Source organism: Dinoponera quadriceps, unplaced genomic scaffold (assembly GCF_001313825.1).
Source record: "Dinoponera quadriceps isolate SergipeBrazil2010 unplaced genomic scaffold, ASM131382v1 scaffold1565, whole genome shotgun sequence".
Classification (NCBI taxonomy): domain Eukaryota; kingdom Metazoa; phylum Arthropoda; class Insecta; order Hymenoptera; family Formicidae; genus Dinoponera; species Dinoponera quadriceps.
The window spans coordinates 363,514-433,870 of record NW_014556124.1 but is presented as its reverse complement, the minus strand read 5'-3'; the positions used below and the strand labels follow the sequence as shown (position 1 = coordinate 433,870).

Genomic DNA, 70,357 nt, shown 5'->3' with positions numbered 1-70,357 from the left:
ACGTCTCTCCCTTTGTAATCCTCACGGCCGTTCGATCGCGAGCAAGAATCGCATCCACACGTTCCGACGATAACCACTTCTACTTTTCTTTTTTTAAGGAGGTTGAGAAAGCCGTAGCATTAAACTTGCCGCTGCTTAAGGTACCACCACTTGTGTCTCTGCACATTGTAAATTCTGTTTCACCTGTAATCCCCCCGTAATCGTTTCGCCCGTTAATCGTGAATTCAAGTACCACATCCCACAAGCCTGTCACTTCCGCTCTTCTCTCCCCTTTATTTTTTTTTTTTTTTTACGAAAGTCGAATTGCGGCGTTAACGCTCTGACAAGTGAAAGATGCGCGCACGTGTGCAGTTTTCCATTCTGAACTTTTGCTATTACGGATGATGTAACTAATTTGTGCCGTAAAGTCGTCCATGTAAACATTGAATTCAGTTTCGCTCTCTCGGAGGGTAAAAGAGTTTACATAATGCGAGAAATATTCTAGAAACTTTTTCGTTGCAAATCAAAGGTAGCCGTTCACTGTAAACCCCCTGGATTAATTTCGCGACGTGAAACGCCGTGAATACGAGAAACCAATTCACGATACAGAAAATACGAACAACTAGTCGTATCTTTTAAATAGAAAGTATCCAGAATAATTCATTCACGCGTGGAGTCTGCCTAAATTAACCCTTTCAAAGCCCTGGCTGTAAATACTCTAATTATGGCTTCATTTCTGTTTCTCTCGGTTGAGACCTGTTGTACATACTTGTGATTTACACTCAGCTTTCCCCGGCAAATTCTGCCGTCTTATGTGTGTTTGCGGTACCGAATAACTCTCTTGTGAGAATTTAGTGTGACGTAGCTATTTTGCCTTTCCCGCATTGAGGAGAATCCCTTAGTTCCTTCTAGAACGAAAGCTCTTTCGTTATTTGAAGATCTGTTAGGGAGACAGATCGAAAAGTGAAGTTTTATTGTTTCGTGATCTATCAGGAAAACCAATCGGGACGTTACTATTGATACCAAGCCAATACAAAAATGTCTGTTAGAGCCAAAAAATTAAAAATACAAATTATTTGCTAACCACCCACTACAGGGTCATTTGTTTTTCTTTATTTACAAACCATTTGTTGTGATACCTTGTTAAATTAACAAAAGTTTTTCTCTCAGTGCGAGTATAGAGTGTTTTCCACTAATTTTCCGTTCAAAAGGAAGCGGACAAAATAAATTCGCGTCCGAGAAAATGGCGGTCGGCAATCTGACGATCGCGCAGAAAGTGTGCGGGTTTGAAAGGGTTAACAGGCAGCCAGGGGCGTTTGCGCCGGAGTTGCTTCGCAGTGCGCGTGTGCGCACGTCATTTCGCGACGCTCATCCGTTTCGTGCTCGAGATTAATCGCAGACAGGGGTTTTACACGGGGGCAACGACGGACTCTCGCGAACGGAAACTGCCGCGTTCGAATCCACCTCCTTCTTCGAGCCCCTTCGCTTTCGCCCCCCGCTGCAAGCCCGGTGCCGCGAACTGGTAAACCCGCGCGGTGATCAAAGGGAAAATTAATTCGCTTGAAATACACCGTTTTGCCGCAAACCATCCCCGCTACCACGCGCGCAAGACAGAAAATTAATTTAGCTTTGTTGCACGCGAGAGTCTCGCTCTCCTGTCCGATTTCCGCCGTCACGCTCGTCCCGATTCTTTCGTTTTCTCTCGACGCGAGCTCGCTTCAACGGTTACGATTCGCTCGATAACGGAATTGATCACACGATGCTCTGCCGAATCCCGTCAAGAATCGCGTCAGCTTCCGACATGCGACGTCTAATTATAACCGATCGCACTTTCGGGAGAAAGGAAAAAGGTTGCCTCGGATTCGCCGGCATAATCGACGCCTCGGTCGTCGATTATGCAACCGGTGCTCTCTCGGCCGTGAGTAAACCGCCCGAGGAGCCGTGCGCGCACGCCTGAGGCTCGGGCCGGCACGGTAATTATGTACGAAATTCATTAGCCCGTGTAAATATAGAGAGCGAACGCGGGCCGGGTACACAGACGCGCGCGCGTCGTCGCACAATGTGCGCCGTCCCTCCGACCGGCCACGCGCTGCTCAAACGAGCGAGATTAAAGGCCACGCACGAATTTCACGCTGATGTCCCTCGCGAGCAATCATCGCTCTACGTCGTCTGTTTTTTTCTTCTTCCTCGAGCGCGAAGCTCGGACGATACGCGAGAGAATTCTGCGCACGCGTTCTGCCACCTGATACGTCGCGTCGCGAAACGTTTTCGTGGTCGCGCTCTCGCGTTGAGGCTTTTCCCAAATTGAATGTCGCTGTCGCATTTAACCGTCCTCTTGTACGTGATAGCAAGATTGCGAGTTTTCCTCCCTTGTCCTCCCCCGACTTAATCGCAAGGAACATTCGAAGTGCACCTGAGTGAGAGAGAGAGAGAGAGGGTTGGAGGGAGAGTGCGTCGTTCTTGTGTTCCAAGCTTACAAGCGCATGGCCGCCGCTCTCTTCGCACCGAAGTCATGAGGAAACCCGCGATTTTTCTTGTGCAGTCCCTCGACGGGCAAAACATCTACAACTCCTGCTGCACGCTGCGCATCGACTACAGCAAGATGCAGAACCTCAATGTCAAATATAACAACGACAAGTCCCGGGACTACACCAACCCGAATCTCCCGACCGGCGACGCCAACCTGGACGCGGCGTCGATCGCCCTCAGCGGCGAATTGCTACCCCAATTGCTCATGGGTGCCGGTTCCCAGCCGCGTGCCAGAATACCCGGTGAGTATTAGTGCGCCCTATAATTATTAACGCACTCACCCTTTGGGCGCATTACATTGTTATTATTACTGTTGTTATCATTAATATTATTATTAATATTATTAATATTATTAATATCGAAACTTATTAACTTTTGCATAAACTTACATGAACTTATTAACTTGTCATGTGTAAAACGCTAATCATCATATTATTAACTTACTGAAATTCATTGCGCTCAATAATTACAATAGCTGTGCAACACATCGCGATAATTTGTCGAGCCAATTGCGCGAATCCCAATGGTCGACTTCGGAGATACGCGTTTGACTAATCGGATAAATCGCGCGAACGCGTGTACGAAGGAGAGCGTCGAACGAGTTCGTTACACGTGGCGCATAAATAGCGAATGCGTTAATTTCCCATGAATCCATGTAACGACCTCGGTAATAGCCGTTACAATACCGTACTTCACAACGAGCGCTCTCGAGATTCATTACCATTAGACGTCAGTCAGAAATTGCAACGGCGAGATTGGACGCGAGGGAGCGAGCGAGAGAGGAGACACACACACACACACACATAGAGCGGTTTTGATCGTTTCCCCGTCACGCTGGGTGCGCGCATGGCTCTTGTATTTTTCGCTCACCGAAAGCTCTCTCCGGACCGCGAGAGAAAACAATTGGAAGCTCGATCGAACAATTAGCGGCGCTATCGCGCGACGTTACATTTATTGGAATTAATTACATTAATAGCGATACCGATTTTCCGTCACTCGCGCACGTCGCGCTGAATTATTATTTCGCGAAACGAAGCGGCCAGCAATTTGCCGCGCATTTCAAACTCTCCGCCGTCCTGTCCGTGCCGCTCGGACGTTATTATTTCCTCGGGTAAATTAATTAATTACAAAGTGCCGGGGAAGCGATCCGGCTTGCTGCGCGCTGCCGGCGCGCCGAATCGTCTGGATTTTTGCGTTTGTGCCGGCGACAACGCTACTTTAAATTACACGCTTCGCCGACGCTTGTTTGGGTTAAATTAATTTCACGGCGTTGTTGGTGTTTAATCTGTAACGGTGTAATCCACTTTACGTCCTATCTCGTTGTGCAAACAGTTCGGCTGATGACTGGCGATCGAAAGATCCACGGTGAGGTCGTCCATAGCGGCGAAGGGACAAAACCGATCGGAGAAATCCCAGTCCGATTGATCGCGTGTAAAGATTTCAGAATTCACAGTTTGAGTCACTCAGTCCGCAATAGGCAAATGGGCATGGCAATAGGAAGTTTTTTCTAGTCCTTTGCTCTAAGCTGTAAAATGTAACGTAATTTTTTGACAAAAAACCTTTCCCGCGTTGTCGCTTAACATAACTTCCGGTAGTGCTGGAGACGCTTTTTACTAGAAATTACAATTTAGTGCTCAGAGCAAAAACAGAGGTAAAGATTTACTATACTATTATAGATCCAGACTTTACGGGATCGCGTCGAAAGAATGGTTCGGCGATTTGAAACCATGAACAGAGCGGATATTTAAAGCAAACAAATAGCTGAGTATCCCGAAAACAATTGGCTCGCGGTTGCTTGTTTATTGAAACATCTGTCTGTTTTTTTTTTTTCTTCGAGCTTCTATTACTCTGTTGGTTGAAACTTTTACTAACCATTCTGGAACCACTCTCTCGGTTACGAAGGCACGTGTCTCTCTAGAGATTCTAAACGCAAAGCCGCCCCCGCCCAGCCCCTTCAAAAGGTGTACGCTCGACAATGATAATAATCTCATTTGAATTTCCTGAAGTAGAGTCCATTACAGGGGCACCGAGTGTGCTACCCACACCCTTCGCGGCTATGCACGGCCTTCCGTCTCCTTTGGCTGGTCCTTACAACGGTGTACCTCCCGCAGGAGGACTTGCTGGCCTTAGCGGATTCCCTCTTGGCGCTGCTGGTCTCGGGGTGCGAGTGCAAGGAAGCGGACAAGCATCGGCGGTACTGTTGGTCAGCAATCTCAACGAAGAAGTAAGTGGCTGGGCTTTCGAGTCCCCCGGCGCGTCGCTCCCTTGGCATTAAGGACGAGAGGCCATACGAAGACCTTCGGCGAGGAGGCATACACGAAGAAAAAGCGGACGGGCTCGTGCACGACTTCATTTATCCACAGAGATCCCTCTCGCTCGAAGCAGCGCTTGATCCAATGTCGAGAGTGTTGGTGTTAAAAAATGAGACGGACCGACCGAGCGAGTGTCCGTTGGAAAGGGAAGAGAAAAAGAGAAAAGGATGCATTGCAAATTTCGCGAGAAATCTGCGTGAGAAAAGGCGCGGCTTCCAACTTTCGCGATAAAACGGAGTAATTACAGAGATGGATACGTGTATAATTTTCCAACGACGTAATTTCCCGATAAAAGTACAGTCTCTCCATTAGTGAAATATGGATAGTCCGGTACGAGCTCGTACCGCTGAAAGCCGCTGGATATTCTTCGTGCATTTTCCATCAGTCGGAAGCGCACGGAACGCCGGCGAGGCGGAAGATCCGCTTCTATCGAGCGTCGTGGCCGTTTGACTATTCGTCTCAATCAGAACGAGCGTCAATGAGATATAACAGAATCGGCTTTAGACATTCACGCATCCGTCTCTTATCTCCCGCGTGTCGTAATAATCTCGATTCTTCGTTAATATCACTTGAAGTCATTTTCCCTCGTTTGCACGTAATTTCTCGATCCTCCGAGGGGGTCTACCCTCGAAGCCGGTCGTGATCGGAACGCGAATGCAAGCGCAAACGCGAGGCAACAGCGGGAGAAGCAGAGTTCTGTGCGATGGAAAGCGTGCGTTCAGCGAGACGAAGCGTTAAATGGCCCATGCACGCACGCACGCACGCACGTGTGATGGGGGTGTTGCGCGTCGTCTCCCGGGTATGTCGCGGAGCAGCACTGAGAGAAGTAGACCGCTGCCGCGAATAAGTGTGTCGTATGCGAATAATACCTGTAGTGTGGCATTCTCGTCGTGTTCTCTATGCAGTGTGTGTGTGTGTGTGCAACCTCCTGGTTCTCCATATCTTCTATCGCGAGAACATAACCGCCTTTTGCGATACACACTCGCGCACACATACGCACATACACACGCGCGACAACTCTCTTCTTCATCTCTCTCCCTTTCTATCTATCTATCTGTACCTTCTCACTTCTCTCCTCTTCTATGGCATCTTCTCGTTTCCCGTCTCGGGCTCGTACTCTCTCTCGTCGCTCAACCCCGTAAGAGACCGCACGCTATTTCTCTCAATGTGCGACGCACTGCGGCGTCCAACCTCCCAATTTTATCCGGTATATACGCACGTGCATACACGGCCTAACGAACGAGTTACAACGTAGTGCTACGTAGGCGAACCCCGCAGTCTCTCGATCCTCCGGCTCGATCTTTCCGTCTTCGNCCCCTCCCCCGTGGGATACACCGGCTCAACCGGTGGGGAAGATTAACCGACGTGTATCATCTGCGACGCTAAATTTCATCTTTTTCAAGACGAACGCTCTCTCGTGTTCGTCTGAAAAAAGGAAAACGAGGTCGAAGATCGTGCAATTTCCGCTTGCACTCCTGCTCAGATTTTAGTTTAACTATGGAAGGGTGATTGTCGCAAAGTTACGAAGACGCACTGTTCGCAAAGCCGACGGTAGAGAAATGATAGCGAGTGAAACAGGTGAATGTTGTGGATCGAGGTAAGAATCGATGTGTTTTCTACGATCGATCGAAGAAAACGCACCAGCACCTGGCGCTCGTCCGATCTCCGATTGATCTGGTAAGAACCCCCCGAGATTCCCCGAGATCGTCCCGCTCGGTAAGGTGGAAGGATCGAGTCCCGATGCGTATGTGCCCTGTTTCGTCACAAGACCTTTGACTCTATTCTCCTTCTACCTCTGCCCCCGCTCATTTTCGAAACACACATACAAATCACTCCAACGTCACCATCCCGCGCCCTAATTAATTCGTACCGTCGTCGACTACGACGTTACTTTCTGCTGAGGTGACGTTTATCGCGCCGGAATTCTCTGAGCCAGGCTTTCCGCGAGAATCAGTACGCTTCTGCTCGTTTCAACGAGTCTGTATTTTCCCGCGAAATACGCTGTCATCTGACGTTGGAAAGACGATCGATAGAATCGAGAAGGAAACATCGGCGGGATGATAAATGTCGCCTCGGTAAGAAACTGTGTGTCGACGTCACACTTCGCAGCTGCAACTTGTCACTACTGTACTATAACTGTGTGTACTACTATCGTTGCGTCGCGCACGAGCCTCGATGATCTCTCGATTCTCCCCCGGGTCTCGGCTCTTTCGCGAAGTGAATTTCTTTATTATCACGTTAATACATCTCCGTCGTACGGTGGGTCCGCTGGAAAATGGAGCGCGCGATCGCGCGAGAATAAAATCGATGGGAGACCGTGCAAAAATAAAAGTCAATCTTATACGCTTCATCATCGCCGTTCTCTTGCTTCGCTGCCGCGCGAAATTGGTCGTTGCTGAAACGCGCAACGAAGAGGAATTGATCCCGCGAAACGGAACAAAAAGAGCTCGAATCCCGTGCGCACGCGAACACTATACATTGAATCCTATTATACTCGCTGACTACTGACTGGACTCTGTCTGTTCTCTGTGTAGATGGTCACGCCTGACGCTCTCTTTACCCTGTTTGGTACGTCTCCACATTTATATTATTAATTATATTACATTATTAATTATTATATTTACACCCTCGCGTTCTCACGCATACGTTACACACGCGTGACACTGACACACACGACACGTACACGCACGTTAAACGTCAAAACACGGACACGCGACCCTACGACACACGCTCGGCTACTCACTCGCGCGTTTTCAGTAGAAATAAACGGAGGAAAGAAAAATAATAGAGATAGAGTAACGAAACGAAGAGAATAAATGAGTAAAATGGACGCGAAAACATTCGTCCGGAAGGAAACTTTGATTTTTTCCGGCCACTCGCGAATATTCTTCGCGATGCGAGCAAGACACGCGACATGCACACACACATACACAGATCTACACGGACACTGCACAGATTTACACGTATACATACACAAACGTAGAATTTCTCTCACACGATCGTCACGTCCGAGATTTACGTCATACCGAATAGGAGAGATTTCCCCTGTTTTCTTTTCTTTTTTATTTTGTTTGTTTTTATATTTGCTTTTTTTAATCTTCTCGGCAAAATTTACAAAACTCGATCATCTCGTCACTCTTTTTCTCTCGTCATACTCGTTTTACTCTCGTGTAACATCCGCCGTACATTTTTTTCTCCAAATCTGTCGTATTCTGATTTAACGTTTAATCCGTATTCTTCCGATATTTTCGTGATTTCAACTTATTTTATTACTACAAGCTATATTCCATTCGCAATTCATGATCACTGTCACCGCCATACACACTATACCGCCACATCGTCATTATATCGTCATTATCGACTACCACCGACACGTTCTCTCACATTCTCTATTTCCAAGCATCTCTTCTAAATTATTTCATTAATATTTTATTAATATCAGTTCCACAGACAACCTTAATATTACGTAAGCTTTCGCTTAATTTACGTAATTCCATAGGAACTCACTATTAACGAGGCACGCGATTCGGCTGTCGGTGCATTTTTCCACAAACGATTAATTAATTACGCGATGAGCGCGAGAGTCGCGTGCGTCTGAGAGAGCGTTATGTAAAAATTCTCAAAACTTCTTTTCATCTCATAAAGGCATTCATCTCTATTGCAACTTTTCGAGTCAGCGAAAATGTCACGACTCGTTGGTAAACAAAGAACTTGGGTGAATCGTGTACTTAATTATCTCGTTGCGATGTAAAAGATTTCAAAAGTTACTCAATAATTGTTTCCGTTCTTTCACCGAGACGTCATGAAAACAGAATCTGGCGGAAATTTGTCGGAAAATGTTTGGAAAGCCTGAAATTGAGAAAAAAGTGTTTGGATTATTTTTCTGCTCTAAAAAACAAAGAAACTGTCGATAACAATATGGTAATGATCAACGTCATTTTTCTATGACGTTAAATTGAATTCGTCAACCACCGTGTGCTCTCGTAAAGTGAGATCTCCAGCCGAGTCGCTCGCCTCCTGCATGTCCCGATTCTTAGATCCGATCGTACCCCGATCTCGATCGACCGAATATTGTCCCATTCATCTTCGATAATAATCCTTAGGCGCAGTCTTTAATAAATAAATATATGTCGTGTGCTGCGGCTGCGCTCAAGTATACTAAAAGGGAAATTTGCGTATTGTGCATATAGGCGTTTACGGGGATGTACAGCGTGTGAAGATTCTCTACAACAAGAAGGACTCGGCACTAATACAGATGGCCGAACCTCATCAGGCACTTTTAGGTAAGTTCGTGCACTCGGTGAAACTCTCGACGCTTGCGATGACTCGAGGTTGCGTTTCGTTCGACAGAACGGTTGTTAAGTTTGCCTCAAGAAAAATTAATTCGCCCAAAGGAAAATATTTGCTCCTCGAATGAGAAGGTTCATAAATTTATCTTCAGGATTACGATCGTGATGTAATTTTGTATCGCGGCATGGATGTGCGTGTGTGAACGTGAATCGTTAGTGAACGTCGTACGTTTGATTTACATGACAGCGTTGACCCATATGGACAAATTGAGAGTGTTTGGGAAGCAAATCAAAGTAATGCTCAGCAAACACCAAACGGTCCAATTGCCAAAGGAAGGTCAGCCGGATGCGGGCCTGACGAAGGATTACACCAACAGCACGCTTCACCGATTCAAGAAACCCGGCTCGAAAAATTACCAAAACATCTATCCACCAAGCGCGACCCTGCATTTATCGAACATTCCGTAAGTGATGCGACAATCGTACTCTTGTACCGCGCGAAAATCAAGTGGATTATGCGTTCGTATGCGAAATATCTTAAGATGTTTTAAATAATTTTTATCTGTGCCCCTAATATTTATTTATTTGCAAAAAAAAGAACTGCAATCATCGAGAGAGAAAAAATATTCGCGTCGAATTTTCGTCTCGGCGGCTTAACGACATTTATCTCTGCAGAGCCACGGTAGCTGAGGAAGAGATCAAGGATGCTTTCACCAAGAACGGCTTCACTGTGAAAGCCTTCAAGTTCTTCCCAAAGGACAGGAAGATGGCTCTCATACAGATGCCTAACATGGACGATGCCGTGGCTGCGCTGATCGTAAGTAGCTTTCGCAATTAACTCGTTACCACCGAAGCGGCGGGCGATAATCCCACGTGACTGGAAATAAAACCCCTCGTGGTGTCGTCGCTATGAAAAAGAAGACGCGCTCCTCTGTTGAGCGCACTTTCGTCCATCGTCGTGCTAAATTCTCGAAAAGTATAAAAGCACCGGAGAGAGAGGAAAAGATAGAAATTCGATATAAAATCCGATGGATTCGACCGGTTATTTCAGTGTCGCGGCAGATCCGCTTCTCCCGATCGAAAAGCAACTAACTCCGGGGGTGTTTTTTTGTTCTTCGTTTTTACAGAAAATGCACAACTACCAGCTCAGCGAATCCAACCACCTCAGGGTGTCATTCTCGAAGAGCAACATCTAACAAGAATCGCCACCACACGAGCAGCAGTGGTACCAGCCCTACGCCCTAGTCCCCCTTTGGTCACCCGCTTCGGTCTACGACTGATGGTCCCGCAGTTGGATCCGCTCAGGTGCTCGTCCGTTCCAGTGAAAATTGCAACGCGCTGGTCGTTTGTCGGCCGCATTGTGCCGCAACCTCCCGTACGGGACTCTATCGCACACTCGGACTTTGAAGCAGCACAAGAGGACAGGAGCTACCTCCTCCGAGCGAGCTTAGGATGCTTTCGAGGCCTTGTCCTTGTTGGGACGTATTTACGGCACGAATGTGTCCCCGCATCCGGTTGATTCTATCGATTCGAGGGTTGCTAGGGTGTTTTAAGAGAACAAGAGAGAGAGAGAGAGAGAGATATATATATACATATACATACATACTACATAAAATGCTAGGGCTGCAAGTGCTGAAGCTAAAACGGCGAAACCAAGCCGACAAGTCCGCGACGGCCTTCTCGATAGTAATTCCGGTGCTGGCTTTCGAGCGTGGTGCGCGCGACGATTTCGTAATATCAGGTGAAGAAGAAAGAACCTTTTCGATGATGACGATCGCGTGAGAGCGCGATCGAACACTTTCGTGAAAGCCAGGACCGTCGCGACCGTGAAGAGGAAGAAAATGTAGAGAGAGAGAGAGAGAGAGAGAGAGAGAGAGAGATAGGTAGAGAAGGAAAAAAAATGGAAAAAGGCGATGGAAGGAAGATCCCCGGCTCTGCCGGATGGATGCTGGGAGGCATACGTGAAAACAAAAGAGAAGAAAAGAGAGGTAGGTTAGGATTAGACGGGAGCGAGGAAGCGGCACACAGCTGACGGACAGTCCTCGACTCTTGTACAGAGTTTACGCTAGGGAAGATAAGACCTATATTATTGTACATGTAAAATCCACGATCGCACGGGTCTCGGTCGCCTCGACCGCGGCGCCGATCGCCACACTGATTACGGTTAAGGGTTTTTTCAAGTTGCACGGACACAAGGGCTTGCCGTTTCGGCGCGCCCGTGTAGATCGGTTTCGGGAACCAGGTCGCCGTCGTTAGCGTGTGTTTCGACGAGCTGGCGCGTGCGAGCGACGATGAATAGCACGAGGAGAGAAAGGAAAGGGAAAAAAACACGAAGTGTAGAGTGCTGCGCGGCCAGGGTGCTCGATGATCGTCTCGCTCGTCGTGCGCGCGACGCGTGAGTGGGATCCGAGCAGCAGTGGGGCGACTGCCTCGCGCGAGACAATCTTCTATTCCAGCGACACACTTAGCACACTTCTACCGCGGCAGTACGACGACGAGCGACGCGAGCATCGAGTATCGCTCAGGTATACGCTTGATTTCTAAATCGAGCGCGTTATAAGAGTAAGAAAAATGTCACGGGACCCTTGCTGCAGCTTTCGCGAGGTTTACTCCGCCGGCGAACCGATCGTCCTCTCCGACTTCGTCTTCGCGATTCGAACGATGCGACGAGGCACAGGGACACGATGGAGTAGATGGCTTCGTAGTTCCTTTTTAGATCAGCTCTCGTTTACGGCATTCATCCGAGGTCGATCCGTTCGCGAGGCGGAAGCGAAGCAATTATCAAAGTCGTTCGTTGCGTGCTGAAGGATATTCGGAGGACGTGCCGAGCACGTCCGGCCCGCGCTCGACCTACGTTAATGCTTCTTCGAGGACGCGAGTCCCTCGTTCCTCGAAGGTACCTTCAGTATTCTCGACTGTCCGGCGAAGTCGAACGCTTCTAGAAGGGGTCGAGAGCCGGGCCGCCCGATCATTCGGCCGAGATCACCAAGTCCCCCCGCGCGCTAGCCCATGCGGCGCGACGTTTGCGTCGTACGGTCGTCGCAGGTGGCATTTTTATCATTTGTACGTTTCAGTTCGGAGATAAGTATTATCGCACCCGCACACGCGTCTTCACGAGACCGTACGATTACGCAGTCATACACACACACACACACACACGACACGTCGCATACAATGCCGCGCTCGAGATAAATTATATCTACCGCCCCCTGATTTCTACATACACACGCATACACACACGTACACAGATGCATAGGTACAACTCGCAGATTTCTTAGTTAGAATAGGTGCTTAGGCATGTGTTAGGATCTTAATCGTATAGTAAGCGACGAGACAAGTAATCGAGATTAGGCGGAAAGGCACTGCTGTGTTAAACATATCGCTAATTAAAAAGTTTGCTACGTGCGAAGAGCGCGCGCAGAGAGAGTGTTATTTGAGGCGGATCGGCGGGTGCTACTCGGGTCGCCTTGAGGATGGTGCGCGCGCGATGGATGAGAGTGAACGCGATCCATCGCGCGACGAGCGCGATTTATCTATCACACTGAGAGTTCCTGATATCCAAGCATTCCTTCGGTAGTCGACGGTTGTGAGAGGGTAAAGAAAGAATGAAAACACAAAACAAGCAGGAAAAGCACCTCGGACGGGTGTGCCGTGTCCGTTCGCGAGTGGACGCGAGGATGAGGAGGAGGCAGCGATCGTTTTGGCCGACGGACACGCGTCGGCCGAACGCGTATAAATTCGCGAATTCGAATTCTCGTATAACCAAGCTAGATCCATAGAATCGTATTAACGGGGAATAGGTAGAGGCGAGCAACAAATTCGGTAAGGACGGTCCTCGAGGAGCTCGGGAGGTCCTCGCCGAGAAGCTACGCGTGACGGAGCTTTGATCGAGCGCCGCGACCACGGGGATTCCCCCAGTCGTTCCTCGTCGGGAGGCGCGCGCGCTCGGCTAAAGCCCGCGTATTTCTGTCTGATCGATGTTCTGTTGGAGTCAATTAAATTTTACTGATATAACGTAACTGATCGTAGAGAAGAAAGAAGAGAACAAAGAAAAAGGCGAAAACGCGTCGTGGAAGATTGTTGTTGAGGCGTAAATGAGCATGAACGAGAGAGAGAGTAGCGAGAGAGTGTGAGCGAGTGCGAGAGAAAGGTATTTGCGTGGAAGATGTTCGCGAGAGAGTAGTATTGCGCGATATAATGGATAAACTCTATGCTTAGAGGGGAGGGAAGAAGTTTTCAAGTCGTGTTCGCGCAGCAACACCGTACGAGGCATGGGAAAGTGACGAAAATTCGAAACAAAAGCGAATGCCGGCCTGGGCAGAAAGAAAGATAAATAGATAGGGAAGGTGGGAGAGAGTGTGTGTTGTTTGTGCCAAAGTAGGCTAACCGTTAAAAAAAAAGAAAAACTTTAGAATGGGATCTCTTGGTGAGCCGTGCGAACGATATTCATGTTCGATTGCGCGCGAACGCCGATTCTCAGGTTCCAAATGGCGCATGCAATTTCTCGCGATGGACCCGAATCGGCGTCTCGCCGATCGAATACCGACCAATCAGCTAGTTGTTTAGAGACGTAGCGAGTAGCCGGCATGAGCGAAGGGGCCAGTCTTTGCATCTATGATCTGTCTTTCGGACCTCTGATACTACGTTATTTACTTCGACTGCATTTATACATTCTAACGTGACACGTTCCGAGCACACTGGACCGTAAAATCATCGCCTATCACGAGGGGCATAACGAGAACAATACGCCCGTAAGTAATCGACACACACGCACACTTACGAACAGAGACATACACACACACACTTGCACGATTATATCCACGCACACGCAAACTTTTCAGCGCGCGATATAGTTTCTGCTTTTTCTTCCACCTCGCCTGACGGATTGATCTTTCTCGTTTTAATCGACATCCTTAACGTCGACTGTACATTGATCTGAAATTGAAGCAAGAGAGGCGTTTTCAGACTTTTCCTTATTCGAATCGTTTTTTCGGCCACACTCGCGTTTCGATCGTTGTACTTTTTAAGAGTCTTGCGCCGGTACTTTTTTTTTAGCCAATTGCGCCCGATACTTCTTACGTTCTGGACACGACCGACCTTTCGTTTGTATCTCCTCGGTTGTTGCTGAATGTCACGAGGCGTAGCGTTATATTGTATAGTGCCACAACGGGGAAGAGAGAACCGTGCGGGCCTCCCGTGCAGTCCTACTTCCGGCACGATATCGTCTAAGCGTACCTGAAAAGCCTCATAAAACGTTGCTCGACTTCGAGCTCTTTTATCCTCCGCGAGTCGCAACGTCGGAGCACCCACCAATCGCCGCCAGGTTGCTAATTGAATTTTCTACTTGTCTGCCGTTTCTTAGCACATTCCCCTGTCGCCGCGCAGCCACGCGGAACCACACGATACACACGTCACCGTGCTGGATTACCCTGAAATCGATCGACAGACGTTTCTCGCCCCGATACCAAGTGACGTCGGTGAGAATGTCGATCGTCGACGATGCGTCATCTCGCACACACCCACGCACGTAAACAAAACACACAGCCAATATTTCCTTCTTCCTTCGGAATCTCTTTACGCAGGGCGACTGACCGTCGTCGCCTTTTCTTTCCTCGCAGGATCCACCGCGTTCCAATGGCGACAATCAATCAGCTCTTCTGCTCGCGAGGGGGAATCAGCGCGAGGTTCTCCCGTTAATTGCCAAAGTAAACTCGTTTTGCGAACGGCGCGCGAGTCGACTCTCATTAAGGAACTATTAGTAGAAACGTCGTAATGGAAACGGGACAGCTGTATTATTATGGGCCGTAGACAATCTACAGGGTGCCCGACGTTAAGATCGCACAATCATCCGGTTCACACCCGCGCCGCGTCGCACGACACGCTAGGTCGGCCTTCCTCCTTTCCGCTCGGACAGTCCTCGCGTGATAGGCAAAGAAGAGGCACCCTGTAGACGGATAGATCGACTATATCACTAGCTGGGTTGAGGGGGGCCGAGGTGAGGGTTGGAGTAGCCAGCACTCGCTACATGGTGTCGTAGATATTCAGACTCCGAAATTTCCCAAGACTCGTCGCGCGCGAGGAATCGTTGAGCCTATGGATCAGTGGAAGGGGAGTCATCCCCGCGCGGTAGATGCCAAAATCGCTTGCCGGGAGGACGATACCGATCGAAACGGCTCTCCGTCGCGACGTCGTGTCTGAGATAATACTTTTCGCGGACTCGGCGATCGGTTCGTCCTTCGCTCCGGTCGAGGGAGGGTCGCGAGTGGAGGAGATCGGTGGGCACGACGCGGTGTAAAATTGCACTTGGACCAAGGAAATTCGGGGTCTGGTAGAGAGCCACGCATTAGACGAAGCTTAGCCTACACACACACACACACACACACACACACACACACACACACACACACACAGAAGGTATACTATAAACTATATATATTATATATTAGGTAAGCGTATACAAGCACACACATGCACACTCCTCAGACGCGAGTCTCACACAACACACACATACACACACGACTTGTATCTACTATATATTTGATATATCGCATTGTAACAGGTGTGTCCAAAATGCGCCGCGGCTGCATCTCGATATAATCTATATTTTATTAATAAGGGATAAGTCTAATAGAGAGGAAACAGAGAGAGAGAGAAGGTTACGTTACTAACGTTACGGATTATCACATAAATTAGAGAGAAGTTTAATCTATATGAATTNATATATATATGTATATATATGTATATATATATATATATATATATATATATTGTATAATGCGGCGGAACTCAAGTACACACACGGAACGAAACGGGGAGGGAGAGAGACAAAGGGAACGCACGTATACATGCACAGATCACACACGTACCCATTACACGCAGTGTTTTCAGCGCGATCGGGCAGAGGCGCGGAGGTATATAAATATATGTATATGATGAGTTTTTTAAATGACTATATCTGTGCTATATCGTAGGTATATCGTTGAAATTCAGGATGGTCTGCTTGCCTAATCGGGGCCTTAGGCGTCGTTCACAACTGAAAGGAACAAATCTAAAAGAAAAAGAAAAATAAACGCGAGACATTGACGCGCGGTGCACCGCCGTTGGCGCGTCGATACACGCGGCTCTTAGGTCGGTCGGTGGTCGACGTGTCTTGACGACGAACCCGCTGACGTTCTCTCTTATCAAACTTTTCCGTGTTAGAGTTAGAGTGTCGAGATTAGAGGAAGAAGAAGAGCAGAGTAGGAGAAGGAAAGATAGAAAAAGAGAGAGGGAGAAGTCAGTCGCGATCGTCACCGAGATCTCGCGTTTCTCGCGGTTGCTCTTGGACGGACAATCGGTCGCAACTGGTCGTCGTCGCGGCTGCTTTCCATTTCTCGTTTAAACCGAAGGAACAATGTACACGGTACAGCGGCTGAGCAGCAATAAAACATCTCGAACACACGCACTCACGACACACGAATATATGTATATATATATATATATATATATATATATATATGCATATATGCATATATATATATATGCCTACATGAATACACACGTCGTACGGAGGGACGCAGCTTGAAATTATAAAATTAAGTACACATTAGTTTATAAAGTAAGAGGTGAACAAGCGTTTAAAAGACACACACAGGGTCTCCCAAGTGCGGACGGTAACAAAGATACGCATGGTCTTCGGGATAGGTCGTCGACGGTAAAAGAGCAGATTGTAACCGAGCGTTTCGTACGGATCGCGTATGTCGGGAAAAGTCGAGATAGCGACCGCTGCCAAATCAGTCAGGTTAACAAGACGATCACGAAAGAAACTCTGAGAACGCTAAAACGCAGACATCTCGAAAATCCGATTTCACTGTTGTCCTAAAGCAAATTCACCGAATATATATCTCGAGACTAAAACAGCGGTCATCTTTAACTTGGATCGCTGTTTCGTATTTTTGCCACTCCAATCCGCCGTTATCTCGACTGATGCGACAACAGGACAGGAACCACACGCGAAATTTCTTCTCTGAAACAAACGCAACACGTCTCGACGAGCATAGATCGCTAGGGTTTGCGGATTATTCGTTGGTGTGCCTGTTGGCTGAGTGACTCCGCGATTTTTTTCTTGCCTGCTCTTACTTCCATGAGAATCACGCTAGTATTAGATCCCGAGAAAATGGCGTACGAACGGAGACGGTATTGCCCTAAGAATCGCGAAACCCTCGACCCATCGCGAGAGCGCGTAAATTTTCGCACTAGTAAAGGGAAAGAAGCCACTCGAGCGGGCTTCTTTATGTCTCAAACGACGGATTTTTGATGGATTTCTACTCGAAAGGGAAACAGCGTGAAACGAGAGAGCACGTCGCTGTCGCAAACGTGTCGATGTCGTTGTGCGTCGCGAGAAAGGGAAACGAACGTAGATGATCTGACGAAGCGTAATTCCTCGAAGTTCTGGTCGTGATTTTTATCCGCGATGGCGAAAATGAAGATACCGAGTAGATTCGATCTCGCTCAGGCAAGTAGGAGGATGCGTTTGTTTCTTCTCGATAGACGACACATTAGCGAGACATAGCTCTGAGGGAGAGAAAGAGTTGTAGAAATTAACTAAGCGGTAGTCGTTAAGCTGTTCAGGAATTAGCTAAGCGTCGAGAAGAGAAAGGAAGAGAGATAAAGAGAGAAGGAGGAGAAGAAAGAGATTGCGAGAGCGCGACCGTGTAACGAGGAGAGTAGCGAGATAAAACGTTAGTAGCGTCTTAGAATCGTGTAGTAGCTCCTTTCTAATTAAGCCTCCAGACTAAGTAATGTGTATAGTTAAATGACAATCACTCGACTCTCTGTATCGACAATTGACGAAGGGAATCTCTGAGCCGTGATAAGCTGCCACGCACCGAACCCCCTTTCTTCGTGTTCCCCTCCTTCCCTCGATCATTCGTACTCTTGCGATTGTAAATCTTTCCCTCGCACCGATCGCGTGGACTTTCCTTCTCCGAGAGACTTTTCACCGAACTGGCGGACGATTAGCGTGAATTCGCGAGCTTTCCAAAGCCAGTAACGTGTAAATAACGTGGAAAAGAAGAAGAAGACTTAAAAATTGTTGACTCGTCCCCCGATTCGCGTCGTTGTCGCGTCTCATTTGTCCGCAAGTGTCTAGATCGATAACTAAAAATCAACGTTTCTCCCGCAAAACGATCATACAACTGTTGGAAAGACAATTTTGCGTCTTCGAGAACCGCTTTGTCCGCGATTCATTTTCTTACCTAGTGTTTCGACGATACTTTACTGTTATACCGTTACTTGAGTTTTTTATCAGCCGCGTTGATCAACTTGATAAAAATTGCATGATGAATGTATAAACGAGAGAATATTTTGCCCCCAGTAATATTAAACAAAACTTAGAGTAGAGACTTCTCGATATTTCTCTTCTTTCTTTCGGAGCATTCGAGGTTCTTGTGGAAAATCTCAGATTGTACATATGCTAAATTTATGATTCTTTCGATATCGCTTTAGCCTTTCCAGCGATCTTGCCGCCTATTTTTCACCTTTTCGCAGAAACCTTCGTGTCCATCGTGACGTGCCCTCAACTTTCGACTCTCACACTTTCCGAAATCTATGCCCAGAAAGATCCTTGGTTTTCTGTGTCTACCTTCCTTCTTTCCCTCGTCTCACAGACGTCGTTCTCTGGTCTTATCGATATCCGGTGACGATCTCGCGTGTCATCATTCGCTATGAGGAGGTCTCGAGGACGTTCGAGAGATATTTTTCGACCAGCATATGCACAAAAGTGTGAAAATGATTACAAGATTTCCATTAATTTTTTTCTCGACAAATATTATAAATTTCATGTAACGTTACAATTAGCATTATTGCTTATAGAAGTAACATTATAAATTAGTTATTAATTATCTTATTGTTTCCATAATAACGTTGATAGAAATATAAGATTAATATTAGGTTGATACAATCTTTTTCCTATAGAATATATTATATTTGATGATATTAGGTATTTATCAAGAAGTAAAAAAAAGTCAGAATTATTTTAATAATTTCGGCATCTCTGTGCACGCTTCGATAACCCAGCATGTTAACAACAAATGGAGAAGTCGCGCGAGACACGTCATCAGGATTTCGATCGCCGGCGAGACGCGCTCTAAAAAAATCGACAAATCTTTAAACGCAAAAGAAAAAAATATATATATATGCGTGAGAGAAAACCAAAATATGGGCCAGGAATTGCGTTGCAAGTCACAATCAGCTCGTCTCCGGCAAAGCAGACAATTTTCTTTTTACGAGAAAACTAACGGAGAACCATTGTCAGAGCGGGCGTTTTACGGTTAAGCTCTTTCTTAGTAAGTTCAATTAGGTAATTAGTCGATCGGTAGATTGAAAGCGGAGATCGCGAGCGATCCTTTCATTTGTTGCGCATCGCGTAGCGCGACGCGAGCGCGTAGCCAGGGGAAAAAAGGGAAGTAGAAGGGAGAAAAGGAAAGATTCGGGAACAGGAGTTACGTGGAGAACAGAGGAGGAGTAAGAAAGAAAAGGGAAGGAGAGATTTTCGGATCGCCGAGACGATCCTTTCTATTATCGATCAGCATTTACGTGAGAGACGCGCGCACATTCACACGTTAGCATTTACCATTTACATATACACACCCGAGGTATATATAGGTATTCATGTATAAATACGATGTACTATACCTATACTATACATATAGGTATGTATATATACACATGATTTTTCACACGTGAACATGTACGATTGACGATCTTCCACGTGCCTTCTTGGCGCGACATACGCTCACACAGAACACACACCTGTATGCCGACGCGATATCGTTGATATTATCGCCCACGACCTTTTTATACCTCGATTCTTGGACCCTCTTTAACAAACGAAAGTACTTTTCCGCATCGATTTTCCACCGACAGATCTGGAGGCGCGCTTTCGGTACCGTTTGATCTTTAGCGCGACGCTTCTTACCTTCGTACGGCGAGAAATTCTGTCACTTCGCTTTCGAATTTTGTGGATCGGAACATATCGCGCGAGAACTTGGCGCAATTTTCCTTGTCATGGCGAGGTAAACATGATGTTACGTAAATCGGTGATACGTCTCTCGAATCTCATCGAGCATTTTCATAGTGCAACGCGCGATCCCACTTACCTTTTACGTTACGCATGTTCGCGCGCGCGGAACATTGCGTAAACTATTTCAAATACTCTTCGCACATATCACAGCGCACTCGGAAAATTTCGATTATACGTTTACGCGGCTTCTTCCAGGTCTGTCTTACGCATTAGCGTCTTACGAGTGTCCTGTTCTCCACTTTGACGTATTATCGGTATTATCACATTATCACTACTTCTTCCCGCTGGATCTATCGTTTTGCGTTTATTCCCCCCTCCCTCCGCCTCTCGTATCACTTACTTTAATCTTACTTTTATACTCTTAATCGCCGTCGGTTGTTATTATCACCGCCACTGCGATTGCGTTCTTTACTATTACTCTAGCGCTAATTATTATTAATTATCTGCTCTTATTATATAATTATCTTACTCTTATGTTTAATTAATTTCTTCTTTTTTTTTTTTTTAATCTTAGCATTAATGACGCGCTTAATTACGTGCCGAAGAAGAGAAACTTTACTCTTTTCGGTAGAAGCACTTTTTAATTTGTATTACTTTAAACCTCATCGATACTTTCTTGTGTAATCGTTCTAATTTTAGTTTTCCGAGTCACCACTCTCGAATGGCGGTACCACTGTTCGTTTTATTTTCATCTACCGTTACGATAACTACTATTACTACCACTATACTATTACTATACTATTACTTCTACTATTACTATTCTCATTATCATTCACTACTATTCGCTACTTTCTACTATCATTTTACTCTTTCCTTCGTCTTCTTCTACTTCTTCTTCTTCTTCTTCTTCTTCCTTTCTCTTTTCAGGAAGATACGACGATTCGCATTGCTTGTTTCAGTTTCAAATGATGACAGTAAAGTTCGAACAATTGAAAATCAGATTGGGAAGAATGAAGTAAGGGAATTGAACACACAAGATTAATGGCGGAGCAATGCAGATCGTCACGATTCTCTACATTTAGCTCTGTCTCTGTCACTATATGCTACGTCTTCACTCTCTCTCTCTCTCTCTCTCTCTCTCTCTATCTATCTATCTATCTATCTATCTATCTATCTCTTCATCATCTACATATTTCTATCTCTCTTAAATCTTTCTCACATACTCTCTCTATATATGTATGTATGCATATTATATATATATATATATACATCGTATGCTTTGTACTACTTCTATTCTTATCATTATTATATTACTCTACTACTGTATTACTCTCTACTACTATGAGTGCTACTATTGCCGCTCCGACCACTGTTTGCTCTTACTATAATCGTCGATGCGTTTTATGTGCGGCTCGTAAGTAATCGATGTCCTTGCCTGTTCTTTATTTTATCTCGTTTTAATGAAATGATTTTTTAATCGAAATAATTACCCCGCATCCAACCCCACACTCCTGCTGTACACTTTCTCGACTCTGTACTTGGCATTGCGAATCTCTGTACCGTTTTCTCTGTCACCATCAAACTTCCCTGTGTTTCCCCTTCCCTCCAACAACTTGTTTTTTTTTTCATTCCCTCTCAGATCATCCCTCAATATCACCGAATGTCGAAGCGAGAATAAAAAGACTTCGCGAGCGAGCGGGACGAAAGTACACGTACGTACGTATATTAATTCGATTTGTCAAGAAAACGATTGAAAGAAGAAAAAAAATAAACCTACCCGTTTTTTGTGTTCTTTCTGTGTCTCCAGCTACCATCTTTCGCTCCCTGCCCTAACCTCCGTGCCCTTTTCCCATGTCGCGCGATTCATAAGGGTGACTAGAAGAACTTCGAGTCGATTTAATTCCAAGTGCGATCGATATTGTTTCCTTTCTTATTCGTAATGTGCACGCGGCAACTTTGTATCGTTCCTTGTACGCGCGATCCTCACACTTCCTCCCCGCTCATGTCCCCGCTCTCTGTTTCATGTTCTTCTAGTTTTTTTTAATTTCACCTCATTGTTCTGCCCGAACGTCGCGTTGATGTGGATCAAACGACGTGGTGCGCGACAATCGCGATTCACACACGCGACGATCATTAACCAACGATCTACACAGGAAGAAAGGGTGATCGAAACTTGGTGTTTCGTATCTTTCGACGCGTCCGAAGAATCTTCGTTGTCAGAATGATGCGAGGAAAGTGCATAATTACTTTTACAATCGTTTGAGTAAATAATATGTTCAAAATGAAACTGAAATCAAAATACCTAATGTCAAATAGTATGTATAAAATTTGAATTAGAAAAGAAATGAGAAAGATTAATGATTCGTATTTTTCACATATACGATAATGTGTTTGTTAGAAAATTATCTGTCATTATACGTTTCCGTTAACAAAAAAAAAAATCGGTATAGACATTGTCTTAGAACGGAGAAGAGCACCTTGGCGCGTCCAAAGATCGAGAAACGAAGTTCCGCCGTTCGGAAGTAAAGGAGGAGGATTTTCTTGCGCACAAGCTCGCCCAAAACAATCATTAGGAATTGTGCCTAGATGTTTAAAACACGTATTCTATGGGATCAACGTCATTACCTTTTTAGAATTCGAGGAAGAGTGCGCGAGGTAAAATGACGAAGGAGGAAAGATAGAAAGAGATAGAAAAGAAAATGAATAGGGAAACGAAAGAGAGGCGTTTATGTGGTGTTAAAGAGAGAAAGAAAGAGGAGAGAACGGATCGAGTCGATCCACAGAGTAAATTTGTATATGCGTTGGTAATGTCTCCGCCGATCGATCGATCCGAGCGTCGGTCGTTGCGTGCGTCGAGATTGCGAGCGCGATCGGAAGCCGTGCGATTATTTTGCTCCAGTAGCACGAACATTTGCCTATCAGGTATATATATATATATATATATATATACAAATATATATATATATATATATATCTATATCTATATACACACACACTTCCGATTACGCCAGAGATCACTCTCGAGGTCCATTCGCATCCCTCGCAATTGGATTCCAACCGAAATCGGACATGTCGAATCGAGAACCGATCGTTAATCTTATCTCGATGTCGAAGTCGCTAGAAAAACGCTCTTAGGATCCTAATTAATCAGCAATCGGTAGTCGGAGCAGTTTTTAAATCTCGCTGCTCCAAAAGGAACAACGAAAAATTCATTGCCGTCTTCAGGTGAAAATGGTGTGAATGAAATATATCGATGAGACTCGCATTTCATTCGCGGAGCAAACGAATCGAGGGAGGTAGAATTGTCGGGGTGGACGTCGCGTTTATCTCTGGCGAGCTTGACCATTACCGTACTAACGTTTTGTATTGTCGACAACCATAGCTGCATAATTAAGTCTAGTGGCACTCTATAATTTCGTATTCCATATATCATGTTCTACTTATACCTCTAGCGATCCGTATATCTATGTAGCTCTACATCTGTCTGTATACTATATACATGCTATATATATACACTCTTATCTCAATGTATATATATAAATGTACTGTAACCCTATCCTCTTCTACCATCTAAGACTTTCCACAGTGCGTCCTTCTTCTCGATGTGGCTTGTGTATACTAAGGGGAGATGCCTCACGTTGCTGTGATACTTGCAATCGCGATCTCCGTTGACAACTGTAGCGATAATGTATGTGTTAGTACAGATAGATTCGATTTCCAATGGAGTTCCGTTGAATATAATTTTCTCCCCGTTTGCGATCGAGTAGTATGTTCATTTTTTTCTTTTCTTCCCGCAAACACCGCACCAATTCGATTGTGTCGCGAGTAGATTTGATTTAGATTTGATTCAGCGAAGTGATTAGAGACTCCTAGACTTCGATTGTGCATACTTCAACTAACGGTGTAATTGATTTAGGAATGATTTTTCCTAATCGAGAGATCGACGTTTTCTATTCGTCTCACTGACTTTCGTTTATTTCTTTTAGATTCACTTCGATTTCTCTTCTCCTGACGACTTCTCTTCCAGCTCAAACTAATCATCGAACTATCGTTATGCTACTGCCTGTCGTCGTCTTCCCCTTCGCCATCTACTTCGAACGGCCTACTCTACTACTACTACTACTATTACTATTCTACCACTGTTACTATAATTCTACTGTTACTGCTATCACTCGAAACTTTGATCTTTTCAGCACGTGGACACTCACTGAGGCACTATTATGTCGCTGTTAGTTCGACGACGATATCGCTGTTTGCGAGAACAAACTTTCTCGCGGCCGATCAGACTTATTACTCCATGAGAACTAAATGAAATATGTGACAATCAAATTGCCTTGTATTGATTACGTAGAAACGAGCCGTATAAATGCAGCACGTAAAATTTTCTACAACAATTCGATCTCTTACTGCATATCGGTGTATCTTCTCCCATCGTTTTCCATATCGCGCGAAGAGTGAAAAAGAATTTTCGAAAGCACGCGTAGCCGTCGAATCAAGAGCGACATGCGAACAGTGACATTGTAGTTTCCGGCTTCTGGACGAAATCTTTCTCCTGCATGGTGCTGTCCTATGTACATCATTGTGCTACACCACCAGACACACACGTTTACATACAACCACGTACACACCGTCATCGACACTCGCAAGCAGCAGTACACTTAGTTAGACCGTATTCTAGATATGTACGAGTTCAGCATCCGCGTCCGGCTCATTATTCGAAATCATCACCCTGAGAATGAAGAGACTCCACTGACTCTCACACGCGGGACAATGATCGGTCTAATTAATCGACTAATCGTCGCTCGTCAAAATCGCTGTATGTGTGATGACACGCGCGCGACAATCGAGCCGTCGAAGGCCTCTCGTCGTGCGAGTAAGTTAAGCGAACTTGAGGATTTTCAGATCATGCGCTTTATTCGGTAAAGGAACGGATGAGGCGAATGGTGTACATTCGTGCGCGTCGTATGGTAGGCAAAAGTAATGAACACGATTCTCCGATCGCCGTCGGAATATTCACGAGGGAACCGACTGTCTTCTTTTCTAGCGGAGTCGCATCTACGTTGATAACGCCGAAATTCGCCGACAAGGCGACAAGACGGTCACTAAATTAGATAGATTGTATCATAGCATATTAGCGAGATCGAGGTATACAGTGTATGTATATAAGTCCCTGTATCTCAGTGTTCCCAGATTAGCGGAAAGAGCAAGAGAGAGAGAGAGAATAGCGGTGGATACTAACGATTAGCCAAATTAACGTAGTTTAACGTGTAGGTGTCAGCGAACTTCTAACTATTCTTCGTTTCGTCCGGTGAGAAGATCGGAGGTCTCATTCTTTCGTGAGAAACGGTACGTCCCGAGTCTCATCTGCTTGCAGCGTATCGACGAATTTCTCTCTCGCTTCCGATTGATTTCGAAAAGAAACACGAAAAGAGATCTAGGCGGATGTGACGTCTCGAGAATTTCGGAACGTTCCACTTTGTTACTTTGCACGATCACGCCCGAGTACGAGACGCAGCAGCTTCGGCTATGAGGTGGAGGAAAAATGAGATATTTTACAGAAAAGGAAAAACGGTAAAAAACAGATAACGATGCTGAAATGCGCAATTCTCACTTAATTATCGATACCTACGATAGCTTTAAAGGGAGTACTCGACCAAGGGTTTTCGAAAACTGATCATTTACAATTTATCAAGACAGAGGGATCGACGAATGCACGCGCATGTACTTAATATTTAAGCTCCGACTGTGATAAGCTGAATCTACAAAAAGAAAAATACGGGAAAAACAGGTGCACTCGTAAATTTCGTTGCTCGACGAGTACTACTAGACAGACAAGAGTTTAGCGATACGCTGCAAATAATTATACGCGATGAGGAGGAGGATGGAGTTTGCGAAGGAATAGGAACAACGTCGACGTTTCTTCGGTAGATCTTTTACCGTAGTTTTTAGGAGTATTCTCGTAACGAGTCGTTCGTTCAAGGCGGCAAGATGACAAAAAAAAAACGCGGAATTAGCAAACTTTTTCATTCGTATCTCTATTCGTATCGAGTTATGGACGATACATTATAAATTAGTCGAATTTACATTCTAAGCGTGAGATCATTGACGACGTAAGTGAAAGGATTAAACGTTAAAAATTAAGTCGCGATCAATTAATAATCATGTGATGTGTAATTTTACTAGTACAATCGGTAATAATAGATCTTTCCAACGGGATCTTTTTCCATTAACGTAATTCACGTTTTAGCCGTTCTTTTAGCGCTATCGAAATATTACTGTCAGTATTTAAGGAAAACTCACGCAGCAGACATTCGCGTATGAAACAGTATTATTAAAAGGATATTTCGCCGCGTTCACGAGCCACAGCTAATCTAACGATTCCTTCTCGAAAGTTAGACACAACGAGAGAACCATACAACAGTATTCCCAGCAGTATTCCATCGAAACACCGCAGATAACGCGATTCGCAATGTTTTTAATTACCGTCGTTACGCAACGGATGATTTATGTATTGCGTTTGAGAATTCACGCTTCTTTCACCGACGTCGAATTTCGCTCAACTTGTCACTTCTTTTCTTCATTGAGTTTATCGTTGGCGGGCGTACGCGTTCTTTTCTTGATCAGTGACAATGACCTCGCTCTCCAACGATTTCTTCTTCCTCTTCTTCTTCTTCTTCCGGAGAGAGCATATTCTTTCCTCGCGAATTTTCAGACGCAAGAATCAGCGACGGGACTGTTCGGGAGAAAATGACACAAGAAAAATAGAGCTGTTCGACGTCGAGGATGATTGTGCTTTCCTTCCTTTCTTTTTCTCCTTCTCGCGAGAAACGAGTACGAAGTCAATTGTCCATAATTAGCGTGCGACGAAACGCGCGCGCCTTTCGACCATAGTCAATCGAGATCGTCGATGCGTTATTATTAAGTCAGGACGAGCTAATTACTACACCCACACACGTGCGTACGCTGCGGCGGACACACACGCGTGCATACACGTACACGTACACAGCTATACAGTCATACTCGTATACATTGTATATGCGGAGAGAGGGAGATTAATAATAGCAAAACATTATACAGAAAGCAAGAGTGAAAGAGCGAGAGAGCGCGAGAACGAGAGCGAGAGAGAAAGAGAGATAGAAAATATTAAATAATAAATTTTATCGTCGCCAGGTAAGTCGACAGTAGTTTCGCGAGGTGTAGTTAAAAAAAAAAAAAAGTATAAATAAGAGGAAAAAGAAATATTATGGATATTCCCGACAGGCCGCGTGCCGCGTCGATTTTCGAATCGATTCGACCGAGGAAGAACCGCGAGACTAGTCTTGACCACCGTTGGACTTCTCGAGTAAAAGAATCGCGTGAGACGAATCAAGCCGCGAGACTTTTACAGGCGAAAAGGCGAAGGTGTCTCACGAGTTGTCGATGACGTTGTTTACGCGAGTCGATCGCGAGAGAATCACCTCGTTCTTTCGTTCACATCGACACCGACGACTCGATCGCGGCGGAATTCTCAAAGTTGCGGATTTTCCGTGGAAAATCGAGCGCGCGTCGGCCCGATCGCTTAATTCATTTTTTCGTTTAAGAGGAAGCAGAAATTCCACGTGAACCGGAAGAGAGGAGAAAGAGAGACACGCCGTGATATCGAAGAAAAGCGAGCGTGACGCGTCCGAAGGGATTATAGCGAGGCGCATAGTCGCATTCGAGGTGAATTTTAATGCGAAGAATCTTGACTCAGCCTCCGATTGCAGAGTGACGCAGGAATCTCTCTTTCATTCCGGAATCGTCCGCTCACGAGATTTCTTTCGACCGATTCTAGCGATGCCCTCCCTAAACGAAAAGGTCGCAGCTTCGCCGTCGCGAAGTGTCGTTGGGAAACTTTCGGTCGAAGGCAGCGATCGACATTGATTCGAAAACGATCGGGAGGAGAAAACGGCAGTGACGATCGGGCGGAAGTCGTTTGTGAAGTAGAGAAACTTGGGAATTATTGTTTTAATGTTGCTCACGTAACGTTAAGTGAATATTTTATCTCTTGCACCAAGTATTTTCTCCGATTGTTGCGCCATGTACAGTGACGAACGAGTATCGCGGCGAGAGATATTCGCAATTCATGCCTGTAATAAATTCTATATCCTGTTTTCTGGATATAATTTGCTCGGATTGACGTGAGTCAATGGTATATCACAGAGTCTCCTTTGAAACCGCGCACGGGTTAATGAAATTAGCTTTTCAGGGAGAAGCGAAAGTAACTTATTTTCATAACGTTCAGCTCGGAGAATTTTCGCCGTAATCGACGAACAATTTGTGAAGAGAAGAGGAAGAGAGAGTGAGGGGGGGATGAAAAAGAAGAAAAATGAAAAAAATTCAGAAAAAGAGAGAGAAAGAGGGGAAGGGAGAGACGCAACTTCGATGCAACTGCAGCGAATTCGCATTTTGCGATCGATCGCAATCAAAATCGTTAGGGAAACGTCGCGGCGAGCTCACAGGTACAAATAATACGTATATCCGCGCGGGCAGGTTGTAAACGAATACTTTGAGATGTCTTCTGATTTAAAGTGCACGTGCTGAAACGAAGTATCACAATTCGTGAAGAGCGTATATGAGCGTAACGTTTCGCCGTACACCGTGACGTTACGTTATTATGCATTATCCTGTCGTCGCAATCGGTAACATTTTCCACCGTTTGATAGCGGCATAGCGAATGCATATTGGAGAAGGGGGTTGAGAATAGAGGGGCCCGAGCAAGTGATGGGCGGATAGTAAGTAGAAAAAAGAAAATAAAGAAAAAACAAAGTACGCGCGACGAAGGATCGGAGGGTGTCGATCATCCGAGCTTCGAAGTCAATGCGTTTGACGTCTAGAACGAGTGTGTTATATATAAATATATGAACATTATAAATATATATTAAAATTTAGATTTATATATATATATATAAATATATATATGTAAAAGAGAATGTTATGTATAGAAGAAGAAGAACGGCAACGGCGGGGCGTGAAGAGACGACGTAGATATCAATTACAATTAATATTATTATTATCATCATCATCATTATTATTATTATTACAATTATTAGTCGTTGACATTGTGTTACACTGTCGAAGAAACGACGTAGGTCGATATTGACGGGTCGTATTGACGTGTCTCAAGATCGCTGTCGTTCCCGTTATTTCCGCCTTATACCGTATCAATTGATCACCGTGTCGATTACGCCGTTATCGCGATAAGAACGGTCTTAGTATCGCGACGCTTGACGCGTGCACGAGAAGCGGTTGTAGTTGCGAAGTAGGAACGATCGTCGTTTTACAAGCTGGACGAAACAGATTGACGGCGAGGTACCGATCGCGGACGGCACGAGCTCATTGCAGGTCTCGGGATTCGTTCGGCCGTGGTAACGAATCGCAGGACACGAGGCCTCTGCGAGACCGAAATCGTCCGCGAGGACGCAGCCTGTTGGATCTTTTGCAACTACGATCGGCTTCTTCTCGGCGCGTTTACGTTGCAAATCGGGCCAGTAAAAGCGGACCGGTTGACTCTCCCGGCTAACGTCCGGAGAGAACGAGCACATCCGGCGAATCGATCGTTGTGTTCTCGATGGAGAAGAGGAAAAGTGAAACGTTGTCCCCGAATCGCCAGCTGTTTTACTTAAATTAGTATTCGCCCCGCGCCCGAGCATCCGTCGAGGAGGAATCCGACGAGGAGCTCTTTTAAGCGGAATCACGCGGAACTCGGCGCGAGGCACTTTTCTCGTCCTGTGAATCGTTTCGTCTGAGAATTCCCTAAACGTAATTAAAGTGATTAAATGTAATTCGTTCTAACTGGTACAGTGTACGCAGCGGTTGTCACATAGTAGCGTTGTAGTAGTTATTTAATCGTTATCATCGAGCATCATTATTATTATTATTATTATCATTACTTTTTTACTTTCGAATTAGGTTCCCATCTACTTACACTTCGGCTGTAAGGAGCTGCGCTTGCTTTCAGGCATTATTTACATCGTTCCCATCGAGGTAGAGCGCGCAAGTATCGCGAGGTATCGCGGTGAGACCTTCCGCTCGAGTGACCCGGAGTGTGTCGAAGCGACATCCGGTTGTCTGTCCGGACAACACGAAGAAGTGAGATTTCGCGAATATCTGAACGAAGTTCGCGATTAGTGACGCGTCGATCCTGCGGCCTCTTCGGCTACTTCGGCGCGCCTTGTCGCTCGAAGTAACCGAAGATCCTCTTTTCGTTTCAACGTCACGATATCCGGTCCGCTTCGACGCATATCCGATACTACTCGACACCAGGAAGACTCGCCGCGACATTTGACGAAACTTCGCGTCTACGCATTATACTTAATATTACTTTACGTTGATAAGTGTAAACGAGTGATTCCACTAGTGCGACAAATGACGATGGCGGCGATGGCGACGACGATACTGATTTTCATTATCGTTATCCTTAGTGTCGATTATAATACGCGTACTACTCCGTTGTATTGTCCGACCACATCCTGCATTATTTTGTAAAGAAGAATAAAAATATCTTGACAAACGCAAGAACCGACGCGACTCGATTATTTTCAGGCTGCGTTCAGAATCTTTTATTTGCTCACCGCGCGATTACACATTTCTCGAGATACGGGATTAATGCCGATGATGACCTTCGGGAGTGATTGTCGATCACTGGGAAGCTCAGTGACATGAAGCGTATTTTGGAAAAACCGAGACGCTTCAAAGCGAGCATGTTTGGAGCGGAAAATGTTCTTTCGTTTCTGAGATCCTCAGAAGTTTGACGTAGAGGATAATCGATCGCGTTCTCGATGCTGCTCGTTCACAGGACGTTGTAGGTGACGTAGTGAAGAGATGTCGGCGATATGTATCTGATGAAACTCGAATACGAGGAACTCAGCGGGATCACGTTCAATGGTGCTATCAGAGTGTTCACGGGCTCAGCTTGGTCGTTCGAACCCTGCGAAGAGATCTGCTCCTTCGGCATTGCGGCTTTTTTGGTCGAGACTGTTGCGCTCTTCAGGGCCGTCCCCGCTGGCGTGCCGGAAGCATCTGCGGAAGAAAGACGGACGATTATTTTTCAGCAACGATGTTTCTCGCGCGAACTTGTTAACGTTGCCCGCTAATTTACCGCAATTCGACCGCGAGACTAATTTTGCGCTCTATCAACGAACGAATCTGCGAACCAGTCTGTCAGGCCGACCTCAGACGGTCCTTGGTCCCGGAAATACGGCGACCTTCGAAGGACGGCAAAGACCGAGGATCGAGCTTTAATGAGCTTTCGTTAAACGATCCTTTTTTTTATCGCCGGAGTACGCGAGAGTTACCTTTTCCCAGGAAAGAATACTTTCGAGAGTCTCGCGTGTATTTACGGCCTCTCTCCGAGCCGACTGTTCGAGTTACAATGCAATTGAGTTCCTTCGGAAAAATGTGAATGCAAAAAGGCTGTGAAACGCGTTTGTCGGGTGTGCAGCGATCGAAGCGGTGCGAGGAGTAAAGGGCATTGCGAGTTACAATCACGGTGACCTTGCGCGATCGATGACTCCGGTATGGCGGAAGGCTCGATCTCGTGGCTTCCATGGGTGATCCGAAATACCGGCACCGCGCGTTCGTCCGCTGCCTGAGGTAACAGCACGTGAGAGGAGATTAATGGAATCGCTGGGATGTTTGCGCCGCCAATGATCTCCTGCGTCATCCTTCTATTGGATTCCTGCTGATAATTTGTCGAAGTACCGGTAAGAGATTTTTCAACGAAAGGTTCGTCGCAAAGATCTCTCGAGACGTTAGGGGAATCCGTGAAAAAACGAAAGAATTTTTTTCCTTTTAAAATTATAAAGGAGGGTGAAGAGAATATTTTGAGAATATGAGAATGGAGCTTGAGAATAGGAGATATTTTCAAATTATGTACGTGTGTGTGTGTGTGCGTGGAAAATTTGAAAGTGAGAAATAGAAACGTGCCTCACGAACGCCCTGATTCTTCTCACTTTTCCGATCAACATCGTTTCTGGAGGCGACCGCTCGCAGACTCTCGTCGCTTTCTTTCTCCGCACCGTCCGATGCTTGCTTCCTTTCTTCCTCTTTCACCGTGCCTCCCGCAGATTTGGCATCTGGGCTCGGTTGTTCCCGCGTTTCGTCAGGATTCGCGTCGGCCAGCTTTCCTTCGGTTCGCCGCGCGTTTTCCAGATTCTCCTCTTGGCTTTGCGCCTCCCCCCTCTTCGTCGCCATCTCCAGAGCCTGAAGGTGCTCCGTGCGCGCGGCCATCACTTCCGGCGTGTCCTGCACCGGAAGCGGAGCCTGCGGCAGATTCGTGGCGACCACTCGGAATCCGTTCTCGCCGTCGGCGACGTAGTGCGCAATCTGGATCACGCCGGCCTTGTCGACATAGCTGTAAGTGCCTCTGGTCGCGCCATTGGACGTTCTGACCTCCGACCTAGCCGAGCCCGGCGCACTGTAGCCGAAACTGTATTGACCCAGGCTATCCTGATAACCGAGGTACACCGGCGGCTTGGCGAAGCCAGTCGCGATCAAGCAGCAGACAAGGACAAACTGGAAACGTACAGAGTTAGCTCGCGATCCGCCGGTCGCGTGGATTTGCGATCCGCCGCTTTTGCGGGAGGCGTTTAGTATTACAGATTAATGTCGCCGAGTGATATTACGCTCGTTCAGCGTACGCGAGGATAGTATCATTTCAATGTCATCATTGATCAACGGGGATACCCTTTAGTAAATAGACGATACAAAAAGATTTTACGGAAAAAGGAAAAGTATGTTATAAAGGAGAGTATGAAAAAGTCATTCGGTTAAACAAAACTTGGTTTGGGCAAACAAATGTTTCGGCTTGTGAGAACCAAAATTTGATTCTCTTAAAGCAAACCTTTCTCGTTTCTGTTCCTTCAGAGAAGCAAATTTGGTTCGAGTCAACTGAATGTTTTTCAGTGAGCGATATGAGAAAAGATGGGAAAAAATCCGTAATGTCCACCGCCCTGCCGAGGGGTGCGAGCGACGTTAAGCTCAACAGGCCTTTGTTGAGCGGACGATCCTCGCGAAGCCCACGCGGAGTCTCGACGAGAAAGAATCAGAGTCCTCTTAGACGCGGCACTTACAGATGCGTTCTTCTTCATGGCGATCGTATCGACGACACCGGTATCCCTCGATTCGACACGCCGCCAGGACACTTTATATACGCATGCCGATGGCGTGGAACCACGCCCTGGCGGCGCGCCGCGTCCGGGCGAATTCGCGAGGGTCGAAGACGATCGCGTCGCCAAACTGGTCACGCGAGTGTCTTCGAGGTCGCGCCGGGGATCGGAATCCGGCTTTCGCGGCGTTTCCACCTTTTTTCCGGGCCAGGATCCGCCCGAGTATGCCCTAATACGTCGAGCCTCAAGGTCGCGCGATATCGCTCCGGCTGCTAACGCCGATCTTTATCGCGGGGGATGCCTCGCGTCGAGGAGGATATCGCAGCTTTTATGCGCGCTAATTTATCGCCCGATTAACTCGATCGCGAAACGCCCTTATGGATCGCCGAGAGCCGTTCGACGACGGCAAGGGGTGCGCGAATGGCGTCTTGAGCGAGAAAGAAAGGGAGAGAGAGAAGGTCTTTTACGGGGACTGCGGGTGAGATATGGAAGATTGCGCATTCCGCCGAACGGCTTCGCCTACGATTCATAAAAGGAATCATCGTATTTACGCACGACGTGCGTGAGTTAAGAGTTACGCTTATACACGAGATAAAATATCGGTTACGAGTATGATTTATTTATCTGGAGGTGCATAAGGGATACACGCGAGCCTTGACTGATAATAGCATCTCGTCGCGCGAGTCAAGCCGGAGGTGAGCGTATCATTAGCGGTCGGCACCAGAGCGGTTGACCCGTCTTCAGGACGGTGTGGATCCTTCGGACGTCTCCCCCTGGAGCGCGATCAGTAGACCAATCTGCCGTAAGCGAGAGCCGGCCCGGCGACCGCCAGAGCGTCCACCGTCTTCGCGTCGTTCACTTCCGGCAGCTCAGGATCGACCGGCAGCAACGCGGTGACGACGACGCCGTTGCCGAACACCAGTGGCACCACCGCACCGCCACCGTCCACGATGCGCGCCAGGTCGATTTTCTCATCGACGCGCACCCCCGGAGTGTCGCTGTTATCGGCGACCTCCGACGCACCTCCGGATCTCGCGGCTTCGTTCGCCAGGTTCAAGCGCTCGTTCGCGTGCGCGGCAGTGTGCGCCGCCTTCGCGGCTGCGACCTCCGCGGTATCCACCACCCTGCCGTCGGCACCGAGGGGTGCGGGCTGCGTTAAGCTCGACAGGCCGTTATTGATGAACGTTGTTGTTGGCGGAGATGACTGTCGCGAGGCTTGCGATCGAGTCGCCTCGTTCACCCTGTCGTCGAGTTGCGTCCTCGCGACCTCCGGCTTGTCCGGAGCTCCGTTGTCGGCAGCAATTTGCCCCGCGGGTGTCAGGCTCGCGTACGTCAGTGGTACGGGCAGGAATGCAGGCTTGGCCGAAGCCAGGTTCGTCAGAGCGAGCAACACGATCGCCAAGCGCTTCATCTCGCGGTGTATCCTCGTAAGGTTCTTCGCTATGCCGGCGGTGATTCTGCGTAACGGAGACCTCGATTAGCCCAGCGTAGCGAGATGCACACACCGGCGTCGTGGACACGACGGTCGCCTTTATAGTCCTCCTGGATCACATAATAGGATTATCGCGGGAGGGCGCGAGGGAGAGATTATAGAGCCATGCGATCTTTTCGCCGGGCAAGGTAAGCGTGTCGGTAAAGCGAGAGCTTACTGACGAGCGGGCGGCGAGAGGGTGGAAAATGGAGCGGGATGAAACGGAGATGGATTTTCTTTTTTCTTTCCGTCTTTCTTACGAGGCCGGGAAGACACACGATCCCGTTTCCATTTCTCCGCTAGGCCGACCGTGATCTAGAAGGCCGTCGAACGACGGCGAAGGCTGCCGCGTAATCACCGCTGGAGCGAGCTTATTGTTGTTTTTGCACGGTTTAGTAAGAACGCCCGTGTTTGATCGGCGCGTTGCTTAATCCTTTCTTGCTGATACCGGTGGGAATTAACTTTTCTTAAGTTGCTCGTGTTTGCGTTTAATGGTGTATTCGAGAGGCCTTTTGTCAACTTGTCAACTTTTCGAAGACGTCTCTTCTGTGCCTGTATTTTGTAACTGTTATCGATACTGCCGTTATCATTATGTTGTCGATGCGCAGCTCTTCCATATTTGCGTAACGATAACGACAGTCATTAAATGTTACTGAATTTAGGCAATATATCCTTTATTCTGTAACTTAACTACCATTATCGCAACGACAACGTAACTTAACGATAATGTTTTAACAAGTTATAGAATAGACCTAGCGGCAACTTTGAGAAAAAGAACAGCGACTCGACGGTGTTTTTTCCTCAGAGAAACCGGGAGAAATTGATCTCGCAGTTGGAAAAATTTGGTCGGATTGGATGTATTAACGGCCGATCGTGAAAATTTAGGTGGTCCTTGATATTTGCAAACTTTCGAGAAAAATACGGAAGTCCTCGAAGTGTTTACACGGAGAATTTTGCATTACCAGTTGCCGAATGAAAAAAATTTGGCGACTAATAGGCGACGTCGCAGAGGCGAGCGCAACGAATTGGCTGATCGCCTTTTACGACGGGTCCGATCGAATTAGCCGCGGGGCGAATTTAGGCGAGCGTCGTATAAAGCGCCGACAAAGGCGATTCGCGATTACGCGAACGAGAGCGAGAGGAGCGAGTGTCAATGTCAGGTACGTCGATTCTTATTGGGCAGTGCGTATCCACGAGCGACGGACACATCCTGGTAGCGCGCCGTTCAGCACGGAACCTTTTTTCCCACGGGGTATATAAAGCCCCGGTGAACAGGGTGATGCACGACACATAATCCGAGTACCTTGGCGAGTACTGATCTTCGGCAGCGCTAAGGAGCTGAGATTTTCTTCGAGACACCATGCAGACCTTCGTGAGTATCGGCACCGGTCAAGAATCGGTCGGCGGGCGTCGTCAAAAATATTTCTCGACGGATCTCTTTGAGTTGACACGCTGTTGCTCAAAAGAACAAAGGGCAACCGATTGAAGCCCATTCTACAATAACCGTAAAAATATGTAGTGAGACAAGCGGTAAGCTAATTGACCAATTGGATTCTTACAGCCAAAGAATAATCGACTGTGGTTGGTCAATTAGCTTATTGCTTATGTCTTACCGCATGTTCTTATGGTTATTGTAGAATGGGTTTCCACTCGAAATACTCGCGCAACACGTACCTTTTTGAACATGGAACGTCCTAAGCGAAACAGGTTCGATCGTTGAGCCAGCTCAAGATCCGTAGACTCGCATTTGTACGACAACGATGTGAAAAACGCGACGGGATGTTTTACAAACGTCGCTCGCAAAACGCGCTATTCGCCACTCGAAAGGTTCACTGTGAGATCTTTTTCCAGGTTGTTTTTTCCGCCGTTTTGGCTTGCGCCTTCGCCCGTCCCAATGTCCTTCTGGACATCCCGGCCACTCTGACGCACGTCGCGCCGTTGGCTTACGCCAAGCTGGTGCCGGGTGCCCCGATCGGGCTGGACGGCCGAGTGGTGGACACCCCGGAAGTCACGCTGGCCAAGGCCGAGCACGCAGCCGCTCACATCAATCAGAAGATCGATCTGGCCAAGGAAACAATCAAGTCGGCCGATCAACATCACGTGATCGCTTACGGTGCACCGGCTGCTGCCGTGGTGGCTACCGAGGCGCAGCTGGTGCAACCGGTCGCGCTGGCGACGAAACTGGTCCCCGGTGCGCCGATCGGACTCGACGGACGCGTCGTCGACACGCCGGAAGTAGCATTCGCCAAAGCGGAGCACGCGGCGGCCCACGTGAACGAGAGGCTCGGCCACCAGGCTGCGAAACTGACTTCTTCCCATGAACTCCTGCCAGTCGTCGTCTCGGCTTACGCCACGCCGGTCATTCATTCCTACGTCCATTGAATTCGGCACGAAACCGACCCGCTGTATCGTTCGCTTAATGGTGTAAATAAATCCGCATGAGCTCACAAGGCGTAATCTTGCGATCGTTTCACTGCGAGATTCACCCTCCCGAATATCACACTTTGTAATTATGCATGCAGCTTTTCCAAACATTTCATAATTTTCCCACTCATCCTTCATTGTTGTTTTCACCAATTCCAAATTTTTGTAAAGAAACAGTTTCATACCGCAAATTCAACCGTAATAAAGTGATCTTCTGAAATCGCATTTTCTTGGAATACAAATTGTAAACGCCATACCGTACGGTCGTGGACAAGAAAAGTTATTCTATTCCCTAGGCTGCTGCTTTGGAGTATCCTCGTCGGTTCACAGAATAATCAGCAGTCATGAAGCACGAATATTCAGAAATGATACTCCAAGTTCGAAATTTTCGACATCATTATGCCTAGGGAATGAGACAATCTTTCCGTCCACGACTATAAGTAGTTGCAGACTCTCTACGTCGTACTCTTACCGCAAAATACAAGCGGATAGACGCAACGCGTCCCTGTTTAAAACGCGGCTGCGCTGCCACATTGTCAAAATGCGTGGTCTCGCTAACGTAATAATGATACGATCGCAGGGACGGCAAGGAGGACGATAATGGGCTCGTTGCGTACGATTTTCGGTCATTCCTTGCACGGTTGGCTTTCTAGGTCATCTCCTCCGGCTACGTAACATTGGCAGAGAACCGCCGTCGTACGCAATCGGCGGGTTTTTCGCGAATTGTTGCTGAAAAAAAGACCGTCATCGTGGCTTTCTCGCGTTACACACACGCAATTAGAGGGCGATTTCGCGATACGATTTCATTTCACGACATTGAGTCGCGGCGTTCATGAGACTTGCCCAATTCCAAATGACAAGAATGATCGATTCGTTGTGGGTTTCGCGTTTAGGTGTTTTTTGCGGTAAGACGACCGACGGTGAGACATTGAACACGATCGAACCACTGTCACTTTCATACGACATCGCTATTCCTCACTCGGCGAGCGTGTAACTCAGGGGTAGCCGATCGATCGATGCGATCGAGCGCGGCGACCGATGCGGATTGATAAGCCGCGATAGTAAATTAATGACGGACGTTAATGAGCGAAACGAAACGAGGAAAGGCGTGGTCACACGCGATGACGCGTCACCTTGCCTGTTCGCGTTCATTGGCACACTCCGCAGCGTGGGCTTATATGTCGCGTAGTGTCAAAGGTGTTTGCGCGACACACCTTTCGCGCACATTGTGCCCGTATCCGCTTAACTCACGTCCGATATGTAACATATTCTTTTACGAAGAACACTGAAATCCTCGGTGCTAAGATATCATTGATAACACTTCGAACGATGTCTTGACGAACTACAATTGCAATTAAGGTACAAATATCAGTGTCTGAACATTCCGAGTCGAAATTTTTAATTCTACATTAAATCTCCAAGTGAAGAAAATGGCAATAATTTTACCAATTGTAGCACTAAAGGAGCACAATAAAACACTTTTGAACATTTAATGTAGAACTAAAATTTAGACCTAAACTAGGACTAAAATTTCGACTCGGGATATATCTAATTCTGGATATTCTTGTTGTTTTGATCTTTAAATGAGTATATTCAAACTTTTAACATAGAATAAATGTATATATATTGAGTATATACAAGCATATTAAGTTTAGAAAATAAACATTTATATTTATAAAGACCAAAACAATAAGAATGTGTTAAGTGCGCGTCCAAGCATTGGTAGTTTTACCTTATTTACTCGTCGAATCGCTATTTTAGATTTTCACTTTTCTAAATTTAGCGCGCCAAATAAGGAAAACAATTGCATATCATTATAGCTGCAATTTTGATACGATACCGGGCGCGATTGTGATTGTCCGTAATATTCATACGGTAAGTACTTATAGGGGGGAAAATAAAGAGAGAAAGAAATTCACTTTCGATCGCAAATGGCTCGCAGTCCCGTTGAAATTTATCGTACAGGTCACAAAGGTCCGAATACGCCGTAAACGCATTACGAGAGAGTGCACTATCGTTTGTAGGAATGCATTCTCGGTGCAGATCGTCCTTCGACTTCGAGTCCTTCGTTTGCTCAGGGCTGGTAAGTCGTTTAATGCTCGTACACGCCTTTGTTGTTTCTCAACATCAATGTCCAGTCTATCAGCGACATGATTTAAGCGAGATCGCTTGTAACTGACAAAGAAGTCCACAATAGTGTTCCCCCTCCTCTCCTTTGATTTTGAAATGCTTTAAATGTGTTGTAATCTAGGACACAATAAGAGAAGTATTTTTTTGTCTTAGATTACAACAAATCTTCCATCGTAAAAGAAATTTAAAAGATGAAACATGAAAAAGATCAGTTTATATTTTTGAGCAAAACGCGAGAGATAGGAAGAAATTTAAACAAAAGTTTTATAATTTTAAAAATACATGGTTATTTCAAGAATTTTAACTAATGTGTGAATTGTTAAAAATATCCTCATCGCTTAATATTATTTGTAACATCATGCATTAATTGAAACCTGTCGATCGGAATACAAATGAGGATACCGTCAGCTTCTCATTACGCTTCCGGTGTTGGAGTGCGGGCGCCGAAATGTCAAGGTCGCCGATGGTGAAAAAAAACGAGGGAGGAGACCGCCTACCCTTTCCGATTGAACTTCCCGGACCAGCGGGTTAGCCGATCACTTCTGGACTCCCTCCAAGGAGTCGCCGGCGATCGGCCCACGTGGGAGGGGAGGAACGAACGCGACTATAAATGGTACGAAGCGACCGTTCTCCAGGAACACAAAACGCCGAACCGACGACCGGGTCTCACTTCTGGTACGAGCGAGTACTGGCGTAGAACAGCAGCGCTCTTTTCCACCAGGAACAAGGAACGAGAAGCGGGGAAACCGGCGCAGAGCACACGGCCCTGGAGATCGTCATGAGAGGCTTGGTGAGTGATCCCGGGGAGATCCACGCGGACAAAGGAAAGTGAAAGGGCGGGCCAGGTCGACCGGCCAGTGAGAAATGTCGATCTCGCGACCAAATCATCTTTCCCTTCTAGATTCTCCTGTTGGTCACGGCGGTGACCTGTAGAGCCGGTTACGTCGGCCCACCGTCGCCGTACGGCAACCCCTTGATCCACTCTCAACCCCAGCGAGTCACACCGAGCTACGCGCCGCCGGCTCCGGTCGGCGAAGACGGCAACGTCATCGACACGCCGGAAGTGGCACAGGCGAAGGCCGCGCACTTCGCCGAATTCGCGAGAGCCGCCGCCCGAGCGGCCGTAGACGAGAAGCAGCAGCAGCACGTCTACCCGGCGACCCAGCCGACCGCGATGCCCTACCTGAGGCAGAACGATTATCAGCAGCCCACACCGATCTACCAGGCCGTGAATCACGTGCCGACGTCCATCTACAACCCGCTCAACTATCAGCAACCCCAGCAATACGACGGCCGAGCGAACTTCGTGGGCCAGAAGAACTACGCGCTGCCACCGAAGCCCACCGCCTTCGTGCCGGCGCCGTTGGCGGAGGACGGCACGGTCGTGGACACGCCGGAAGTGGCGGCCCTCAAGGCTGCCAGGCTGGCCGAGCTCGCCGAGGCTGAGGCTCGAGCTTACAAGCACGCGAGCACGCAGCAGCACAATCCGGAGGAGAACCACAGTGAGTCGTCGAGGCGGCTGGGAGAGCCGATGATGAGCGTAAATCTGTAATGAGGATTTAAGGAATAAGAAATTGATCGATTCTTCTCGCATTTGATCGGAAGTTTTTCGTAGAAATTAAAGTAAAGTACGGCGGAGGCGGATGGTTGAAATTGTCGAATGTTCTGCAGATGATCCTTTGTGTGTTGTTTCAGGTTACTCCGCGCCATCGGCCGGACCAGCTTCTGTCTCAAACTATCTAGGATCCGGTGCTGCTGTAGCGAGAGGCTCGTATTACGGAACACAGTCTTACACGAATTACCAGCCCTATCATTATCAATCCCAGCATCCGATAGGAAACTACTGATCCTCACGGATCGGTCGGCCGACACTGTCCGGACAGCTTGTACATACTCTAGATGAATAAATTGTTTTTGCCTTTTCTACGCGAATCACCGGTGCATTCTTTTTCACGACGTCGATCGCCGACATTTGTACGCCTTTTCTTTGATTATCGGATAATTGTGATACATAAAGACTGCTGAGAAAAAGATTCAATGGAAGGATGACTCCTTGTCCGTTGGTCCCTGCCCTCCTGGTCCTTCTTGTATAAAATTCATTGTCTTAATTTACTTTATGACTATTTTATATAAATAAATTTCACTTAAATAAATTGACTATTTTATTTAAATCAATTTGATTTCTATAAATTACACGAAATTGGCAGTTGTTAAATTTTGTGATTTCCGCTACTACGTGAATAATATCAAAAGTTTCACTTGCGCACACATCTGTGATTACAAGATATATCGCAAAGTATCGCACAGCGATTAATTTTTCTAATTTGTAATAATGTGTTACGTACAATGGTTGATTAAGCTGAAAATTGAATTTTATTCAAGTCGCAGACTGTCTTTTAATTTTACATTACGCGTTATTTAATTCGAGTAAAATGTACTTCCCCACCACCATTTTATTCGAAGAAATATTAATTAAGTGCTGTGAATGCGCATCAAATGTTGAATTAATCAATTCTTCTAGGTTAGAACGCCATTCTGCCAGTTTCCCTCTATCAGTCCTCTCTTCCGTTAAATTAATAACATTAAGTAGATTAATTAGATTAATTAGATATGCAGATTAAGATACAAAATGAAATTGATGAAAAATATTCGAACCTATTGTAGACGTGCGCAAAAAGAAAAAAAGGGATTCGCGAAATGACCGCAACACGAAATTTCTCGCGAAATCACAGCGATTCGTGACGAAACGGCTTGTGTCTTAATTCAGATAAAAATCGGTGGAGTGCAAATGGAACGATCGGATCGTCGTGGGACTCCACGATTAGGAAAGTTTTTACGTTTTGCAGCGCGCTGCTGCGAGACAATATCTCGTAACGATCGTCTCGTACGATTGCGGTCGATGCGCACGCAATTTTGCGCAAGTCGAATCTTGCGCGGCGAGAAAGGGGAAACGAAGTTTGAGGCAATGCACGCGACTGCAACGGTATATCCATTGTACCGATTTATTCACATGGACATAAAAAAGATTGACTGCGAAATAAATAAATATACAATTTTATTGTCTCGAATTCGCAGCGCGCGCGCGTAGTCTCCCGCAAATATAGCGCGGCGGGAAGCGCCGTGTACTAATCTCGATTCAAATCTGGGAACCGAGAAGAGTATCATGTTAAATTCTATCGAAACATAGTCATCTCGCGTTACAGTTGTGGATCTTGCCACATAGGTCATTGGAGTGCGAGAGACGTGAGAAGAAACGAATGAGAAAGAGAGAGCGGAATAATAGCTTCGTTCCCCGAGAATGAACTCGAGCATCGTGATTCGACATACCTTGCCGGCGAAAAGGTCAGGAATCGTAACTCGTTTGTAGCGCGAAGTGTACGCGAGCGTCGCTATCTGCGCGCGTACATAAATAAAATTACAAACAAATGGACGGGATTTTTTTTATCGGCCGCTCAATTACCGAGACATCCGCCGAATTAGGAAAGCGCTCGCGAAAACGAAAAGAAGACCTTGCCGCCGAAATTCCCTCGAAGAGAAATCGACTTTAGACCGACTTTAGATGTGATACTTCGGCGAACATCCTGTGCACAATTACATCACTTAATTGACCTCGATGTAAATATACGAGTCGAGCGATACGCGTAAACCGTCGGAAGGATCTTGGCGGATTCTGCGTAGAAGATCTCAGCTGCGGTACGATATCGGGTCGGTGGTTTAACTCGTTACGTGCCCTGCAGATTATGTGTTACGAGAGACCCCGCGAAGATTTGCGCAATAATCACCTGCCGCGAGCGGGCAGCTGAGTTGTATCTCACGTTACCGCGCGCAGATCACCGTCGATTCGCTATAACGAGGGCAAGATCAAATAATCTTCTCCCCCGCGCTGCTCCACTGACCTCAAATGGCAATTAATCCTCTACCCGATATCGTCTTATCACCGAGAATAATCGAAGTGCGACGAAACAATGCAAGAATCGAACGGCGAGCCGTTCCGAGCCTTTCGGAAAATTAATTTCTTTTTATTTGCCATCATTTGTTTTGTGAGATATGCAAATTAAAGAAAAATCTATAAATATACATTCCTAAAAGAATTATTCTCTTTCTCTCTCTCTCTCTATCTGCACAAAGCTTGAATTTCGTTCGCTCGAAGATCTTTGATGAGATAGGACAGCGGTTTCTTAAGGCAGGATGATGAGCGATAGGAAGAGGACTACCTTGAAGGGACCACCACCGGATAATCTATGATCCAAGCTGGTCGTCCGTGAATCGCACGTGTCTTACAACCGCAAAAAAGTTCGTTCCAATGCACGTTGCACTGCCGCTTTGCGGTGAGTGGGTGGTTGCGTAGAAAACGAGGCAAGGTGGAAGGTAAAACGAAAAAAAACATCCTTATCGAATGCACAGTTTCATATAACACAACGGAAAAATATATATTTCTTCATTATCGTAATTTATATATATTTATCGAAATGAGAGAGTCTAATAAATGATATATAATCTAATATAATGATATAATATAATATAATATTTATGCGTCTGAGCGAGTGTCTAAGGTCTATTTAATCCGAGGGAAGGTATCGCGTGAGGTTACACGGAAACGTATATCATTAGAGCTAATAGCGATTAAAGAGTTTTTTTTTGCAATGGACCCGACTGACCACGATGATGGTCTCGCGGGGTAGCATGCGATCCTATAAAAGCACGATCCGCTGATCGCCTTGACGCATTCATAACTGGTAGATCCGTGTCGCAAACGAGCGTGACGACGACGACGACCATGAGATTACTCGTAAGTGCGACATTACGAGAGAACAAAAAAGAGAACCGACCAGAAGAGAATTGACATCGATTGCGGCACACGTCGCCTACTCTTCTAAACGCCCCGCGGTTTTCCAGGTTCTCCTGAGCGCGACGAGCCTGTTGATCGGTAAATCACAACAGACACCGCTGTACGACTACCATGGACCATGGGCGCCTCTTGCCAACGACGGTACGGTCATAGATACGCCCGAGGTTGCCCAAGCCAAAGCCGAGCATTTGGCCGCATATGCAGCTGCAGATGCCAGAGTCGCGGAAACTCTGATCGAGCTGTCACCGACCACGAGATCGGCCACGGCAGAACCACTGGAAACAAACCGGGAAATGACGCAACGGGATGACAGTCAGAAATCGGTGGCGCCTCTGGGGCAGAATGGACAGGTGGTCGACACACTGGAGGTAAGATGCGATTTCAAAAGTAGCCGATTCTTTCCCTCCATCAATTCAACTTAACCCTTCCGGGTGGGAGACATGCCTATTTTTGCGATTCCAATTTAATTGCTGAGCACGAAAAAGACAGATTCCGTCGAAATTCTCAATTTGACAACTCGGTTATTAGTCGCGTCTTACGATACAAAAATATAGCGGCCGCCCCGGGGAGATGAATTAACCCAGAAATTATACGAGGCGTCAGGACGAGAGAGGTGATATTCGAATTAACGGCTTTGTTGTATGTACGGAGGGATCAATTTTCAAGGTCGCCGCAGCCAAGGCCAAGCATCTGGCGACACATGCTCGCGCGGCCGCGACGGCGACTTCGGATCACGAATTGGACGCCTACGAGCACGGGAACCTGCTCTATCTGATCCGCTTGGTATCGCCGATCGCTTATCGGGGACCACCTGCTCCGTTGGGCTCGGACGGCCAGGTCGTCGACACACCGGAAGTGACGGTGGCCCGCTCGGCGCATATGAAAGCTCACGCGCGCGCCGTCGCGCTTACGACCGGCTACAACGTCCACTGTTGATTAAGTTTCTCATAAAGTTTCTCGATTGATATTCTCTGTATTTAATAATAATTGCTGATCGACGAACTGTGAATTTCGATGTAGAAATTACGCGTTGAACATTTGCGACCGCTAATCGATGACGGAAAGAAAAAAATCGAGTTCTTCTCGGGGGACGTAATCCTTCCTCAAGGCTCACGGTGCGATTTGTCGCCCGAAAGAACCGACAGTTCTAATTACCTGATTTCGGTCGGCCACGTAAAAAAAAAAAATCAATTCATTTGCGTGGATAACGAAAGAACCGGTTTTGTTTGTAACTGAGACAAATAGAAGGCGCGTTATTCTGTGCGGTCCTCCGCGAGTCCTAAGCGAGCTCGTGCCGCCAGCAAGGACGCGATTAATCGTGCCTGACGAAGTATGCAACGGTAGAACACGGTGGATAATGATCTGCGACACACGTGTGCTATGTTCTCGCGGAAGCAGATTTGAATAATGGTGCGTGGACAATGCGCAGACGATGATACGGAAACGGAAGCAAGTCTCGAGAAACAACCGTAAATACGTGCACAAGAGTCGCGAGAATAAATTGGATTTTCTAAGGTCAGCACGTTCGCACATCGATATAGAAACATTTGCATAGAAATATGTATGCGAGCAAAATTTTTCCGAATTTACTTTTCTCCAGATTCTCGAATTTAGTTTCCCCTTCTTTCTGTTAAACTGAAACTTCCGAAACAAATTTCACCGTTTCTCGAAAGCGTCAAACGGTATCGAAGGATGTTGGATGGACAGTGTCATTTTCGTTTCGCTGCTCTATCCCATAAATATATATATATATGTATATATTTCTTTTTCACTGTATACACACCGGATACAAGTGGTCGCACGTGACAATAGGAAGTGTACAAAGTGCAACGCTTAAAATGCAGGCAGGAAGCTCTATATCGCTCATCGGGAGATGAATCAGCGAGGATGCATCGGCCGGACCGATCGTAGGAGGTAGTTAACGTCGTGACGGCGTTTGCGTCGCGGGACACGAATTACTGTACACGATCTCGAGTACGTGGGGAACGCTAACGACATAATACAGCGAGCGGGATATAATATATATGTACGACAGATCATATCTCTTGCGCGGTCTCCGAGCATAAATAACCGTTCAATTGCATCGCGTTGCCGGCCGTTACTACCGCGTTTTTCCCAGTCGCTGGATCATGATCGAACTGAATCTCCTTAATTCTCTCGCAATGCAACGGAAAGGATTTATCTCGCCCAACCACGCTCTCTAATTCGTGTCGTTTTAGTCTTCCAATTCTGAGGTAGCTGAAGAACACCGAAGGACCTCGCGTGATCCAGCGGGATCGATCGATCCCGCTGGAACATCGACGTCCATTCGACGAGAGGAAGCGCGTTTCTCGGGTCGCCTTGATCCGGTCGTTTCCCTGCGAACGATCGACGTTCGCTTTTAGTAGTAATTGCGAGCCGAACCGTCCCAGGCGGGATTGTAGGCACCAGCATTGTTCCAGGACGGATCGTAGGCGCCAGCAACTGGATCAGCTGGACCAGCCGGCACGCGCTGCGCTTCCGCATTGTAGAGAGAGAAATGGACGGCCTTGGCTTGTTGAACCTCGGGTGTGTCGACCACGCGACCGTCCGGACCCAGTGGAGCCGGTGGTCCGCTGTTTGATTTAATGATAATATAATACGCAACGGTGGACAGATTTATATCAGCGAATTCTTAATCAAATGATCGAATTTGGCTAAACAGAAAAATATGTCCGCATAAGAGCGAAAGAGAGAACTAAAATGCTGCGTCTAAATACCAGTACGAGGCTACCTCAGAAAAATGCAAACTACAAACGGGTAAACGAGCGAGATAATGAGCGCTCGAGACAAACCTGTAATGCGAGATGTAATTTCCAGAAGCGTAAGATCCGTCGGGTCCGGCGTATCCGCCAACCAAGCCCGGTCCCTTCGGTGCGCGCGCGTTAGCCTCCGCCAAAGCACTCAAGTGAGCAGATTTCAGTTGCGCGACTTCCGGAGTGTCGACCACACGGCCATCGGGGCCCAAAGGCGCTGGGGAAGCGTGAGGCGCATAAGCTGGTCCTCCGTACCATTGTGGAATCGCCAGAGTGGCGCTCGACATTGCAAATACAAGGATCTGCAATATAATACCGAGATAATCAGCGACGGAATCAATGTTTTCAGCATATGTAGATATTAAATATTTTACAAATATCCAAGTATGCGGGAAAGTCAAGTATGATAAATATTCCAAAATACTTATGATAAATATTTTGGAATATTTATCGTAACTTTTCTTATACCTGACTTTCTCGGACATTTGAATATTTACAAAACATCTAATAACTATATTTAAACGATATTTCAGAAATATTGCGTGCTGTCTGAGCAGAAACCTTAACGGGTTCTCGGAGAGTACAAGTGCTCGATAATTAATATCAGATTACGGGTGACAACGTGAATCTTCTCCCGGAGATTAATTTGAAGATGACGAAAAAGCGAACGCAGTACTTCGAACGCGACACTTCACAGCACTCTCCCGAGCCCTCCCGTACGTGTACTCACGAGGTATCCGATCATCGCGGCGAGTCCTGCTCGAAGGTAAGTATCCCGTTGCTCAGATCCCGCGGCACGTGCGTTTAGATTCGTATTACGTCCGTCGTGAACGCGCGTAGTGCAATTTATAGGGGTACAGGCGGCCGCATCGGGCGTGCTTCGCCCCACTTGGTGCGCGCGACTGCTGAGCACAACCACACCCAGGAGGAAAATGCTCTCCTTAAGGCCCTGCCCCGTAACATTTACCGTGCGTGCAACAATGACACCCGGTCGCGCGTGTAACCTCGCGGCGCCTCCGAACTATGCGGCTTGCGCCCCGCGCCTCATCGCTAATGCATTTCGCAGTCATCTGCGCGTAGACTTTCGCCAAAGTGATTCGGAGTGTGATCGCTAACGAGACTTATTAGGGATCCTTCGAGCGCTGAGCCGCAGAAGAGCGTCGCCTTCCCGAATCGTGCGTCGGGATAGCAATCATGTAATTTTTTCCTAGGGGCGGAAGGCGAGAAAAGTGAAAAGTTTCACGCGAACTCGACGGCTGCTTTGCGATCATGTAATTTTTCGGACAACGGAAATGCGAAACTTCTCGCAGTTTCCGCTCCTAGCGAAGAATTACGCGCTCGCCGCCCAAGGATATTCTTTATTTCCTGTATACAATATTTCAAGCTGTGTCTAACGTATCGCTGTGACCGGTTCTCATCGTTTAAAAAATGATCCTCCTTCTAGAAACTTTCTGACTCTCTCAGCGTGCAATGGCTTTAGTATTAAATCAGAAAGGGCAATAAAGACGCCGCCTAAAGCACTGCCTTTGAGTGCGTAAGATCGACTTACGGTTGTGTCACGTGCGTTTACTATCTTTACGTCGCGATCGCGCAACGAGTTACACCCACTAATACCCCGGGTTTATGCAATTGTTTATTCGCACGTGTCGGATCAATCACAATAGTATGTCACAGGGTAGCGATAACAATAGTTGCTGAATTACTAAAACGGACACGGTGTTGCAACTGGCGACTTGGTTCATCGATCGCGCCCTTATCCGTATACCGATCTGAAAGGAATTGCGTATTTGTCACCAACGCAATTCCTCAGAGACGCGGCGGGCTCAGGCGTTTAGTCAAGCTTGACGGAGTATCGGTCGATCGTCAGTCATCGATACGTGAGATCGGCTCCGTTGAACCGCCTACCGGGCGATTAATCTTGGACGCAAAACTCGATCACCCGGCAGAGCGTGCGCGAAATAAATCGTTGTTTCCCTGATTGTTTGCTTCGTATGCATTGTCGAGAAAAAGGAAAATAAATAAAAACAATACATTCGATCACGATACGATCGACCTCCGTGCTCCCTCGCTCCAATTCAATTATCTCCGTTGTATTTCTATTTCACACTCGGAAAAAGGGGCTAGAATCAACTTTATTCATACTTTTTCGACGGGTCTGCATCGTAAAGAGAATCACTCGCCATTGATCCATACGTTACGCTTTATTTGCTCTTTCAATATTATTACATGTAAAGTGACACCCACTTGGAAATTTACATTTATCAACCTTGCGCCTATTAGAACAACGATTTTTCTAAGCTACCATTTGTGTGTGTGTGCTCTTCCACCACTGCCGCGATACAGATAAATTTCTAGTCATGCCTTAACATAACGCTCCTCCATACTGGATTCACCAGTTGGCGTGCGAGTAGGGATCCGCGTAAGACAGATGAGCGAGCTTGGAGAGCGCTTCCGCATGGGCGGCCAAGTGAGCCGCCTTGGCGTGAACCACTTCCGGTGTGTCAACCACTCGTCCATCGTGGCCGAGCGGTGCCGGCGGCCCGTGATAAGCGCCGTGATATCCCATGTTATACCCGTGATGCGCGGTTTTCGCCGCCTCAGCCGCGTACGCCGCCAGGTGGGCTTTTTTCGCGTGCGCCACCTCCGGCGTGTCAACCACTCGACCGTCGTGGGCCAACGGGGCTAGCGGCCCGTGGTAGTGTTCGGCTTGCACCCCGTACGTCTGATAAGGTGCGGCGGAAGCCCATGTGAGACACGATAAGATGATCTGAAAAGATAAGTGGTAAGAGATTTGTATTCGAGTTCAGAGGACGATGAAGAAAAAACTCGATCAAGCGCCACGGTAGTATCGCCGAATACATAAGACGATACAACCAGCCACCGTCGAGGCGATCGAATAGCTTTATTTGATTTGGGGTTTTCAGGTTGATCGATTTTTCGAACGAAATCTCTCACAAATAATTATTAACGAGGAATTAATTGAAGGGGATGAGATGAACGTGAGGTGACGGCGGATGGATAAGCAAGAGAATTCGACGGTGAAGGATAGATAAAGTTTGCTTACTCACGAGGGCTTTCATGATTGTGCGCATCTATTCAAGATCGGACGAATCTCTGTCAGTTCGATCGCGCCGTGTAGACTTTATATAGCCGATGGACAATACAGACAGACTCACCTGTCCCGCCTAAAATAGCACGGACGAAACGTAGACACAGACCCGGCTCGATTTTCACATAGCTGGAACGAGAGGGGTCCCGGTTTTTCTGCTTGGCAACTTCTGCGCGATTGTGAGACGGAGATACGTCGAGGATCTTGTGGGACTAGGAAAAAGACCAAGCTGTTACGGCGTAACGAGAAGAAGCGAGGAAACGAAAGAGGGAGAGGAACAACGAAAAGGAGAGAGAAAAGGGGAGGAGTAGGGGGAACGCCAGTAAGAGCGAAATTATGATTGCGTCAACGATGAAAACGCGAACATTCTACGGGACGACGTTGTACAATTGCCTTGACAAAAAGCATCAACGGCGCGATTTCGATCGAGATCGATCGCTCCCGAATTTCGTCGATCTCCGATGAACGCTCTCCGAGAAAATTCAAGGTTGAAAATCCGGTAAAAAATCAACACGTTTGGACGCTGAAATATCCATTCGACGTTGTTTCAGGCGAATATTTATAATTGTTTCCGAATTTATTTGTTTCGTAATCAAATTTCATTCCATATAGTAGCAGCGATAATTATCTCAAAATCTGGAGATTTATGGAACTTGCGACATTTCTTTTAATTAATAACCGTGGAATGATGAAATAAATTTTTCGTGGCCGCGCATTAATAATGACCGGCGATTATTATCTCGAATTAAAGACTACTAGAAATTCCGCCACATACACGCGCCGCGCCTAATTGCTTAACGAGCTATTGCATTAGTTCGGAGAATAACAATAAAGCGTATCAAATAACAATCAAATAATTAAGTATCCGATCTGATTCTTTGATTGCGAAATTCAATTAACCAAATCGATCGGCAATTATTGATACGAGCTTCGACGCTATCGCGCAATCGAAATAATCATTAAATCGCGTCGAAAAATTAATTGCATCACCGCGTTGTGCACTTTCGCGACGCTAAGGCGACGCAAAAGCGCCGAGAAATGTGCATCTTGATACATTTCGTAAAAATCGAACGATCGTTCGTTCCTACGAGCGTTAGTCGAACGGTATTCGCGTCCTGGTGGGGCGATGCTATTAGGCAAGATTAAATCGCCGATTGTATATAAACCAAGCATTTCGCGCTCGCTGCTTATAAAACAGCGGCGCTCCATTTAGGATTGAACGTAACGATGAAGTCCCTCGTAAGTAGACCCTTCGCGGTGGAACCCCATCTTACTTTGCGCAATCTCTTCTTTGAGATAAGAGAAGGAAATCGCGAAATTTTCATCGCGAATTGCCATCCGTCTCACATCAGTAATAGGATACAATTTTAACATTTATATATGAATTATATAATATTTTATTAATTTATTGTATGAGTTATAATAATATTTTTCATTTGATGAAAATTTCCTGCATCATCGGTAATCGCTTTTGTCGCGACTTCACCATCGACGCTTCTACATTGATCACCTTCGCGTTTGCAGGTAGTCTTGATCTCGACCGTCGCAGTAACTTTAGCAACATCGGCGTATTATCATGGTCCACCTGCGCCCATCGGTCACGATGGGAGAGTATTGGACACGCCGGAAGTAACGCGTGCTAAAGCGGCGCATCTCGCTGCCGTGGCGGAGGCCGCTGCCAAAGTTCCGCATAGTTCCTCCTACTCGGACAATCAAAATTATCACGGATATTCGAAACCTGTAACGGCGGGTCATCAGGTGTACCATACTGGATACGGATATCGCGGACCGCCTGCTCCGTTGGATCACGAAGTAATAATTCTATTTTATATATATTTAATTAACAAAAAATGTCTCTACTATATTGATGCACGATCGTCTGATTCACTTTTCCGATGCTAGTGGCGGGTGTATAACAGCTAGATTATATACTCAAGCCGATTCGATATATTTCTATTCGGTTAAATCGACTTCCTCGAGTTCCGGTCTGCTCTCTTAAGAATTCGCGGGGAAAAAAAGTCTCAGAAATAAAGAAATCAAAATTAATTTTCACCACCAAGTTCGCGAAAAGATGAATTAGACTGTTGACAGCGAAATTTATCGTTGTTTGTTATTGTTTTCATCGTTCTCTTTTTCTTTAGGGTCGCGTGGTGGACACGCCGGAAGTGGCTCGAGCGAAAGCCGCGCACTTGGCGGCTTACAATCACGCAGCTTCCTCGGCACCTCTCGTGGCCGGCGAGGATCACTCGGAATATTACGATTCACCGTCGTACGGTTATCACGGCCCGACCGCACCCTTATCCCACGACGGCAGGGTCGTCGACACCCCCGAAGTGGCGCACGCCAAACAAAATCATCTCGCTGCTCACTCCAACGCTCTTCATCACGGCCATTATGGTTATAATGAATATTGATTTCAACAAACAACTGCTAATTAACGAGAACGTATTGTTAAATTTCGTAAAGCAACGTCCTGTTAATGTTACGTTACCACAATATTGAATAATTCAGGAAACACGTTCCTCGAATTTATGCAACTCGTTACGGCGTGTTCGGCGACGCGTCGTAAATCACTCGCATCTTCGATCGCAACACTCAGACTGAGGTGCAAGACTCACGGCCGTTTGCTCAAGTTACTTAATGATGCTTAAGACATGTTAGCTCGTAAGAAATATATAACAAATATATAGCATTTCGTTGTTACTTTCAGTTCCTACTCTGTTCTACGACATAACCCTGACAAGTTTCTAAGGATTTATTTTATTATAAATATCGTTTTCGATCCTTTTTCGACGAATATATTAAATCCTTTCAAAATTCTACCATTCTCCGTACACGAATCACACTTTTGATTGTAGAGAACAACGAATCGCCGACACGACTAGTAATAAAATATCGCACGCGACGCAACTCTCAGAATGTCTGCTTTACGAACGTTTAGAAGGGAAGGTGTGATTTAAGAGATCCGTCGAGCTGATATAGGACACTATAAATAATCGGACGGTGAAGTCGACATGTGCAACAGGCGTACCTGTCAACATCCGCCTGCGGCCTTACGCACGCGTGGTCAGCATACCTTATCGTCTTTTTTCACGCTCGCGAACGAATCCGAGGAATGATCGATCCGGTTGTTTTACATCGGTCCCGAGTGTTCCGTATACGTCGCAGCCGAATTCGGCCTCAAGGATCGCAACATTTCATATTACTTTCGGACAAGTGATTTGAGATACCTTGAGCCACGAGCTCTATACTTCATTATGTCGCGTAAATCCACGACGTTTACTCAGATTCCCCTTCATCCTTCTCGGATTCTTTCGTCAACTCTAAGCGAATTCCGTGTCCATAGGACGACGGAATTTCCCATATATGCGAAAATCTCATCATTATTCTCGTGATTATCCTGATGCGTCGACCCGAAGGACCGGCGTTCGCCTAACGACGCGTAATCGCTCGGTCCTCCTTATTGGTATTTATGGGTCGTCACGAAATCGACAATATGCGGCCCACGCATACGCTCGAAGGAAAATGCAGAGTTGGCCAACTAATTGCATCTATCGCTTATTGGACATTTAAGGTATCCGTACCCGCTCGTATATGCACTTATGCGCGATAGACAATAGGGTCATCGGGCGTGCCGAGATTATCTCGAATTCCAAGGAAAAGGGCTTTTGTTCGCCGAGCAGTTGCGCGATCCACGTGCCATTAAAGCGCCCACATAAGCATGCGAGAGATTTTTCATCCAATTTCTCTGAAATGTTACATTAAAAGAAAACAATGCTGTATTGGAGCAAATATTTACTAAGGAATATTGGAATAATTATTGTATCAAGTAAATATTATTTAAGTCTAGCATACTGAGAAAAAATGCTACATTTAAGCAATATTTACGTAATCCAAGTAATGTAATCACTTTAATGCTCTTTAACAAAAATTTACTTGAACGTAACTTTTTTTTTTCAATGTAAATACGTGCAGAATTGTTTCTATTTGCAGAGATCGTACAAGTTAAATTCAATGTCTCGACTGATAGAGGATATAAAGCAATTCTGTTTTTTTCCTTTTTTACTTTCCACTACAATCGAATTTCGCGGAATCACGCGTTTTTAACATCGACAGACACGAGCGATTCGGACAATGCGCACAAGGCCGCGCGAAGAAAATCCCATCAGGGAAGCGAGACCTTGATGTCGAACTTACAACGACGAGCAAAAAAATGCGAATTCGCACCCGATACTTATCCGGGCGCGTCAAACTGCGAAAGCGATACATTTCGTTCCGATCGTCCGTTCGGGAAAAATTTTACGGTCCCGAGGACACGCGCGTGGCCGACCTTCGTTTTGCTTTGCCGGCTGGTGTGCTCCCTTTTCCTACTTCGCTCCATACATTTTAATCACACTCTGCCCCTTTCCTTTCTATTTATCGGCAGCTTCGGCTATTGGCCGGTTTCAGGGAACATATTCGATAACCTTGTCTTTCATTTTTAATTAAAGAAAAACAAGAAAGGTTTCCTCATTAAGATCTACGAATAAATCCACCGATGAGAGAAAAAAGCCACGTAAGCATCGCTGCGTGTACATACACATTAAGACTCCTGGTTTCTTGCTGTAGCCGTCTTGTTTAATGAAGCGAGAAAACGCATGTCCAGAATTCCTAAATAACATTAAAACGTCGTAAAAACGTCTTTTAGACAATAAGAAGTTTAGAAGCCGTTCTACGATAGTGTGTTCTACAAAAGTGTAGACAACGTAACGTCTAAAATCGAGACATAAGACATTTGTCTTTCAGGCGTCTTATGTCTTGATTTTAGACGTTATGTCGTCCGGGTACTTATTTGTTTGAAGGAATACCGTAAGAATTTTAAGCATAGATTTCCGTCATAAAACGAGATAGCCGCGCCGAGGACACAGAAGTCTTGCTATTGCACATTGTTCTCTCCCGGTTACGTGTTCTCTTCGACACAGAAACATCCATTAACCGTCATCTTCGCGGTAACAAAGATATTTTACGAGGCGATTTACCTTTTTACCTCAAACAAAACATTTATTGATTTATTGATTCCCTTACCCCATCTGCCTCCGGCAAAAACTGATTCTTCGGAAATCGATGGGGCAGACTTCGCAGTAGGTTCGTCGATTACTCGGACCGTCGGTGGTTGCTGTGATGACAATTTGCGCGAAGAGAAGACTCGTCGTCGAGGAAGTCGTTCCACTGTGGTCAGGTGCACCTGACCTTGCCGATATGTCCACGCTCCTCCGAGGAGCATCCCCCTCCGGGCGAATTGAAAGCGACGGGTACGGTCCTCGTTAACATCAATGTCAGCAAATGTCGTTAATGTCACAAATGTCAATGTCAGCACTTTTGAGGCGCTGGCTGCAAGGTGTGGTCCCCTCCTACGGGTCGACGACTCCCTACCAAGATTCACATATATAAAAGGAGATCGGAGTCTCGACATGGTACGACATAGCAGTCCATACCTTAGGGCGAGTACTGGTAATCAGCCAGCAGCGCTTGTTGACCGCCGCTAATCAGACATGAGGGCTCTTGTGAGTACCATCAAGACCGACGATCGAGACTCTCGAAGGTGTCTCGGTCTCGCGGAAAAAAAGGGTTCTGTTTTTGAGTCGACCGCTCTTCGTCGCTAAGACGCTGCGATCATCGATGCTCGATCGAATTTTTTTCTGTTTGCCTTCTCGTCGAAATCGTAATGCACGAGGAGGGAGAACTCGTTAATTGGAACTCCTCTTCAGCGAAAGATTCATCTTTTTTCGGCTATTAATTTCCCTCCCTTTCATCTTGACACGAATGCAGCGGCATCCGATATTAGTCTTTCTCATAAATTGATTCTTCTATCTTAATTAAGACTCTAACTATTAGATTCTCTCGCCAAAGGTTCATCGGATTCAATTTTGAGCTCCTTCTTGAGCAGTTGTAAGCATCTTTGTAAGGATAAAAATTTCACAATTTACATCTTTTTCTTAGAAGTTTTCCAAAAAATAAGGAGACGAAATTTACTTATTTTTCTTAATAAGAGAAATTAATCCTTTAAAATTAATTAATATCACGACGGTATATCAAGGGTTAAACGAATCCACGAAGTGGAAAAATTCGCTCAAAAGGCGCGATATAATAATTGATCGTAAGAATTCGCCACAAAACCCGAAGACATCCCGTTTAACCAAACAAGAGGAACGCACCTATATGTACAATCACTTTTCAGATCGTTCTTTCCGCACTGTGCGCCATCGTGGCCGCGAGGCCGACTTATCTGTCTTATCACATCGGCCTGCCGCTCAGCCCAGACGGCAAGATCCTGGACACGCCGGAGGTGGCTCAGGCGAAAGCGGCGCATCTCGCCATTCAGGACTACGAGGCCGCCAGGAACACAGGAACGCTCGGCTACAGATATGCTTTTGCTGTTTATCCACCTGCAATCACGTACGGCGCGCCCATCGGCGCGGACGGACGGGTGGTAGACACACCTGAAGTCGCGCAGGCCAAGGCTGCCCATCTCGCCGCTCACGCCCAAGTACGGCACTCTCATTTAGAGACGGTTACACGTATAGAACTCTACTCGTTGAACCGAGCTACAATACGCATTAGAAACAACTTATTTGACCTTTTTGTCACCGGTAACGTAGCATCGTATCCTTCCGCTTTTGTGAATCGAGGTCGATTGACATAATGCTACGTCGCTCTATGGATCGACGAGAATTTCACTGTATAAAACGGTTCTCGAAGCGATTACAAATACGATATTACCTATCGTTTTAATCTTTCTTTTTTCATGATCTTGTCATATTAATTTTACAGCTACTTTTATTGATTGTCAGAGCAAAAATAAAAGATTCCGACTATTTTACAGATGTGCTCGATCGACTGCAATGGTCACTTTATAGATATATCTTTTTATTTCAACGTAGCCATGCTATTCGCATCAGCATACTAACAATGATTTATGTCGCAGGAAGCTGTCAAGACAGTCGGACTTCCCTACGGTGCCCTGAGTACTTCGTGGCCTTATTCTTACGGTTACGCCCCTCTTGGACCCGACGGCAGAGTGATAGATACCCCCGAAGTGGCGCTGGCAAAGGCCAAGCACTTAGCCATATCCGCTCAAAGTGTTAACTGACGACCCGAGGAAATATCCCGAACCAATCCGCCGCGGATCGATCACGAGTTCGTCTCTGTTTCGAACCTGTCTTAATTTGGCCAGCGAAGGACCGTGTGCGGGGAGACGCGCACTCCGTGTCATTTTGTATGGATCTGATGTGAGGAGCAAGTTATACCAATAAACGTATCATGTTTTAAGAGTATTGACGAATGTATATTGTACGATTTATTCTTCCACGTTTCGTTACATTCATAATAACTTAGTTTTTACACATGAACATGAAAAATTAAATTTCCTAATTCATGATCCAGAGTGTAAGATATCGACGGCACACTTAAAAACTGTCTCCTATCCTGCTATTCGTCATAGCGTCAGTAAACGTATCATGATTCAAGTCTTGACGACTGTGTATTATGCAATTCATTATTTCATGTCTCGTCACACTCATAATATTTGAGTTTATGTATATATAAATATAAAAAGTTTAAATTTCCTAACTTTCACGACCCAGAGTGTAAGAAGAAAGGTCGACAAAGCAGCTAGAAATTGTCAGGTAGGAACCCTGCTAGTCGTCAGAACATGGACATTCCTCGAGTGGTCTCGAGAGCTTCCCAGACTCATAGGCTGCCACAGCCATAGCTAAGGCGCCATCTCTGGTCTTGTGTCCACCGATGAATAAAGTGGCATGCACAAACTTGGCGCCTTCGATTCCGCAGGCTGCCACGAGCGCGTCATCACGCAAACCGCCCCACTCACTCGGCAAGAATATCCTGCAGATGAAGCTATTCAATACTTGCGGCACACACTGAACCCGATAATTTTCTTCGCCCGGAAAAATGACGAATTTTATCGTCGGAGAAAGTTCCATTTCTTTCTCCAGATGAAACAGGTGCTGCTGCCACGGCACCGGTCTCGACAATTCCATTATCACTCCGCTCGGATCAATCTGCAAGATTGATTTTCTTAAATTTAAATAATCAATCGGGAATACGTGAGGTGAGAATAAAGAAGGAAATCGTTAATGTCTTACCTCAAATCGACCGTTTATGGCGTTTTGCACAACTTCTCTCGCTGGTAACCAAACTTTCTCCGTGCGGGTTACAAAACTCATGAATACACGCTGCACCATAGCCATAGCGTTTTCAAATGCTTCTTGATTATTCGTACTTTTGATCGTCCACTCATTCATGTGTTTCACTAGCGAACTCAAGTCAGTATGTATATAATATCTAATAAACAAAAGTACTGTAAGTCAGAAATCATGTCGGTACAAGCAATACAGGTGAAAATACCTACTCTGGTTCCGGCTGATCTAGCAGATCTGGATACATCGGTATACCATTGTCTATAGCATCAATTTCCAAAATGATAGTATCATAGATTTGCTTGAAGATCTGATCAATGATTCTGTCTTCCTTTATATGTGGAAATATATTCCTAAGTATTTCATGGCCGAAGTGACAGTAGATCAATCCAGCACTGCTTAACTTGATCTTGCGGTTGAAATTTGGTTTCTTTAGGACGGTGCTAGCTGTTTCACAAAAGTCTCTAATATGAGAAAGGATAGTAACATGTTAAGAAACAGAGGAAGGTATTTCATTACAAAATATATTATCTCACCTCATATGATGGTCGTATCTATGGATGGAAGGATTGTATATTCCACCAACATCCACTACAATGTCACATTTATCTAAGATATCCTGATTTCGAGTTCTAAAAATATAACGTAATACTCACGAATTGTGAATATTTGTCTCTGATGCTGTCTCTATTAATGACTTACCTCACTATGGTAGAATTCATGTATTGTGGCAACATTTTTAAAAGTACACAAGCAAGCACTTCATCGCAATGGAAAGTGCCATCATGCGTGCCAATTTTCATTTGCTTGTCTACTTTATTCGACGTCATTTTTAACGGGAAAGAAAATACAGAGGTTTTTTGGAAAGGTGACTTGATGAGATTGAAGAATCTGTTAAAAAACATCCTTTATCAAATTATCTCCGTTACTAATTGATTGAAAGTCACTGGAACATTGAGTTACCGTGTTAAATTATACTTCCTTTTATTACAAAGAAATAAGAAATGAATAGTATTTTTATTATAGTAACTCATTCTTACCTGATACTGATGTAAGCCACGTGATGTAACAGCGTGTACTGTGTAGCCATCGACGAAGAATATATAGATATAGTACAGCAAAGATTTCCCTGAACTGCCGCAGTGAGTCGAAAAGACTCTACACGATTATTGGACCTTTTTTTTGCGAGCTAATGAGCAGTCTGGTGCCATCTAGCGGTGTTGAGCAGAAAATCGTTTAGAAGGGTTTGAGTCTCGGTTAAATTCGGTTCGAATCTCGGCTAAATATGGTTTGAGATTTGGATATGTGAATTGGACTAGTTCCGAAATATTCGCTACGAGGCGCCACCGTCCTTACCGGGATAATTGAGCTCGTTTCAAGTTGATCACAGAGCAATAGAGCGTTTATGTTTGTGACAAAGTGTTCAAATAAGCTAGATCCTACGGATAACATTAATATATTTATATGCTTCTCAATACAAAAATTTGGAATCGTAATACAACTTAAGACGGGAACATATGTTCCTTCTATTTCAAGTAGTACGACTGAACAGATGGTCAGCCGCATTTTCCGTTATATGAAACAGGTAAAATTCACTGAACTGTATTTTCGGCACAAATGATGATAACGAAGTGGTTCAGAAAGCATTTTAAAGCTTGAAAAATCTACTTATCAGAAATATTAAATTCATAACGTTGCTCTGCCGTTTTTCATTAAAATATATCGTATTAAACGAAAAGCAACGACTGTCCAATTTTTAACATCCTACCGTTCATTTCTTCACTTGATAGAAGCTAAAAACTATCGTTACTAACGACATATTTTTTGGCAGGCTTCGAGAAACAGCTCGCTCGATTAATCCGACGGGATAAATAGCGCGTGAAAAAAGCGTTCCATGTGACACCTGTTCCCTCGGTTGTTCGCGCGTTCTCCCCTTTCTTCAACCTCGTTTCCACGCAAAAATCACATTGTTATTCCGCGCAGCATCGTCGGTGAACAGGCCGCGAGATTCCTAAGTCAATTCATTCTGTGCGTACCGCCGCATTTTGTCTTGTCGCGACCGACCTTCGATAAATTATTTTTACCGAGTGAATGAAGAAAAACGACCCGGCTTATTGTTTCTTCATGTAAATTTCTTTAACTTCGTGGCGTTCAAACGCATCAGGGCGCACGTTCGAACAATGAAAAAAAGGAAATTATCTTTCGCCGCGATAACAGATGATTTTCAATGTCCTTCGCTTTTCTCAAGGGTACAGATACGCAGATCGGTATATATTGCTCTCGATAAATGTCACATTTTCATTTTAATCGCGATGTGACGCGCGTGGGCATTAATCAAGGTGGGTAGAAGGTCTCGCGTCGCAACGATTCGCGCGACATATCGAGCGATACTTGATAACAGTATATTGATATCCGTCCGCGAATATTGCTTCTTCGCGAACATAATACGACGATCCCGGCGACGAAACCTATCGAGACGAAGTATTCGTTAGACCGATCCGCTTTGCATGCGAATTTCGTCATTGGCTCCGGCTGAATTTTCGTCTTACCATGTAATACGCTTTTTTATCTGTCTATCTCGATTACTGGGCGTGCGGTTACGCGTTTCGCATGGAAATGCGCCGAGCGAGTGAGCGTTGCAAGGACGGTGTCTTTCGTAGGTGCGGACCAGTTTCGCGAGCCGTTCGATACACACGTGTCGCGGCGAAACGAAACGCGTTCGTTAGATTTTTGCCGCGCGACAGCCACTAGAACTAGTGCCGCGCCTCGCGTTTCCCCGCTTTTCGTTCTCTCTTTCCTCTCTACCGCGTCTCGCGAAAAAAGGGAAAAAAGCATCGGTCATTCGGACGTGTGTTCCTTTCGCCCGGACTGATAAGAGGCGTTCGCCAATTTCCTCGTGTTTCTCGATGTAAATCGACTGTGTCCCTCACCGAAAATAATGACAACGTGCTCTAACGACGGAATTATTACGCGATCGCGGTTCACCGAGAAATATTTCAAGTGGAACGCAATCCGATTTTCCTTTAATCGTAAACTTCATTAACGGGAGAACCCTTTAATGCACGAGAGATAATATAAAGATGACAGACATGAATAACGCATCATTTAGATTAAACGTGTACTAAATCAAGCAAAGAAACCGTTTCCTCTGTATGTAACCGCGTTTCAAATAGAATCTCGAACAGAAAAGGAATCTTCCGCATCGATAATGCCGCGCGTGCCAAATGTCGGACGGACGACTTTTTTCAGACTGGCGTAGATAAAGAAACACGCGTCCTCAAGGGTTAATCATCGACACTCGTCGATGTATCTCGTCGTAACGCAATGTACTGTGCGTTGGCCTAGGTTACCGTTAACTCCCATCCGACTGTGCGCGCCGCGAACGTCACTTCATCTTATCACAGAGCTGTTGGATGAATCCGAAGCGACGATGATTTGCTGTCCGTAAGGATTCACACATCACGGATATCTCTTCGAAGTTCGTTGGACACCTGAGACTTCCGCGATATATGGGATATTTATAACGAAATAATGGGCAAGAATTTCATTCGCAGATTCCAACTCGGGAATGTTTTTTCTTTCATTCCCGGCGAAAGAATCTTGTCTATCGTATCTTCTCGATTCTTTCATATTTAATTCATTACTGCTTTAATCAAGCGGTTACTTCATCCAGTTGGGTAGACCGTTGACGATCAACGGTGCGAATGATGACGTCGTGTTACTTTTTAACACTTTGGAAAGTGTAAGCGTCTGATTCGCGGCAATTTAACACTCGAGAGCAGCGGTGTGCCAGCGCCGAGTCACGACAGGTTGAACGAACGATGGCAAAACAATCGGACGAAGAGGAGATGGTGGAGAAGGAGAACCGAGCCGAGCGATCGCGCGGAACCCGGAAGGAACAGGTCCTCTCATCTGCCGCTAGCAGGATCTACGCTAGCCAGGTGAGCACAGGTAAAGTATAGCCGGGCCAGTGCGCGGTCGGCCGTCGGCTCGGCAAGAAGCGCGTGCAGAAGCGATAGGCCGATGAAGGTACAGCCGAGAGAGTGCGTTCAACTCGCGCGAATCGTGAATCGCGCGACGCGTAACCACGCGATCCCATGTCCTCGACGCTCCACGAGAAGGTGAGAAGAGACGAAGACATGCCAAGGATAACGCGCTGTTCGTGGACACGCATTACTGGTACGTGAACCCGATGCGGCTCGCAGTATTTTCGATATACACAATAAAAGATCTCCGGAGATTTAGTGGAAAACTAGATTTAATGTAGAAATGAAATTTCGACTCGGATGCTCCGGCATTGTCTTTTACAATCGAGAGCCTGAGAAAATATATTTCAGTTCGAAAATTCCGAGTGTTTGATCGGATCGTGTAGAATTGTTTCCGAAACAAGCGCCTCGAATATCCACGACTTCGGGTGGTTGCACTTTCACACTCCTGTGGTTTTCATTTTCTTTTCCGAACCCAGATCTTGACCAAGATCTCGATCCAAGACCTCGATCAAACAGTCTGAATGAAAAAAAAAGAAGAAAATAATTCTACCGATATCTCGCTCGCTTACTCGAAACACGTTCGAGCGAAGAGGGATGTGGCGACCATAAATCGACTGAATCGAACGGACACGTCTTCGACGGCCCACCTCGGAGGAAGAAAGCCGTCCACGACGCGCCATATGCGCGTGCAATTCCTCGGCACGTGTCCGTCGTTCGACAGTCACATTCAGACTCGCGCTCGTCGAATGTCCGACTTACACGATATCACGTAACAAGTACACATATAGGATACATTCTGGAGAGCGAGTGAAGAGATTCGCGTGTCTAAAGTAGCGTCGTTTTCGAAACAGCCACCTGCCAACGGCTGTCAAACAAATGTCGAAATTCTTCCAGTTATATCCTAGTGTGTTTAAAAAATCGTTTAATTAATATACAGTTTAAAACAATTATTTATAATTATTTATGTATCAATTTATTATAATTATTTCTTTGTCTGCTCATTATAAATAATTATAATAATAATTAAAAATAAATTTAATTGTCGTTACGAGATACCAGCGTTAAATTCTCACTTGCCTGACTTTCGTTAAATCGTTTTTCTAATTATATAATTTGCATAAATCATGTATGCATATATTTAAATGCAATATATTTAAATGCGATCACGTCGAACATTTTCTACAAGAACCTGTCAGCGTCTAAAGAGATTGCAACTGTCTTTCGTCTTTCTCTCTGACAGGAGTGAAAAACTGTCTTCTTTCTCCGGAGAGATTCTTTTCCTCTATTGCTAAAAAAAAAAAAGAAAAGAGAACGCAAAACAAACAATTTCCCACGTATCGCGCGACACCTCGTACTTCCGAGAGCACGCGGAATGCCTGAAAGCAGGTTACGGGGTTAGCGCACGGCGATGAGCGAAGCAAGCAGGAGGAAACAGCAGGGAGGAAGGAAGAAAAAGGGAAAATAAGAGCGGAAGGAAAGAAGAAGGAAGAAAACGAGAAGCAGGCGGCGGGAGAATAAGATAGGATCCTTATTCCGCGGGCGATCGAGCGTAGGAGCGCCGCTTGAATTTCAACTCGACCGGCCGTTCCGTTTACAAACACCGCCGCAAGGTGGAACGGAGCGAAAAGTCGGTCTCGTTTCCGCGAGACGTTTCGCGAGGAGGCGACGGGGTCAAGGTTCGCCTGGCGTGCGCGGTAAGCCCGGCTCGATCCACCGCTCCGCGGATTACGGGGATGAAATTGGTTCGAGCCACCGTTTGCGATCGCCGGAGGATCGTCCGCGGAAACGTGTCGGTGACGAGCATCGGAGATAACGAATCGCCGCGATTTTCCGGGCGTGCTCGCTCCGGAAATCGAGACTGTTTGCGCGAACCATCAAGGGTGGCTAGTCTAAGTCGGTTTACGCGCCGATCTCGATATCGATACGTCGATATAATCGGTAGAAAGTGTGCCACTTGTGCTGTATATTTTACCGCTAATCGAGCTATTCCGACATTACTCGCTGGTATTTCACTCGGAATTCATCATGGAGAAAATCTGTCGTTTTTTTGCGCGAAATATCGCCAAGTGGGGGACAGACGATATCGAAATTCGTTCGGAGGATAAATCGTCAAATCATCCGAAAGTACGTTTGGGAGTCAGGGAACATGTTTGTCTCGTAACAGTAGGTCTCCTCGCGAAAGGACTTGTTGTTATACGCGCGGGTTAAACGGTACTACCGGCGCAACCAGTGCAATTACCGAGCCACTCGGTTAGCCTTGCCGAGACGTCGCAATAGAAGCCAGCGCGATTACTTGATATCCGCATGAAAGACCGGAATTCAGCACGGTTATCAGGACGTTCGTTCAGCTCATCGCTAATGCACGTTACGAAAATCTCAAACGGCCTCTGTCGCAAGCGCGGTGCCATCCGGCGCGGAGAGATATTAACTACGGTATATTAATTATGATTTTTATACGCTCTGCTCTCGCGAAGAGGCTGACACGCGTGTCATGAGAGGTGTCGCAACGTTGAAATGCGAAGCGGCTCCTGATAAATTGCTCCCGACCGTGTTATTATTAGCGCGAATTTATTTTAAATAGCGCTGAAAGTTGCGAAACACGTTTGTCGAGGCATTAGAAAGCCGCGAGAGGATTGTTGTCAACTGGGCAAATCTTCCAGTTTTAACACGCCTTTTTCAACATTTTCGAAAGCTGCTATGCGGGACTAAAGTTCCAGTCAAAAGGACCTTAGAAAAGCCACTAGCCCGGCTAGTAAGTAATAAGAAGGTTTATTATCGGTTTTATTTGCATTTGCCGGCTGAAAGTTGAACTTGTGGAAAAAGTCATTTGCCTCGAATCGCTAATCGAGACTCGTAAACCTCGGCATTTTGCGCGAGGAAATATCGATTCTGTATTAGCCAAGGAATGCGCGACTAAAAGGACATTCGAGTACGTATCGATTCCGGTCACGCGTAGCGTATCATGCAAATGCATTGATATCTGTTCAACGGTAATTGATATTCGCGAAAGATATTACATGAGCCGCGGTAACGCGGAATACGGCTCCGAAATAGACACATTCGACGTTCTGAAAATCGCAAGTAAATAGCAGTTCGTGGATTAGAACTCGCTGCCGGCCGGTGCGCTCGTAATTTTCAAGCGGGCGGTCCGTTCGAATTTCAAGACCGAGCCTTCAATTGCTCCGATATTTCCTTTCGTGCCGACGCCGGAATTTTCCGAACAGTCGAACTCTTTGGGTTACTGCGAAAATCGATCGAACCGACCTCGACGAAATTTGAAACCCGGGCCCAGTGTAGGAATTGTGTACATTCGGCCAATACTGGCGAGATACAATTTAGATTTTATTATATTACAATTCAATATTGAAATATATATTTTACATGATAATAAAAAAAACATAATAGTAATAATAATAATGACAAATCTCTTTACTATCACTACAGTGACAATTTGCTATGTCAGCGAAAAAAAAATGTTTGCAGTACTTTCCAGTAAAAATTGGAATACCGAGGCCATACCTCGCCAGCAGTTATTTCCTTGGGATGTTTCTACCTTGAACAGTTCGATCGCGCGACCCTCTCGAGCCCGCAGTCGAGCTGCTCCCGACGGGAGCACACTTCAATCGAATTTTTCGTCGCGCTCACTAATTGCATCATTCCATTGCGACCGACCGGTTCCGGGCACTGATGAGAAATTGTGGTAACAGGCCGGTCTTGTTCTAGTTCTCCAACGCGCGCGAGCATTAAGAGCTGCCTCGTGGCGCGAAAGGGCACCTGCAAATTCGCACGCACATTCTTCGCGCACCGCGCAATTGCCCGTAGGGCGCAATCCCTTCTTTCGTATTACCCCGACATTTTTTCACTAATAGAGAGAAAGAGAGAGGGAGTGCGGTAGATTTAACGATACCGCTGAGATTTTTACATCGTGCCGTTACCGATTCTCGCATTAATTAGAATAATCTCTGATCCAGGTTCGGAATTACTGTTAAACGTTTGATTGTTACTTTTAAATGTAATGTAAGTTAAACGCGAGATATAAAATAAAGGAGCCGTGGGGTCGACCCCAATCTTGGTGGTTAGAGGGTTAACACGATCTTAAACGCCCTAATACCGCCCAACTGAAGATACTGATTTTGGAGAAGAGAAGGTCCTTCGAGAGAAAAGACATGGAGGACCGATCTATCTATCTGATCCCGGCCGCTTCTCCGCCAACGAGTAGCGCGGATTATATTAAATTCGTCGAGACGGACAAGGCGCGCGTTCGCAATGCGGACGATATTCGTATTGTTCTCACTCGGCGCGCAAAACGCGCCGCCCGAATCGGGCGCATCGTCGACGCTTTGTCCCGCTAAACTCGGCGAAATCCTTCAATTATTGGTCGGAATGAGATGATCCGCTCGAGCGTGTCTCTCGACGCCGCGGTGTATTCGCGCCGGCGATGATCGGCCGAGCGTAAACGCGCGCGCGCGACGGTCCGCTATCATGGTCCAGTGGTCTTTAGTAGTTTCTTATTCGCTCACGTCTTCCTGAATATGCCGGACGAGCAGCGCGGACGACGCGGAAACCAGACGGAGAACCAGAATATCGGCATCTAAAACGGACAAGTCTGAAATAGACGCGCTCCGGTCACCGCTTTAAATCTGAGGAGGTCGTCGCGCGCGCGACCTCGTCGGGTACCGTAAGATTGGGCTGCGACTCTCGGTCAGGATAATTTTGGATGAGTCTAACGAAGAAGCGTTCTGCCTCTCACTCTGTCGTCTCTCGAGCGAAGAGGTCAAGACCCCCCTCCCTGTGTCTCGACGACGGGAGGACGAGCGCTGATGACACGCTTCTCGCGCGCGACTCAGCATCCTCTCGCACGGCAGAAGCAAATACGCGGTCTCTCATGCATTTATTCCGCTCTCGATCGAGCAGATAACTCCTTGCCTCCGGATCCAATCCCGGAGCAGTTACGTAATCGGACAGAATAATACCGGCCGATCGGTCCCGCGACGATAACAATCTATCGAGAGAGGCAGCGGGGTCGTCGTCAAATGTGTGAGCCAAAGTGGAAAAAGAATAAATTGCTTTCATGCGCGCGCCTCTCCTCGTACGTGCGCTCGTTCCATCTTCCGAGCGACGGCGCGGACGAGCCCTTTCGGAATTGGAGTGTAATCAGGCGCGGCGGATAATACTTTCTTGATTCCGCGGACGCTCTCGTGACGACTCTCGACGAGAGCTACCTCGAGCTGCGAGAGAGAGAGAGAGAGAGCGTCGATCGGGTGAAATGAAAAATTAGGGAGCGCCAAGGAAGCACGGCGAAAGATAAATGATATTGGTGAGAGGAGCGAAAAAATGAAAATAAATATTATTAATCGTCGATCTTGATAAATTTCTGTCTTCTCAACGAGCACTCCGCTCCGTCTCTTAATACTTTATCACAGATATATCTTCCGAATCTAATACGCTCTCGTGCGATTCGCGCTCGCGAGACGAGATCGCGTCGAGAGGGCGCGTCTCCTTGAACTTCGAGACGGGGAACGAGAGAACCCGGGTGTCGTCGGGGCGAAATGAAAAATCGAGGCGCGGATGGCACTTTCCTCGATTTCGATTGATTTTAAAGTGCGCGGGACGTCGCCGTCCGAGAAAAGCGCCGATGGCCGACTTTGTCCGGCGCGGCAGGCCGCTCACGATTTATCGTAAATCGCGCCGAGAGCGAGGAAAAAGTATTCCGCACCGATGGCGCGCGCGCTTTCCACGTATCGCGCCTCGGAGTCGGCACAGAGTGTCGAGCGAAATATATTTTGAACGCGTATTATTGGTGAATGCATTCGCGAGCAATAAAGTTATCGATCGCGACGGTGAACATTTTATTTGTTTTCAATGGCTCGTTGGGAACAACCGATAAGGATAATAGGAATCCCATTGGACGACGATTTGCCAGCGCATTGACTGAAATACATATCGCCGTTAAACGCTCGGCTGTAAATACTCTAAAGTAAGATCATTAACGATTGACGAATGTAACGATAATAATAACAACGATAACCGGTTCTCTATACGGCATGATTTCGCGTCCGCAATCTGCGCAACCATTTATTCGAATAACACCTGATACTGGAAGCCAGCAGCCTCGTCATCGCGCAGTTCCGCCCGCTTATTTCCGGGGCCCAGATTTAAGGCGGAAATCTCCGGACGAGACGGATTCTGTGCATTTCTATTTTTCTTCGGAAAAATGTTTCACCTCACCCACTCTCATCGCGCGTCGCGGACGATATTGAAAAATCCTGAAATAAAGGCTTTTTGATGACGCTTGATCGAAGGTCAGCATTGTGCAATATACAGAATGTCTGACGCAAGCCGTCCGATCCGTCACATATATTTGTAATTTAGATCAATGTGAGCAGAAAAGTCCTCTACCATTTTGTAAGCAATCACGCAAAATTAAAACAGAAAATTAAAAGTACAAATTATTTGTTCCCACTATGAGATCATTTACTGTCCTATATCTACAAACCATTCGTCATCTTACGGATGCTGGTATTTTGTTGAATGAAGAAAATTTTTTCTCTCAGAGTGGCTTGCGTCACGCATCCCGTACACGCTGTATTGCGAGGTATGATACGACGATAACGACATAAGAGAACCTTAAAAGTTCCAGTGAACGGTTTTATTCAAATTAACTTCACTTTCAAATCAAAAGGATTTTTCCCCCGCGCGACTCGTGGCATTTGTTTTACTTTACGCTTATTTTTCGTCAACACCGCGCTCTCTCTTTCTCGATTCTATTTCTCTACGAGCATCGCGAGGCACTGCCCGGAATAAAAGCAGCCTCAACAACAGGCTCACCATTTATATAAACGGCAAATAGGTATGATTTTACGTCAATGATACCCATTCACGAGTGGTGCGTATTTCTGTTCCTGGCGATTGCTCCTGGCAATACGTATCTCCTTTCACTTTTGTGGGTATATATCCTGTGTAAAGTTTGGGCTTCGCCGCGAGAGAACATCGACTACAATCGCGTCCCGCCTATCTCGATAATTCTTCGACGCCCTAACTGCCCGCGATCGGGCTCGTAAAGACGAGGGATGCGGTACGAAGAGATCGCGGAAAGAAAAGAAGCAGGAAAAGTCGCTCTTAGACGAGACGGCGCCGACGGTTATTACCTTTTCCCCATAACGACGCAAACAAGTTGTATAGCGTAACGGGTGCAGAAGCGGAGAAGTAAAAGGAGCGAAAACGTTCGGTGAACTACGCGTTTATCTGCTGCGACGTGCAATCGGCCGCGTTAATTGCACTCGTGCTCACAAAGACTTCTCGATCACTTCCGTTTTTCACCGTGAAATTCCCGATTTACGAACTATCCGCACGGCTGAACTTCGCGCGCATCGAATCGATTGAACGCTCGGAGGATCGTCGCTTCCCTCCTCCCGTTCGAAACGGCCGAATCTCCCCGTCTCGAATTGTCCGGGCCATTTGATCGCGCGATTCGATCGAGACTTATTATTTGTTTATTTTTGTCATTAACTTCCGCGATACGATATAGGGACCGAAATGAGCCGTCACAAAACGGCCGTTGTCGGACTCCCTTGCGTTTTGGCACGCTCGATAATGCTATGCAAATGTCAATGGTGAAACTGTTCTGCCGTCGCTCGTGAAAAGCTCATTATGCGAGCAGATAAATTCTACTGGGCCGCCACGGTGAAATCTCCGTTATTACCTGGATTGCGATTGCGTCGTCCGTCGTTGCGCCGGTTGATTGATCTAATGCCTTATGAGATACGCGTCCGTATTATCGCCCCATTTTCATACCGTCGTGTCTAATTGAAAGCGAAGCGCTCGATCGATTTCAAAAATGGTTCCCTTCGGGTGGAAAATTAAAACGTAAAACGGATGATAGACGGTGAAAGTTGAATGATAAAAATTGGAAGTTTAAATGAAAAGTCAATTTACGCGGTATTAACCGTACGGAAAAAATTGCAAGAATACGAAAAAATTACTGGTATAATAGTGAAGAAACAGTCCGCATTATTTTTCTCCATGTAGGTAAACGGAAAAAGAGAAAGGATAAATATTCACTGCTCCTGTCGTAATAATTAGCAGAGTCTTTGCCGCCGCAAGTTTGTATAGGACCGAAAAAAACAGAAATAAAAAAAAAATGAGAATAAATGTGCGGAATTTCTTTCTTAAGCCACA

At 46.2% G+C, this 70,357-nt stretch overlaps 7 protein-coding genes across 13 annotated transcripts in view; 3 read left to right on the top strand and 4 right to left on the bottom strand.

Moving 5' to 3' along the window:
- Window positions 1-11,001, top strand: part of LOC106746818 (polypyrimidine tract-binding protein 1) — a 354,727-nt gene extending 343,726 nt beyond the window's left edge. For both annotated transcript variants that reach the window (XM_014623870.1, XM_014623869.1), the window contains 8 exons: window positions 99-140; window positions 2,522-2,750; window positions 4,518-4,732; window positions 7,355-7,388; window positions 9,011-9,103; window positions 9,357-9,573; window positions 9,785-9,926; window positions 10,237-11,001. In XM_014623870.1, coding sequence (XP_014479356.1) covers window positions 99-140; window positions 2,522-2,750; window positions 4,518-4,732; window positions 7,355-7,388; window positions 9,011-9,103; window positions 9,357-9,573; window positions 9,785-9,926; window positions 10,237-10,305 — 1,041 coding nt within the window. In that variant the 3' untranslated portion in view covers window positions 10,306-11,001. The remainder of the gene's footprint in view (window positions 1-98; window positions 141-2,521; window positions 2,751-4,517; window positions 4,733-7,354; window positions 7,389-9,010; window positions 9,104-9,356; window positions 9,574-9,784; window positions 9,927-10,236) is intronic.
- Window positions 11,002-21,727: 10,726 nt separating this feature from the next.
- Window positions 21,728-33,220, bottom strand: LOC106746651. Its single transcript, XM_014623446.1, has 4 exons — window positions 33,203-33,220; window positions 32,067-32,645; window positions 31,614-31,812; window positions 21,728-31,151 (listed from the first exon to the last, which is right to left on the bottom strand). Exons 1-4 carry the CDS (start codon window positions 33,218-33,220, stop codon window positions 30,922-30,924), a joined length of 1,026 nt encoding a protein of 341 aa, XP_014478932.1. The 3' UTR covers window positions 21,728-30,921.
- An 802-nt stretch (window positions 33,221-34,022) lies between these two features.
- On the bottom strand, window positions 34,023-34,660 carry LOC106746649. Its single transcript, XM_014623445.1, has one exon. The coding sequence runs from the start codon at window positions 34,647-34,649 to the stop codon at window positions 34,023-34,025; it is 627 nt and encodes a 208-aa protein (XP_014478931.1). The 5' UTR covers window positions 34,650-34,660.
- Window positions 34,661-34,775: 115 nt separating this feature from the next.
- LOC106746869 (cuticle protein 18.7-like) lies at window positions 34,776-37,324 on the top strand. 6 transcript variants are annotated; one of them, XM_014623989.1, is made up of 3 exons: window positions 34,776-34,858; window positions 35,893-36,081; window positions 36,561-37,324. In XM_014623989.1, exons 2-3 carry the CDS (start codon window positions 36,070-36,072, stop codon window positions 37,089-37,091), a joined length of 543 nt encoding a protein of 180 aa, XP_014479475.1. In that variant the 5' UTR covers window positions 34,776-34,858; window positions 35,893-36,069; the 3' UTR covers window positions 37,092-37,324. The 6 variants fall into 6 exon arrangements, with proteins under 6 accessions (XP_014479475.1, XP_014479474.1, XP_014479471.1 ...); XM_014623988.1 differs by having other exon boundaries at window positions 34,780-34,858; window positions 35,595-36,081; XM_014623985.1 differs by having other exon boundaries at window positions 34,805-34,858; window positions 35,455-36,081.
- A 2,544-nt stretch (window positions 37,325-39,868) lies between these two features.
- Window positions 39,869-57,124, top strand: LOC106746648. The gene is made up of 11 exons (XM_014623444.1): window positions 39,869-40,053; window positions 40,165-40,765; window positions 40,959-41,103; window positions 44,004-44,052; window positions 44,160-44,480; window positions 44,764-45,043; window positions 49,283-49,353; window positions 51,520-51,807; window positions 52,137-52,328; window positions 56,213-56,521; window positions 56,960-57,124. Exons 1-11 carry the CDS (start codon window positions 40,042-40,044, stop codon window positions 57,122-57,124), a joined length of 2,433 nt encoding a protein of 810 aa, XP_014478930.1. The 5' UTR covers window positions 39,869-40,041.
- On the bottom strand, window positions 45,895-47,689 carry LOC106746871 (cuticle protein 2-like). The gene is made up of 3 exons (XM_014623990.1): window positions 47,617-47,689; window positions 46,926-47,188; window positions 45,895-46,706 (listed from the first exon to the last, which is right to left on the bottom strand). The coding sequence occupies exons 1-3, from the start codon at window positions 47,629-47,631 to the stop codon at window positions 46,493-46,495; spliced, it is 492 nt and encodes a 163-aa protein (XP_014479476.1). The 5' UTR covers window positions 47,632-47,689; the 3' UTR covers window positions 45,895-46,492.
- A 191-nt stretch (window positions 57,125-57,315) lies between the features above and the next one.
- On the bottom strand, window positions 57,316-59,353 carry LOC106746691 (UPF0160 protein MYG1, mitochondrial-like). The gene is made up of 6 exons (XM_014623507.1): window positions 59,231-59,353; window positions 58,893-59,081; window positions 58,727-58,822; window positions 58,403-58,654; window positions 58,137-58,335; window positions 57,316-58,052 (listed from the first exon to the last, which is right to left on the bottom strand). Exons 1-6 carry the CDS (start codon window positions 59,278-59,280, stop codon window positions 57,672-57,674), a joined length of 1,167 nt encoding a protein of 388 aa, XP_014478993.1. The 5' UTR covers window positions 59,281-59,353; the 3' UTR covers window positions 57,316-57,671.
- Window positions 59,354-70,357: the final 11,004 nt, after the last annotated feature.

What these genes read in the sequence shown, in the direction of transcription:
- LOC106746651 (XM_014623446.1), bottom strand. An exon ending in AAAGTGAGAAGAATCAGGGC is followed by an intron (nt 31,813 to 32,066) that starts GTTCGTGAGGCA and finishes ACAAATTATCAG; the next exon opens with CAGGAATCCAATAGAAGGAT. An exon ending in CGCGCAAGGTCACCGTGATT is followed by an intron (nt 31,152 to 31,613) that starts GTAACTCGCAAT and finishes TTTCTTCCGCAG; the next exon opens with ATGCTTCCGGCACGCCAGCG.
- LOC106746649 (XM_014623445.1), bottom strand. Translation starts at nt 34,649, where the DNA reads ATGAAGCGCTTGGCGATCGTGTTGCTCGCTCTGACGAACCTGGCTTCG.
- LOC106746648 (XM_014623444.1), top strand. An exon ending in AGGTGGTCGACACACTGGAG is followed by an intron (nt 44,481 to 44,763) that starts GTAAGATGCGAT and finishes GTATGTACGGAG; the next exon opens with GGATCAATTTTCAAGGTCGC. An exon ending in GGGTCGTCGACACCCCCGAA is followed by an intron (nt 52,329 to 56,212) that starts GTGGCGCACGCC and finishes ATCACTTTTCAG; the next exon opens with ATCGTTCTTTCCGCACTGTG.
- LOC106746871 (XM_014623990.1), bottom strand. An exon ending in AATTACATCTCGCATTACAG is followed by an intron (nt 46,707 to 46,925) that starts GTTTGTCTCGAG and finishes TAAATCAAACAG; the next exon opens with CGGACCACCGGCTCCACTGG.
- LOC106746691 (XM_014623507.1), bottom strand. Translation starts at nt 59,280, where the DNA reads ATGGCTACACAGTACACGCTGTTACATCACGTGGCTTACATCAGTATC. An exon ending in GTGGCTTACATCAGTATCAG is followed by an intron (nt 59,082 to 59,230) that starts GTAAGAATGAGT and finishes GTTTTTTAACAG; the next exon opens with ATTCTTCAATCTCATCAAGT. An exon ending in AGATACGACCATCATATGAG is followed by an intron (nt 58,655 to 58,726) that starts GTGAGATAATAT and finishes TTCTCATATTAG; the next exon opens with AGACTTTTGTGAAACAGCTA.